We start from the raw sequence: 72,089 nt of genomic DNA on the forward strand, positions 1-72,089 counted from the left end.
AATTATTTAAAAAAATTAAAAGCCAAAGGGCCGGATTCACAGAATAAACTTAAGACTCAATCCTAAACTTACTACTGTTTTGGTATTCACAGATTGCACTTACTACTTTTGGTATTCACAGAATGAATTTACTACTTTTGGCATTCACAGAATGCACTTACTACTTTTGGTATTCACAGAATGAACTTACTCATTTCGGTATTCACAGAAGTTAGGACTCCTAACTTTAGGACTCCTAAATAACTTCTGTGAATACCGAATGTCCAAAAAAATTACGATTTTTCTCAATTTAGTAGTAGTAAAGTTAGGACTACTAACTTTAGGACTCCTAAATGCCTTCTGTAAATACCGAAAGTCCTAAAATTACGATTTTTCTCAATTTAAAAATCCAAATTTTAGGACTTTCGGTATTCACAGAAGGCATTTAGGAGTCCTAAAGTTAGTTATGTTGCGTAGTTACCATGAAAGTGCAGAAATAAAAGAAAGAACATTTCTATTTTATATCTGGTAACACTTTATTAAAGCCTTTCTTTTGCGCACTGCTTTCCCGTCTGTGTGTCTCTTTGTAAGTTATCCGGTGTGAAGGACGCTGGAGTCAGGTCCATACTGTGTGTGTTACTGTTGTGCAGTCACAGGAGAAAGGTGTCCACACAGGCACAGGAATGATAAAACACCTGTCTGTAGCGTCACGTGTCGCCCAGCACCACCTGAAAATAATGAATGAATGTCGACAGGCAGCAGAGACCAGGAGAATGAAAACAGGAAGGGAGGGTCATCTGAGAGAGAGAAAGGGCCTACCTGGCCACTGCTCAAGACCTAGAATGATATAAAAAAATTAAGTAAATAATAAAAGTATCTCCGGTCCCACCGAGATTTGAACTCGGATCGCTGGATTCAAAATCCAGAGTGCTAACCATTACACCATGGAACCGCCTGTATGTGCCTCTTCAGCCCTTTTCAATCAGTGAAGAACATAGGATTCTGGTGTTGGACATTGATAGACGTTTTTTTAGTGGTCTGCAGTGAATGTTTAAACACCCAATTAAAAAAGTCTATTTCACACTTAAATACTTTAATAGGAGACTTGAAACTTTTCTTTACCCAAAACAAATGACACCTTTGTACTGATGGAGCCACCCGGCCCGTCCACACACGCACGCATGCACACCCACCCCGAGGGCGAGCTTTCCCGAGGGTATAAATAAAAGGGCGCGAGACCACTCGTGGTCTTCGGCCCAGAATAGTAGTGGGAGTCTGTGTCAATCATTGAAGTGTATTTAGGCCCTAATTAGTGACATAGGTATTCCTGCTCCCCTGGGTGACACGAGTCACCAAATTGGTGACGAGGCGGGTCTGCCCCACGCCTTGCCCCTTCGGACACACGTCGGCTTCTTAGCCCCGTGTCCGCGGTGCTCTCACTCTGTGCGCTCGAGCTGGTGTGGCCCGAAGATCATCGCGGGTGCCCACCCCGCTGACTGCCTGCACCCGTCCGGTGTCCTGGCCGGCACCGTCTGCCGAAGGAAAGAGCTGTGTCCTGCTCTCTGTGCTACCCGATCTGACCATCGCGCCCGGACCGGCGCCAAGGTGAGGCCTCCCTATGTGGAGGCGTTCGGCAGCGTGCGCTTCCCGTCACCGCGCCGCGCCCTGCTCCCGAGGCCTCACTCCGCCCTCCCAGGCACCTGTGTTCGCGTCTCAGTGCGCGCTGCTAGTGATCTCGCACGCGGGGACTGGTTCGGCCCCCACGACCTGAGCTATTGTGGAGCAGGTATCCCGCGCCCCCCCACGGAGTGTGGCCTATGGCTCAGCGCCCTGCATCTGCACCCGTGGGACCGCCACGCAGCAGCCCTGCTGACATCGCTCTAGCGACCACTGCTTGCTTTTGTGGTCAGACCGGTGTGAGCCATAAGAAGAGAGGGGGAGAGCAAAACCAATGGGGCAACGTTCTCACTCCCCCACCTTCCATGCTACCAGGGGCGCTGTGACATCGTGGACGGACCCCACCTCGGCACCACGCCCCAGACACACCGCACACATGATCACACTCCAGCGCACTGTGTGCCGCCTCATCGCCACAACGTGCCTATCGACCTACGCCTACCCAGGGAGGCAGAGGAAGCAGTAGCACAGCTGCTCCTACACTCCGAAAGTCCCCGCTCAGCCACGCGGTCGGAAGGACAGCAGGATAACCTCCCTTGCCGCCCTCTCGACTGCACCAGCTCCCCCGCCAGCGGCGCTCCAGAACCCGGCACCTCAGCAAGTCACCGCTCACGCCCCGCTCCAGTCCAGGCCACACCCAGCGTGCCGGCCCCCCCTGGCCATGGAATCGCTGCCCTGCTACCGCCGTTCAGTGAGCTGTCGGACCCGCGACCGCGACGGCAAGGTGGCGCTCCTGGATCGGTTGCCTCGACCATTATTTCATCTGCATCAGGGAAACGGATGGGAAGGTGAAAAGGTCCCTACTCATGTGCTATGGCGGAGCCGAACTCTATGATCTCTTCGAGACACTACCGGACAGAGGCAACGAAGATTACTGCATCGGAGCGGTAAATCTCTGAATCGTCACTTTGACCTGCAAATCAACCCAGACTATGAATGGTTCAATCTGAGTCAGGCTCTAAGAAAACTTGCCACATCATGTGAACTGACAGATCAGAGACTGGAAATACTCAGGCAGCTCTGCATTTCCCTCGACGACATTCTCGTCCTCACGAGGTCTCACGAACTGTCCAATGCGCGAGCAGACGAGATGGAGGCGGCCCTCAACCGCCCTTGAACGTCGGCACGTGCACCTGTGATCAAGAAGGAGAGACTCGACGTGTTCCGCAGACGGCCCCAACTCTCCAGAGGAGGTGCGAAGGCTGCGCAGAACTCTATATATGGCAACTGCGAGATGGACCATCCGGCTGGAGGGAGGTGCTCCGCAAAGGGAAAGACGTGCTCTCAATGCGGCAAACTCAACCACTTCGCAAAAGTATGCAGGAGCAGCGGCGGATGAGGGTCCACACAGGGCGTGTGTCAGCTAACGCTCGAGGACCCGGGGCACTGCAGTGACGCGACAGGTTCAGCTTTCTGTCTGGAAGACGATGATGACGACGTGTTCTTTGTGTCGTTTGTCAGCAGACAAGGCTCCACGGGCGACATCACCATCGCAGGCTCTCAGGTGCATGCCCTGATAGATACGGGGGCCTCAGTCAATGTGATGGACAGCGTCCAATATGACAAACTGCCTCCTCAGCCGTCCAAGGCCAGGATCTACACCTACGACAGTGATTACCCGCTCCCACTACGGGGGGGTAATGGAGGTAGTGGTGGCCAGCAACGGCCAGGCGATGAAGAAGAACTTTCACGTTACAGAGGGTAAACAAGGGACCCTCCTCAGCTGCCCCACCTCAGAAGACCTTCAACTAATTTTCTTTGCGAATCAGGTGCACGAGCTACACGTGGAGGAGATAGTAAAGGACTTTCCCGCGCTTTTCCAGGGCCTGGGCTGCCTCAAAGGTAAAACCTTCAAGCTACACGTGGACCACACAGTCAGGCCAACAGCATTGATGCACAGGAGGGTGCCGTTCCACCTGCGGCCGCAGGTGGAAGAGGAGCTTCGGAAGCTGGAAGAACTAGGGGTTATCGAAAAGGTGTCAGGCTTGACACCCTGGGTGTCGCCCCTCGTGGTTGCCCCGAAACCAAAACAGCCCGGCGCCATTCGACTGTGTGTCGACATGCGATTTCCGAACAAGGCCGTAAAGCGGGAACGCCACCTGGCGCCCACGATGGACAACATAGTCGCTGATTTAAACGGAGCCAGCTGGTTCACCAAATTGTATCTCAACGCGGGATACCATCAACTAGATCTCCACCCAGACAGCCGTAATATTACCACATTCTCTACACATGTCGGCCTGCGCCGGTACAAAAGGTTGAGTTTTGGAGTCTCCTCAGCTGCGGAGGTCTTTCAGAACGCGATAAGGGAGATGCTCTCAGGACTGTCAGGCGTAATCAACTTGAGCTATGACATTTTAGTCTTCTTCAAAACATTCGAAGACCACCACGTTCACCTCAGAGCCACCCTTCAACGCCTGGCAGACCATGGCCTCACCCTGCACAAAGCCAAGTGCTCCTTTTACCAAGAATCAGTGGACTTCTTTGGATACATTTTCTCAAGGGAAGGACTACGCGTCGACCCGAAAAAGGCGGAAGCCATCCGCTCTGCGCCAAGACCGACAAATGCAACTGAAGTCAGAAGCTTCTTGGGAATGGCCACATACTGTGGCCGTTTCATCCCCAACCTTGCATCCATTTCCGAACCTCTTTGGCTCCTGACCAAGGCCGGACAGATGTGGACATGTTCAGCGAAGGAGGATGAGGCGTTCACAGCAGTCAAGAATGCCCTCATGAGGGCGTGGCTAGCCAACCATGATGGCAGTTGGCTGCCGCTAGAGCTCCGGGTCCACCTGGGGGCCTAATCCTGTTGCGGGGTGTCTGCGGGAGACTATAGTCGTCCTGAACAGCGGGAACTACTGCTGTAGCCCTGGTGCGATCCCACGACCCTCTGGAGTGGTGGCGGCCGAGGTCTGGGCCTGAATAGGCGATCGGCGTGGGCTGCCGGGAGCTGGAGTACCGTCAGTGCCCGAAGCGGCTGGGGCTCATCGCACCGGAAGTGGCCGGACGGCGATCCGGAGGGCGCATACGTTGGCGCTCCCCCTGTCATGGGGCTGGATGGGGTAACGTTTCACCCATATATTCCCTGAGCCGATGAAAAGAGTGAGACTGGTCGAGCAGCGAGGGAGGAGTACAGCGTCTTCTGTCTGCCCGGCTCGCCTGGAGCCATTCATAGGGGTGGCTTGCGGCCTGCGCCCGCCCATACCCTGGGGGCGGCTGAAGGCCGGGTTGCAGAACTGCGGAGGCAATGAGGCACCCGACACGAGGTGGGTGCATGGAGTTACTCTGAACCCCCCCTGCTCGCGGCACACGCCGAACTACATCGGAGAGCAGCCGGTGCGGGAGCGGTAGCTGATGGTGGGTGCTGCCCCTGCTCTGCTTACGACCTCGGCCCCGACATAGACGAAGGGGGGGGCCACATTGAGGACCTGACCGGCGGTAGAGGGGCCGGATCGACGGCCGCAGTGGGACTGCGGTGATGCCCGAGAGGGTCTCAACCCCTCCTGCCCCCCCTGCTTCTTCTTGGCCTAGGGCAGGCTCTTCATAGTAGGGTACACTGCATGGACTGGCTGTGGCAGGCCTGGTACGGTGACGCAGAACGGAGGCAAACACCTGCTGTGGCGCCGGTCTGGAACTGTATGGCGTGGGCCTGAGGCTGGCCGGCGGACCAGGTTGATGAACCTCCTCCCTTACACCATTGCCCACCCGGGCGGCGGCGGACGTATTGGCCCTCGGCCCCTGGAGTCTGGTGCCTGGAGGAGGGCTAGCCTGAGTGGGGCTGCCGGTGTTGCCCCGAGAGTTTGTAGAGTCCCTGATCGGAGGACCTCGATGTGGTCTCCCAATTCAGTCCAGTTGTGCTTTGGCCCTCCTGTTGCCGCTGGATTTTGGGGATTGCTGCACGGAGGTTGGTGCTACTTAGGCAGAGTTGGACACCGGACACCTCAGAGTGGAGTACTCCCTGATACAGTACATTATTTGGGTAGCCACCACACATCAGGGATTAAACGGAATTGACCTCCGGTCACCATGGTGCGAAAAGGGGTGAGAGTGACGGAGGGGCAGGGAAATTCGGAGGCGCCGAGTACTGCGATGGGTGCCGGACATGGCCGGGTCCTGCCGGGAACCGCAGGGGTTGCCTACTCTGGGGAACAGCCGACGGACAAGCTGGATTTAATTGTAAAGGAAATAAGGGACTCTAGGTCGGCGATGGAACAACAGTTGGGGGCCCTCACCACGAATCTGTCACTACTGAAAGCGGATCACAGTAAGCTGGCGGACAAGGTGAAGGATCAAAGCCTTGCTCTTGCAGACCTTACTCCAACGGTGGCGGACCACTCAACCTCTATTCAGCAACTGCAGCAGCAGGTCACATCCTTGATAAATCGAGTGGAGGAAGCGGAAGGAAGAAACGGACGCAATAATGTCAGCGTCATAGGCCTGCCGGAGCGCTGTGAAGGGACACAAGCTACAGACTTCATGGAACAATGGTTTGAGGATCACGTTGCCACAGATGGTCTGTCGCCATAATTCTGCGTGGAGCGGGCACACAGGATCCCGACTGGTAGACCTAGACCGGGCCGACCGCCCCGTCCTCTCATAGTGAAGATACTCAATTATCGAGATAGGGACGTTCTGCTGCAGAAGGCCTGCGAGAAGTCCCTCATACAGTACAAGAACTGTCGGGTGTCACTATATCTGGATTACACGACCGTGGTCCAGAAACAGCACTCTTTGTATTTGACAGTGAAGAAGAAGCTCCAGAAAGCCAAGCTGAAATACGCACTTCTTTTTCCTGCCCGATTAAAGATCATACACAAGGGTAAAGCACACTTCTTTGACAGTCCCTCAGATGCTGAAGAATGGCTGGAGCTGATGGGTATGGAGGGCAGTCAGGAGCCATCCCAGGGAGAACTGCCAGTGGCTCGAGGGGCGATTTGGGATGCGAGGACGGTGAATCCCCAGAGACGAGAAGGAGGGCGGGCCGCCATGGCCCGTCGCAGGAGCAGCAGAAGGAAGATCAACTGGCAATGGTCGGAACATTCCGGGAGGACACGGAGAAAATTGTGACAGACGATAGCAAGATCCACTCTGACTCGGACCACAGTGTACTCCTGTTCCCTACCATCACACCCCGAGCTGCGGACGACATGCTTGATAACTAACTTGATTAGTATAAGGGAGGGGGGTTTGTTACCAAAAGGATTCCACATGGGACCTGGGTGCTATATGATGTACAAAAGAGGGGTCCCTGTGAACTGATGTACCATTATTTAAATGTATTTAAGAAAAAGGTAATAAAACAATCAACGCACTGTAAATTAATCACAATGAGTAAACCAATACAATTGATAAATAACAGTGCCCCAGAGGAAAGGGAGTGAAATAGCGTGATGCTGTGAAAGGAGGAAGAAGGTGAAAGGGTAGTAGTCGTGACAAATAAAAATTATCCAATTTCATTCGAAATACAAACACTCTTCAACTGCTTCAGATCCCTGAGCCATAGTGAGGGATCATCACATATCCCATTTTTCTTAAGATTGTCTATATCGACACTGGTATAGAAATATATCCAAATTAGTGCGGGCGGTGTCAACTGAGGAAAGTAGAAAGTAGCCGTCGACGTTTCGACCCCACGCTACAATTGTAGGCGTACTTGTTGCCTTACATCGGGGTCTTCATCAGGACAGGGTATATAAGGGTGCACTACAATTTCTGTAAAGATGTAAACAGTGTAACATGAATATAATGAAGAGCGACAGTGAATATCGAGTTACCGTAGTGAGCGGTAAACAAAACAATTCAAATATTACCATGGTTCTAAAGAAAAGTTACTTATAGTAATAAAGATAGTAAATTACTGTCTTTGGATCACCAGGGATGAAAAATCATCCATTTTACACTATTAGATACTTGAATGAATACTTTTCTAACTCAATGAATGCTACCTAACTTATCCACGTTAAAAACAACGAACAGAAACACAAGCAATCCTGACTCAACCAGGAGAAACCAAAGTACTGTCAATAACAGGGTTAATATTCTACAACATAGTATAGCTGAAGATCATTGCATGAGATATTAAGAAGTAACCTTCTAAAAATGTTCAAGATTTACATTTGGACAGTATAGGCATGAATTAATCAAAAGGGAATGGACACTGGTGTCTACTAAACCTTCGGTTAGTCTTTGAAAACCCTCATAGACAGCCTGATTTAGTCGATGCGGTGTATCTTTTATCCGCCCCGTCAGGCGTCATGGCATATTCATAGGGTAGTCAAATAACGTGCGGTATGCCTGCCTCACCCGACGCATCCATATATATATAGATATATGGTAATCTAGTTGCCCGATTACATATATATCGAATTTTTTAACAACAGTGCCAACCTTTTCATTAAAAATTATTTTTTGGTGACACACTGTTTTTTAAAAAATATTTTTCCCTTTCCTATTATTTCTGGACACTTCTACCTGGACCAGAGGTAGCCTACCATTCATTGAGATCTAACTAGGGGAACTGAATGGACCTTGAATCCTCTTCCCTCCTTTTTGATAGAAGTCAGTATAGGCATGAGCCTATTCGTGCTAGTGAGGAAGGAAGTTGATATGGTTATCATATCGTAAGAGATTCTTCGAAGTGTCGATCAAGTGAAGCTCTAATATTACATGCATTAGGGCTGGCCTACCTGCAGCAAGGAACACCGAAAGTATGTACTATTCTTTACGTTTTCGGTCAGAAAAATATAGGACAACCTGCAAGAGTAAACAGGAGGGGCTATGTAATTCAATTCGGCCTCCAATGTATCAAAAGGCCATTAATTATAATGGAGCATAATGCCCACGTACCTGCGGTAGGAAATGGGATCGTGTCAAGGTCGATCGCTCCCAAACGCCGTATCTGTAGGGTGGTAATTATGACTTTCAGTGATATTGAATAAGCGTGATAAAGAATCAGATGGCAGTTTTAAATGAGCCCAGTCTTACCTAATACTGGCGTGAAATTCTCCTTAATTACGACCGAGCCTCTTAGTGTCTACACTCTACAGTCGCCAAAGTAGTGGTTATCCCGTCATGGTAACGGAGGGCTGTGCGTCATATACGATTGCATCCAAACGCCGTATCTGTGGGCGGTAGTGATGATATTTAATAGTGTGGGGCAAGCGCGATAAGGCATAAAGTGAACATGGGTCTGGAGCGTATCTTACCTAGTACTGGCGTCAGTTCTCCCAAAGCGTGAGAGCAGCCTCTTCGTGTCTGCAATCCCTAAGGGAGTGGATGTGTTGCCAAAAATAGAAGGAGGATTACAAGCCCATTCGGGTCGTTGCTGCGGGCAACAGCAGAATAGCCGCACCATCATTTCCGGGTCATGAACTAATGTAAACAAACGCGTCATGTTGATGGGAAAGCACCGATGCGATCTTAGCGGAAGAATAAGCAAAACTACTTATTGCAGTTTAGTTCGGAGAGGGCCCTATCATACGCCTGATGTATGATCAAAGTTCATAAACGGACAGCATTGGTCAAACAAATTAAATTATTCTTGCAAAACAGCATACCAATAATTAATCCTGCATCATGTTGTATAAAAATTAGGATATCATTTGCCGAGCACCCCTCACACAGGAGGGTGAAAAGGCAACATTTATTATATTACAGTATTTCAATGTTAAGCAAATGTTGAACCCCAGATACTTAACTGGGCACTTATAATATACTGAGAAACATTTCATGAAAGATGATACATCAAAGATTCGATCCACAAGGAAGCATGTTAGCGTGTTTTAGAAGATGGCTAAATCAAACCATGTCAAAATAAGTACATTGTTGGAACAGAATAAGGACTTAGTCTGACAATACAGTAATTCATTTAAACAGATGCACCTCTCAGACATGAGGGTGAAGATCTTTATATTGAGCAACTCAACGGCCGAACCTAGCCAGTTGAGCATGACTACCTTCAGCCTTATTCAGCCCATTACAAATGGTATCCAAGGTTGTCATCCATTTGGATTCCCTCAAGGTGAGGATATGTGCAATATCTCCACCTCTGGGTCCCAAATTGATTTTCTCCAGTACTACCCACTGTAGAGTGTCTGGAGTGTGGCCTTTTCTTGTGCAGTGATCTACTAAGGGGGCCCCCTGTGCCCCACATCTAATTCTGCTACCATGTTGTAAGATGCGGGCCTTAACCATTTGTTGGGTTTGGCCTACATACGTCAAATCGCATGGGCATTTAATCCAATAAATTACATTAGACGTATTACAATTAGTGTGGGATTTGAGTGTGTAGGTCTTGCCCCTGTAGGTTAGATCTTTAGTCTGAATTGTTGTATCGCGCGCTGCGCACGATCCACATCTAGTGTGTCCTACAATGGGTGGGAGATGCCACAACGATTGAATGGTAGGGTTCTGAGGTATCGGTAAGAATGATTGTACCACTTGGTCTCTGATGTTACGTGCTCTCTTAAAAGAATGTAATGGTAAGGCCTTCTGTCCAATATCGTCTGCCACTAAGCTCCAATGATGGTTGATGATTTTCTTGATATCATTGCGGCGAGTGGAGAATGTGGTGACACATATAACGCGTTCTCTGGCCGAGTCCTCTTTTTGCTCGCAATTTAGAAGATTTTCTCGAGGGCTATACCAGGCTCTTTTGCGAGCACGTTTGACTAAACGTGTCGGATATCCTCGTGCTGTTAAGCGCTCTGTGTGGTCCTGCGATTCTGCCATATAATTTTCTTTGCAGGAACAGTTACGGCGAATTCTGAGGAATTGGCCCACGGGGAGGTTGTCACGCAACCCCCTGGGGTGGTGGCTGTTGCACTCTAATAATGAGTTTCGTTCAGATGGTTTACGAAATAGAGTTGTCTCTAGCAAGTTGGTCTCAGAATTGACATAGATAGTAATGTCCAAAAACGGGATCCTCTCTTTACTTGCTTTCAGAGTGAATTGAATGTCCGTACTCTTTGTATTAAGCCATGTGTGAAATGATGTAAGGTCCTCTTTAGTGCCGTCCCAGATGCACAGCACATCATCTATATAGCGGACCCACATAGCCATGTGGTGTCCGAATGGGTTGGTGTCACTGAAGATGAATTTACTCTCATAGTCATCCATATATAGTATTGCCAGGTTGGGGGCAAAAGTAGCCCCATCGCTACTCCCTTGGTTTGGAGAAAAAAGTCTTGTTGAAACATGAAAAAATTGCTCATCATTGCAGTTTTCAAAAGTTCTAAGATGAAGTAGGTTGGGACTGGAACTGGAGCCGTCCTAGTGTCAAGGGCATTTGCCATTACTGCAATGGCGTCGAGTTGGGGGCTACTAGTATACAGTGATACTATGTCGCAGGTTACTAGTAATTGAGTATTGGAATCGAATGGTCTTTGATCAATCAAATTGATAACTTGGGTGGTATCACGGAGGTATGCCCTGGTTTTCTCCAAACCAAGGGAGTAGCGATGGGGGCTACTTTTGCCCCCAACCTGGAAATACTATATATTCCATATATATGTTCCCAGACTCCTCACATATTTGCCCGCGCTGTAAAGGGGATCATGCGGGATTCCTCCATATGTTGTGGTCCTGCCCAAGACTGAGGGGCTACTAGGCGGTGATCTGTCAGACGCTACACACGATTATGCACCTACCGGTGCCGGTGGAGGCTATGCATTGTTTAGTAGGACTCCGCAGGCGATCTAAACCATTGAAAGACAAATTGAAATTCCTGGACCCAGCTCTTCTCTTAGCAGCCAGGGCATTAACGATGAGGTGGAAATCCCCCAGGACTCCTAGGTTAACTATCTGGCAGTCGGATCTGATGCGGTGGGGTAGTGCAGAGGGTGCAGCCCTGAGGAGAGAGGAGAAGAGAGGTCAGAGAAAACATCCCACAGCGTTGGAATGGGAGGCCATGTTGCTAGAATTGGAAGGGTTAGATTTAACACTATCACAGGAAGCAGGGTCGCAATAATCAACCAGGGTAGTAGAGCCTAATTTGTGATGAACCCTGATGCCCGCCGAGAAGCACATATTGCTTACACTACTGCAGTATAGAATATTAGCCAGTCTAGTTTGACAGGCGGAAGTCCCTGGGAAGATACCAAATGTGACCAGGAGAGGGGAGGGATTAGGGTGGGAAAAGTTGGGGAGGTTTTTTCCGTTCCTTCTTTTTATGGTAATAAGCTACATACTGATAACCTCTGTTACATGATTTGTGTCTACAATAGGTTTTGACTGTGTGCGACAAGGCCTGGAATTTTATTCTTTCAAGGATAAGACATGACAAGCTACATAGGCAGAAGTTGTCATATGTATTATGCAGGGGGGTAAAATGGTAAAACTGACTGTAATGTGTATATTGTATTGAAGTACTGTGAACCTTTCTCTGCAGCAGTCATGAATAAAGAGTTAAAAAAAAAAAGAATGCCCTCATAGACGACAAGGTCATGGCATACTTTCGCCCAAAAAGGCGCACAGAAGTCGTTGTGGATGCAAGCCCGGTCGAACTCGGGGCTGTCCTCATGCAGGAAACGGAAGCCCGGGAGTGGGTGCCTAACGCATACGCCAGCAAAGCATTGACGGCCACGGAAATGCGCTATGCACAGATTGAACGTGAGGCCCTGCAATCAAGTGGGAGTGCCAACACTTTCACCTATACCTGTATGGCCACGAGTTTCCTGTGGTCACAGACCACAAGCCACTGGTGCCGCTGTTCGCTGGGACCCCCAGACTCGCCCCTCCGTGGATAGAGAGGTGGGCCGTCCAGCTGCAGACGTATCTCTTCGATGTTGTCTTCAGGCCAGGTGCTGACAACCCGGCGGATTTTCTGTCGCGCCACTCGAATGCCACTCCTCCCACTCCAGTACAAGATGAGACCGAGGAAGTCGAGGAGTTTGTCCAGATGATATCACAGGAAGCATGCCCGTTGCCCTTACGCTGGAAGACATCAGGAAAGCCACAGAGGGGTATGAATGTCTCAGCAAAAGGAAGACCACGTTGACGAACCGGAGTTGGAAGCGCTTCCTGGACGGTGTCAGCGCTCTCACAGCCGCTGAAAGGACATTCAGACAGCAAGTCTGGAGGGCTCAGAGTGAGCTCAGCGAGGGCCTTCATGGGGTAATACTGCGAGGCACAGCCCTTGTGATAACGACAAGCCTGCAGAAGGAGGTAGTCCGACTTGCGCATCAAGGACACCAGGGAGCATCCAAAATTAAAGCAAGGTTACGCAGCAAAGTGTGGTTCCCCGGGATGGATGCCATGGTAGAGGAAGAAGTGCGCAACTGTCACTCGTGCACCATCACGAGCAAGGATCCAGTGCCGCACCCGGTGATCACGGAGGACCCGTGCCCAGAACCGTGGTCCAAGTTGGGCATCGATTTCGGGTCATTCCCGGATGGCAGAAACACTCTTGTACTCATAGGCTCTCATTCACAATTCCCGATAGTGGAAGTGGTGCCCTCTACGGCATTCTCACATGTCAAACTAATACTGGATCCGATTCTCGCGATGATGGGCCTGCCTGAGGATATCCGATCAGACAATGGGCCGCCATTTCTGGGAAAAGACTTCCAAACATATCTGGCATCAAGAGGCGTTCGCCACAGGAAGATTACTCCACAGTGGCCGCAGGCAAATGGGGAAGTCGAGAGGTTTATGCGCACGCTGAATCGTGCCCTCCAAATCGGAGTCAAGAAAGGAGAAGAGGCGGAGGATTGTCTATCTCAGTTCCTCAGTGCGTACCGCCAAACGCCCCATTGCACCACCAGATGCGCCCCGGCACACCTACTGTTCCGGAAAATCCCCAGAGACTGCATGCCGGCGGGCCCCACCTGGAATCCGCTGGATCAGAACGCCACCCAGAACATAAGACAGCTCACAAATAAGAGAGCCAGTCGGGCTTGGAGAGCTCGACCCATGTCCCTTGTGGTTGGAGACAAAGTGGTTCTCAAGGAGAGGTACACAAACTGGAAATATCGTACCGCGTATGAACCCGAAATATGGGAAGTGGTCAACGTCCATGGTACCATGGTATCGCCGGTAAGAGGAACGTGAGCAGTCACCCGGAATGTTTCATGGTTCAAGCGAGTCCCGAGGGAATGGGACACCGCAAAACAAACATCTGAAAACAATGAGTATGAAGATGAACCTACGCTCGCCAACACCTCGCAATGCCAAAACGGAGAAGCGTTGACCCAAGCAAGATCTGAACAGGAACAGGCAGCCTGCCAAGAGGATGCCACGGAGAGTCCCAGGGACCCTGCAGAACGGCCCGAGGAGTCAGGGGCCAGCGAAATCCCAGGAGTCGGAAGTACAGCTTACGGCCGAATCCTACTCCCAGTCAGAGATTAAGGGACTACGCCTGGTGCCTGGGCAAGACTCAAGGATCACCATAGGCGGGACTATGTGCCCGTAAGATTGGAGGGATGTACTGACGGAGCCACCCGGCCCGTCCACGCACGCACGCACACACACCCCGAGGGCGGGCTCGCCCGAGGGTATAAATAAAGGGGCGTGAGACCGCACGTGGTCTTCGGCCCAGAATAGTAGTGGGAGGGAGTCTGTGTCAATCATTGAAGTGTAGCTAGGCCCTAATTAGTGGCAGAGGTATTCCTGCTCCTCAGAGTGACACGAGTCACCACAACCTTGATGCTTTAAACTGTCCTTTTAGGACAGTGCCTTCAGTTGCTCTTCAAGTTGGTGTAATGCGGAGAAACGGAGCACACAGGAGCTGAACCCACAGAGGAGAGAAAACAGGAACTTCCTGAATCCACAGAGTGCGAGATTAATGTCACAAATTAGACTATAAAACACAACCCAGCGGGTTATTAATGTCAGAAACTGAAAGCGCCTCTTCCACAGCACGTGCGGTGCAGGGAATAAACGAGCATTTTCCACGGTGACAGCACAGGAAAGCGGTGGTTCGTAATCCACGCGCTATTGATATAATCTGTCCTTTTTGTTGTGCACTAAAAGACTAACAACAAACACCCCTTCATAGTATTCATCTGTTTTTTGTTCCTCCAGGTCATTAATACTACAGCAGCTGGGCAGCAAGAGCTGGGGAGGAGGGGTCGGTGTAAACCACAACGTGCTTTAGACTGATAGCATCGGAGGAGAAGGAAGTGAGATCCATACTAATATAATAAAGAGAGAGCCCAAACCTTTGAGGCGGGTAATCTCAGGAACCACAGCACCAATCACAACACCCAATACAGCGTTGGAAAGGGCAGTTGCAGCAGAAGGACATAGGCTATGCAGACGCCCACCATATACATTTAAAAAGTAAAAGAACAGTGCCAACAAAGTAGTCCCTTGTGGGCTTGTCTGCGTTGTGCTGTGGGCTAGTGCTGCGGGGGCGTGACAAATGCTGGGGGCATGTGGTACGTTCCGCCCTTCGGGTTGGACTGTTCCCATGAGGCACAGGGTCACAGCTGATTTGCATATGGCCATGTCTGAACTGGGGTGGTGTGGAGTGCAAAAAAACGATGGATTTAGGCCCAGATCTCTGTACTGGGGTGAATGTATGACATTGTTCTGCATTCTGTCCATCAACTGTTGTTTTTGCATTTGTCACCCCGAGTGGGGTGGGTATGCTCAGACGTGAGTCCCATGCTCGCCACACCACTGGAGTGAAGTTATCCTTGCTGAAGACGGCTGATAGACAGAAATCGGTCCTAGGATGCTAGAGTCCGGTCCAGAAAAGACATGGCTTGGCAGTTCGGCCTGGAATGTTCCCATGAGGCACAGGGTCAAGGCTGATGAGGTGTAGAGTGCAAAAAAATGATGGATTTAGGCCCAGATCACTGTATTGGGGTGAATGTATGACATTGATCTGCATTCTGTCCATCAACTGTTGCTTTACATTACGCCCTTCATGCCATGTCTCATATCGTGTGCGGGGCGCGCGTTGTATCAAATATTTCATTGTTTTTTCTTCCCAGGTTCTGTACATTCCAGCTCTGGGTGTCCACCCTGCTCCCTTTAAATACCCCTGCACCTCATAATCAAAACCCACCCTTACTCCTTAAAATACCCCAACACCCTTAAACACTAACCCATCTTAACCCTATAAATATACCCTGTACCCCAAAACCCAAACCTATACCTAAATCCTAAAAATACCCCTGTACCCCAAAAACCAAACCTACCCCTGAACCCTGAAATACCCCTGTACCCCAAAACCCAAACCTAGCCCTGAACCCTTAAAATACCCCTGTACCCCAAAACCCAAACTTCCCCTGAACCCTAAAAATACCCCTATACCCCAAAACCCAAACCTAGCCCTGAACCATAAAAATAACCCTGTACCCCAAAACCCAAACCTACCCTGAACCCTAAAATTCCCCTGTACCCCAAAACCCAAACCTAGCCCTGAACCCTAAAAATAACCCTGTACCCCAAAACCCAAACCTACCCCTGAACCCTAAAATACCCCTGTACCCCAAAACCCAAACCTAGCCCTGAACCCTAAAAATACCCCTGTACCCCAAAACCCAAACCTACCCTGAACCCTTAAAATACCCCTGTACCCCAAAACCCAAAACTACCCCTGTACCCTAAAAATACCCCTATACCCCAAAACCCAAACCTAGCCCTGAACCCTAAAAATACACCTGTACCCCAAAACCCATACCTATCCCTAAATGCTAAAACTACCCCTGTACTCCATAACCCAAAACTATATCTGAACCCTTAAAATACCCAAACACCCCAAAACATATACCTCAGTACTCCGAAACATATACCCCTATACCCATACTTACCTTATCCAAACATTTTAAAAAAACATGCTTTTACCATTCATGCATTTACCACGAATTTCATTGTAAATGTATGCGTGGTAAAAGCATATAAAATGTAATGCCATGCGTTTAATGGCATTGTGGAGTCTTGGGGCCTTATTTATAAACGCCATGCGCCACTGGTGCGTCACTTTTTCCCATTTTAAAAGTGACGCACCGGTGGCGCAAGGCCTTCATAAATAAGGCCCATGGTACTTTCATAATGAAAGTATGCGGAGTGATGGTCCGCGGAAAGAAAGTTGCGGAATAATGGGTGTTTACCCTCCCCCGATAAGTACATTGGTGGCACGGCGGCCTACATCTCCAGCAACATACTCATATTTTTTCATCACCGATTTGAAAAATGCACAGGTCTTTCTCATTGATAGCCAGCACCGACACACACTTTTATACACACCTCCCGCCACAAGTACTAGAATTGCGAAATTTAGAGCTGGGGAGCTACGTTCGAATCTCGGCATGAGGTCAACATCCTGCGATTCCAGGCAAATTGCTTTGTCTCCCCGTGCCTACCACAAATTAATGTAATCTTCTGTAATGTAAATTGTGCTCATGCCATGTTGTCGAGTTTGCGCTATATAATATTGCAAGGAAAAATAAAGTAGGGAAACTCGAGTTCACACACTACTGAATGCGCACTCTTAAGTGCATCAGCAGTGCACTGTGAATCGGAGCGTTTCACAGGCCTGTCACAGATAAGAAATAGTATCAAAACGAAATCCTACAAAACAATGTACTACTGGCCTACAGCAATTCATACCCGGTCAACGTCGGGACGGGCTGCTAGTGTATTGATATTTAGCAGCATTTAGGATTGTACGAAATAAGAGAACGTTTAATGTGTCTCTGTTTTAAAAAGTTTGATCTTCCCATACCGGGAGTCGAACCCAGGACACCTGGGTGAAAACCAGGAATCCTAACCTAACCTGTGCAGTAAAGGCTGTCTCTTTACTGCACAGCTCAGTTTATGTGACCGATGTCTGTCCGGTCAGACGCTTCTCTGTACATTTCAGGTCACACTGCCCCCCTCAGGGTCTGACCATCGATGGGGTAACAGACACCCCCCCATGTGGAAGCCCCCAATTCACCACAAGGAAGCCTAGATGTTGGTAACATTCTTTTATTACCGGAGCGCCGGGAACCGCTTCTACTCCCTATCGCGGTCGGCGCCAACAACACAAAATGGCGCCTTCCGCTTCCTGTCCCGCCCTTCCGTTTCCGGTATGCGGGACGCTAGACCATCACCACATATCTCCCCCCTTTATGCAATGACAGAAACAGAAACAGAAATTATAGTCCTTACTTGCAGTTCATATCAAAGCCCTTGAACTTCACCGGAACCTTTACTATTCTCCCTGCTCTCGTCTTTGTCATTCCATCTCCTCCTTCACCGCTCTGTACCACTCTGTCACTCCTCACACTTGCGCTTTCTGTGTCAGTTCTTATCATGTCCTTGTCCGATCCTTCCTTGCACCAGCCTCTCGCTCTTTCTTCCACTCCGTCTCCTCCGTTCCCTTCTACGTTCCTCTCTCCCACTTGCTGCGTACCTTCTTCTACTTTCTCCTTGTTCTTTCCGCTACTTCCTACTTCTCCATCTTCTACATGCTCTGTACTTTCCTCTGTCTCTTCTCCCCACTTCAGGATCTTGCTGCATTTCGCCATTCTATCCTGCGACCACACCTTTCCATCACTGAGTAAGGCCGACCGGGCATAAGGCTCTACTACACGTAGAGGTGGTGAAAACTTGCTCTCCCCTTTCCTTTTTAGGATTGCTAACTTCACCCTTACCCAGTCACCCTTCTCCAGCTCCACTCCTTGTACACTATGTCTCTTATTAAAGTGTTCGGTGTACACCTCCTGTACTTTCTCCAGGTTCTTCCTAAAAACCGCAGGTGACCATTTACTTTGCACCACCATTTTTCTCCACGCCATGTTGTCCATTGTAAAGGCATCTCTTCCCCTCAGTATCTTGAAGGGACTGTACCCTGTGCTCCCCGGGGTGATTCGGTAGGCCCATATCATCTACAGTAACTCTCTCTCCCAGTCCAGTCCGTCATTAATGGCAGCTTGAATGGTGCCCATTATCACCCGGTTGAAGCGTTCAACTTGTCCGTTTCCCGATGGGTGATAAATGGGGGTGTGTTTGACCTCTATGCCATTCCTGGATGTAAACGCTTCTTATTTCGCTGAAATGAACTGCGGTCCATTGTCGCACGTGATGATTTTGGGAATTCCTTCCCTGATGAATATGGTGCGCAAGAAGTTCACCACTACGTCGGTATCCACGTTCTCCTTTACTTCCACCTCGGGCCATTTGGAATACTTGTCAATCAGGACGAGAGCAAACTTTTGTACTCCTTCCTTGTTGAGGATGGGTCCCATTATGTCAACAGACACCATTTCCCACGGTCCCTCGGGTACTGGGAATTTTCCTAAAGGTGGTCTCAACATGCTCTGGGATTTGTCCGCCTTGGCACATGACTCACATAATCTCACATGTCGTTCTACTTGGGCATCGATGGCCGGCCACCAGTACGCTTGTCTGGCCAGAGCCTTGGTTTTGGTGATTCCCTGGTGCCCTTCGTGTAGTAGGACCATCAAGTGTTCGATTATGCCTTGCGGTGGAACCACTTTGTCGCCTCTTAGGAGGAATGTAGGATTCTCTGCCAGTGACAGTTCGTCTCTCACCTCCCAGTACCATGTTAGTGCATCCTTGAGGTGTCTCTTTTCTGTCCACCCGTGGACCACATATCCCTTAACCGCTTCCATGTCTTCATCTGCTTTGTAGGCTTCTTCCCATTCTTGTGCGCTGATCACCCTTTCCATGTCCTGAATGGTGGCCACTACATATCCTTCCCACTTTGGGCGCACTTGCTTGTCTGCTTCCTCCATGGCTGCTGCTCGACTCAAAAAATCGGCTACTTTGTTCTGCGGTCCTGGTATGTGCTCGACCTCGTACACGAAGTCCAATAGACGCAGTGTCAATTTGGCAATCCTTGGGGTAGCGTGCGCATGCCCACTGGACATCAACACCTTGACCAGAGGCTTGTAATCTGTTCTCACCAAGAATTTAGTGCCCCATAGATACTGCCTGAACCTCTCCATCACCCATACTACGGCCAGCATCTCTTTTTCTATGACGCTAAACTTTTCTTTGTTGGGAGCCAGGGACTTTGAAGCAAAGCTAACCGTCGCTATCTCTCCCTTCTCCGACCGCTGCATTAACACTGCTCCCAGACCACGGTCACTCGTATCAGTCGTCAGAATGGACTCCGCGTCCGGGTCAAACCCCTTCAGGGGTATGGCCTCGCTCATCTCTCGTTTCAAAGTGTCGAATTCTTCTTGTTCTTCCTGGTTCCACTGAAAGAAATTCTTTTCCTTCAAAAGTTGGCGCACGTAATGTGTCTTGGTGGCAAAGTGGGGAATAAATTTGCTGTAAAATTCAGCCATTCCCAGGAATGATCTGACGTCTTCCTTCTTACTTGGGGTAGGCGCATCTATGATGGCTTGCATGTTGGTTATTTTTGGCTCTATACCTATACCTTTCCCGCTCACTTCATGTCCAAGATACGTGACGGACTGCACCCCAAATCTGCATTTTGACCACTCTGCTGTCAATCCATTTTCCTGCAACGTGCGTAGTACTGTGTGCAGCTTCTCATTGTGCTCTTGTTTTGTCTCTCCCATGATCAGAATGTCGTCCTGGAAGAACTGAACTCCCCTTACTTTCCGGAAGAGCCTGTGCATAAGCTTCTGGAATACCGTGGCTGCTGAGGCCAGGCCAAACGGCATCCTTACGAACTCGTAACAGCCAAAGGGTGTGATGAACGACGTGAGGTGACTACACGATGGTTGTAACTTGACTTGGTGGTAGGCAGATGACAAGTCTATCGTGGAGAACCACTGTATGCCTTTGGTTTTTGCCAGCATCTCACTGATGCGGGGTAGGGGAAACTTGTCGACTAGGATGTTTTTGTTGAGTTCTCTGAGATCGACACACAGCCTCACCCTCCCATTGAGCTTCTGTGCTACCACCAAGGGCGAAAGCCACTCCACACTCTCGATTGCTCTTATCACTCCTTCTCCTTCCAGTCTATCGAGTTCTGCTTGCACCACTTCTCTACACCGGAAGGGGATGTTACTTACTTTGTTTCGTTCCCTCCTTCAGTTTAATGAGGTGTTTGTACTTGGTCAGTTCTCCTATTTGTCCACAAAACACTTTGGGGTATGCCTTGTGCCAGGATTCACCGTTGTCTTTCCCTCTATGTCCTTGACCAAGATTTTCTCTGCTCCGCCTGGATTCAACTGTATTCCCAGCGCCCCTTGGTCCTTCCAGCTGTGCACTGACGGGCCCTTTTCGGCAATGTACAATTTGCAATTTGCTTGATGCCCTCTGAATTCAAACAGTAGGCGGCAGTACCCTAACATTGGAATCCTTTGCCCCGTGTACGTTACCGGTCTTAAGTCCATCGGGCGCAATTCATCTTCTCTCTGTGACCCAAACTTCTCTTCCCATACCTTTCTCTGAATTATGGTAATGGGCGCACCACTGTCTGCGATCATTTCTATGGGCACACCTCCTATGTGCATGTTCAGCTTGGGTTTGTCTGTCTCTGCGCCTTCCATCTCCAATACTTGTACATCGATGTAGAGGATCTCCTCTAATTCCTCTTCCTCCTCATGGCTCCCTGCTTCTTCTCGTTGTTCTTGGTTCACGTATCTGATCATGGCTCCCTTAGGTTTTCGGCGGCACACTTTCTAGTAGTGCCCGAACACACTGCAGAATGAGCACTTCGCCCTGAATGCCGGGCACGCCTTGTCGTTACCTAAATGCGACATGCTTCCACACCTGTAACAGCTCGGGCGTCCACCTCTACCTGTCCTCTGGTCTGTGTGGTTGGTTTGGGAGTTCCGTTTAATGTCTTGGCCCCTATTGTTGGTCTCTCGGCTTCGCTCTTTCGCTTTTTACCGGCGTCATAATTTTGCAGACGGTCTGTGTTCCTCCTGCCTCCTTTCTGGCAGCTTGCGCACATCGCTTTGACATCTCCGCCTTCTTCACTAAGGCCCAGACTTCTTTTAGGGGGGAATCTCCATTGACCCACAGTTTCTCCTGGATATGAGTGCTGGACGTGTGCATAATGATCTGGTCTCTTATTAAGTCATCATGTAGCGTGCCAAACTTACACGTCAAGGCTAACTTCTGTAGTGCCACCACATATTCGTCCACCGACTCTCCACTCTTCTGCTTCCTCTGGAAGAAGTTGTGTCTGTCGATCGCTACGCATACCACTGGCCTGTAGTGTGCGTCGAGGTCTGCAATGGCGTGACTGAACACATCTGGGTCTGCTGCGTCTCTCGTGCCCTTGACTATGGTATCGTACACTCTAATACCCTCTGGAACCAAATTGTGCAGTAGTATCTTCTTTCTCCTCAGGCTCGAGAATGGTGCTTCGCCCTCTTCCTCCAGGGCTTCCAAGTAGTTGAGGAAATACCGTTTCCAGTCTTCCCACTGCATTTCTGGCTCACCACCTTTTGAAAGAAATGGCACCATTTGAGTGAGGGAGGTGGACTGAGTGGCCATCTTGTTGCCGCCTCTGGGGCCCGCTTGATCAGGCCTGCGCTTGCCAGGTGGGCTCCCTGGTGGTGGTTGCGCGTCTGCGTCTTCGTCACTGTGCTCACAGTCGGTCGCTCTGCTCTCTGCTGCTCCCTCAATGTTTGGGGGTTCTTGCTGACTGTCCCTTTTCTCTGTGTCTGCGGTTCTTGACCCTTCCCCACGTTTATGGCGCACCGCCAGCGTGCTGAGCTAGGCCTCTGCTCAGAGGTCAGTATGCTGCGTCGTGGGCCGGGCTCCCTGGTGCATCAGTGCCCCTTTCCTGCTGTCCTGCTATAGCCCCTTGACTGCAGTGCTCCCCCCTGTGGTAGTGCTTCTGGTTGGGCGTACCTCTGCAGCTGCGTGGGTCTCCTGCCCCGCATGTGCGTGCTGTTGCCTTGGGTAGGGGCTGCCTCGTGTCCACTGCCACGCTCCGGTTAATTTGTAGGCTCTGTTCGATTTATTATTTCTTTTTTTTTTCGACTGTGGATGGGGGCGGAGTTCATATCCCAGTCCTCGTCGCCATTGTGGAAGCCCCCAATTCACCACAAGGAAGCCTAGATGTTGGTAACTTTCTTTTATTACCGGAGCGCCGGGAACCGCTTCTACTCCCTATCGCAGTCGGCGCCAACAACACAAAATGGCCGCCTTCCGCTTCCTGTCCCGTCCTTCCGTTTCCGGTATACGGGACGCTAGACCGTCACCACACCCCCTCCTCCTGACAAACCAGAAGGAATGAGGGGTCATGATTTGTGCAACAACCTGCTCTGTCTCATTATTTACAACCCTGGAACTTCTCCAAACAACGAGCCCAGGACCAGAGGACAGTAGCAGCCCCGCACTGCCTCTTACTGCCCCCCCCCCCCCGGGGGGCCAGACACAGCCACGCCCCTCTCCCCAGGACCCCCCTTCACTCCTGTGTCTTCTCACCAGGCTGTGGGCCCCACAGACCCCTCTCCAGTTACCGACCAGCTGCTTCCTTGAGCCCCCCCCCCCTCCCCCCCCCGCACCTGTCACAGGCCCCAGGCTGCCATCCGGGGAAGGTGTGGGGGGGGGGGTGAGGGTCCAGGTACACCCCTCTCCCCCTACTATCAGCACCGATCCCAGTACTCACACTCGATTGGTTCACACAGAGGAGGGAGGACAGCTCAGGTGCACCCTGGCTTCTTCCCAGGTATCTTCAGATGCTCAGAGTGACCGTCAGGGGGCAGCACCGCCACAGCACTCACAGCCCACAGGGTCCTGGAGCAGCAATGGGGCATCAGCAGCCTTGACAGGGGCAGACCCCGAATAATCCCGCACGGCATTCTGGGAGAGCGGGGGAGGAGACTCTGCAGTCTGTGTTTACAAATGTAAACATCTGAGGTTAAAAGCAATAAACACACATTTGTAGGCATTCTCTGTTGTGTTGGTCCTTTTTGACATCATACTAATTTAAAAGAACCGAGTGGAGAAAACTTTTAAAAATAGGTAGAATAGGACTGCAGCCTGGGCAGGGAGATGAAACACTCATAGACGCAAATGTTTCCATATTTATTCATGTCAAATGTAAACAAGTTATAAATCAAAATATGCACCTATGTTTACACCGGATGTAAAAGTGTGCACTGATAGGGTCAGGGTGCAGTTTATTTCCCCCATTTGTTCCTTTCATTCATGCGGGTCCCCAGTAAGCTTCGGCTGCTCTGTCTTGTTATTCTGAGTCTGGTGTTAAAAGGGGGTCCTGGTCCCTAGTTCGGGGGCTCAGAGTACGGAGGCCCCGGGGCACCGGAAGCAAACACCCCTCCTTGATACAACCATGGCCCAGTAACCTCTGATTGCCCTCTGACCCCTCAGACTGGACGCCTGATTCTTGTCTTCTCCTGTCAGATACCTTCTGACAGTGGTGAGTTTTTGGATACCGAGGCAATAGCCTCATTACTCCATATTCGTTTGGAATTTTGTAGTCGCTGTTTAGGTTGTCTTATTGGTGTGTGACGCTTTGTCACAGTTGAGGTTGCATCACATGGTCAGCTCAGTGATGGGGCCTCAGACTGGATTCCTGGCAGGCCTCTTTTATAGAGGAGGTGGGACTGACGTGGAGACGAGGCTGCCAGGGGGGGAGGGGGGCAGAGGGCTGACAATGGCTCAGCATTTCAACCCAGGCTCCTCCTATTATCATCTTTGTTACACCCACAGCATATAAGAGCTCTGATGGGTCAGAGGAGACACCCCTCTTGACACCTTCTGTTGTTTAAACAGATCCTATTACATGGACCAGCCCCTGAACTTTAAGTAAAACCAGCACCTGGGGCCCCCTGGGGTCTGAGGGTGTTTCACAGACAGGGACTCGCTGACGTTGGTGACCCCCAGTGACTGAATCACCTTTACCAATATCACACAGACCAGAAACAAAAAATGTAACACCTGATGAAGTTTGGTATTTATATAAATAGAAAACATAACCCCATTATTAACTTGTGGATCCCATGGTGAATACCATTTTTAAAATTAAAAAGCTTGAACCGCAAAAAACACAATTAAGTACTTAATGCTACAAAGAGCATTCAACTCTGATCCGACCAAGAAACCTAGGGTGTTGGAGCGCATGTACATAACTAACTACCATGACCCAATTTTTTACTTTTGAATCCCAAAAATAATAAATGCATATATATCATGAAAATCAGTTAGGACTCAGCCGTTTTCCCTATTGGTGAAATATCTGTCGGGTTTGCCGTTTTTTCAAGTGTTTAGAAACAGTAAAGTGCCTAGATGGCTGGGCCCTGGGTCCACTACTCATGCTATATAGCGCCTTGTCAGCCCCTCCCAACCTAGCCTTCGATAGCTCAGTTGGTAGAGCGGAGGACTGTAGTGGAGTGACTGTCATCCTTAGGTCGCTGGTTCAAATCCGGCTCGAAGGACTTTTGCAAACTCTTCACTTTTTTTCCCTCTGCTTCACAATGGAAAGCGCCTCTTTCTCGGACCCTCACACGCCGGGGCTTTTCCTGCCTCCCCTCTTCACCTTTACAGCCCAGCTCTCTCCTCCGGCGGGGGCGAGGGGGGTGGTGTCTCCCGCCCCCCTCCCTGTGTGCAGCCCCCGCTGCAATGCCCCCTCATCAGACAGAGCCAGGGGCCCCTGGGCTGAAGAGCCAGTCCGGGGCCCCGTCTGAAGCAGCCCTGGGAGCTGGTTGTGGTGACTCTGGCATCAGGGGATGCTGCTGAGAGCGTCTGCTAGGAGGCGAGAGGGTTGCTGTGAGGTGTGAGGGAGGAGTGTGTTTGTGTGTGTATGGGGGGAGAGAGTGTGTGTGTTTGTTGAGCCCGTGGCCCCCTGTGTTGGTGTCAAGGAGTTGATAAATGGCACGAACCGGTAGCATATCGGGGAGAGGCGGCTCGAAGGCCACATGAGGAGCGGCCCGGCAAGTCGAGATTCATCGGTTCCTCGTTAGTATAGTGGTCAGTATCCCCGCCTGTCACGCGGGAGACCGGGGTTCAATTCCCCGACGGGGAGATGCTTTTTTAAATTTATTTTTTTAAACTAAACAAACATTTCGATAGAAAACCTATTTTAAATGCAATTTATAATGTTATACTGATATTACAATGTGATGATTCTTTTTATTCATGGCCACACCTTTACAAGTTAAAACATTTGGAAGTCTTTTACCAGCAGTTGTGCCTTTTCCTTTTAAGTAATTTAAAAAGTAAAAAGTAACTGAGGCTTATTATTTATATAGACATATATATTATTACAATCAAAGAACTACATGGAAAATGCATTTTACCGAGTATTCTTCATGCTAAATAAATGGAATGTTGGAGGCGGGCTCTGAATGGGGAATTGTTTTATACGAAGGTGTCACTTTTATCTATTTAAACGTAACCGTTTACAACCTACAGACACATTGTGAAAGTAAAAGTGCCACTGGGCCAGATGTGCACGCCCCCCCACCCTCATCAGAAATCTTATATTCCCCGGGTCCAGCATGAGTACCTAACACAGGTCGGTGTTTACTCTCTATATTGGGACATGATAGGACGGCAGGTCCCTGCATTGTAAGTAAAACCCTGTCCAGTAGGGAGACAAACTGGCATGGGTGCAAATTCAGTACGGTGAGTGTAAAAATTCAGGACCAAACTTTGGGACAAATGTAACGTTTTAACACATCAGACGAGGTCGTGCAATACTATATAAGTAAGTCCATCCATATTCATACATATTCTTCCATTTGCAAACCTATTCATCATGTATCCTTCCATCCATCATTTCACTCATCCATCCACACTTTCACTCATCGATCCACCATTTCACCCTATTCATCCGTTCACTCGTCCATCCAGCCATTTACCCTTTCACCTATCCAGCCATCCTTTTACGTACTCATCCATCCACCCAGTCACTCATCCTTCCGCCCATTCACCTTTTCAGCCATCCATCCATCCTCCCTTTCTCTCTCCACTGACTCTTTCACTTAGACATCCTTCCTTCCATCCATCCACCCATCCATCTACTCATCCACTCATGAATCCATGCATTGACCCTATCACTCATCCATCCATCCTTTCACTCATCCATCCACGTTTTCACACCTTCACTCATCTATCCATCCTTTTGTCCATCTACCCTCCCTTTCACTCACTCATCCATCCTTACTCACAAAAAAAGGAAAAATTAGGAGAAATAAAGATGTTTTTCCTCGTTGTGCCTCGTTACGTTTTTGGCGCTGCCTCAGAGTTACAATTTCTTGTAAGGCTGGGGCAGTGCCAAAAAGCCATGGATGTTTTTGGGATCACTCCCCAGTAACACCATGCGTTAAAGGGAACGATATTTAGAAAGCAGCATTAAGACTAAACAAGCATTGGAAATGCAATAGGGCTCGCATTAGAAGAGTTGGAGCTATTGGTCTTGTAAATCTAATAATTTTTTAAGTATTAAGGGGCATATTATCAAGGGGGGGTTTCTCCGCTTTTTTGGCTTTAAAAGCCAAGAAAGCAGAGATAAAATTATCTCCCTATTACCTAGCTGCTCGCAAACAGAGGTACAGCCAGCATTGTCCAGCCTACCTGACACTCGCTACTGGAGTAGCAGAACTTCTGCCAAAGACATTTTGCAGTTGAGGAAGGAGTAAAGACCAGCGAGGCCGCAGAGGAGGCGAGAGGCGCGGCCCCGGGACTGCGAGGTACAGCGTTACTGACACCAGCTGTTTCCTCTTCCCGAGGGTGCCGCGCCCCCTCCCAGTGCCCCGCCCCCAGCCTTTCAAAACCTCTCGCGGCCCCCACTTCGCGGGCGCCGCTCGCAAACAGAGGTACAGCCAGCATTGTCCAGCCTACCTGACACTCGCTACTGGAGTAGCAGAACTTCTGCCAAAGACATTTTGCAGTTGAGGAAGGAGTAAAGACCAGCGAGGCCGCAGAGGAGGCGAGAGGCGCGGCCCCGGGACTGCGAGGTACAGCGTTACTGACACCAGCTGTTTCCTCTTCCCGAGGGTGCCGCACCCCCTCCCAGTGCCCCGCCCTCTCCTCACACACCCATAAGCCAGGGTTATAACGCGCATCGCGGGACGCGCGCGGGTCGCAGCCCGGGGCGAAGCCCGGGCCAAGGGCGGGCCCGTTGTTGCCCGTTAGTGCCCGATAGAGTCCGGTCCGGGCCATCCCTCCTTCATCACCGCACCCGCAACTGGGTAATCACCATGCCACCAAAAACAAGGAGCTCCACGAAGCCAAAGTCCAAACACGCACAGGAGGTAGCTCAAGTAACAGGTCCTATCGACCTATTCATCTCGCGGGTAAACGAGACAATAAACCAGAGCATAGCCCTGATGGAAAAGAGAGTATCACTAGATCTCATGAGTGCTAATGCGAAGCGCTCCTCTTTAGGCGCTATAGCAAATGCCACCTCTCCGATTCATCTTAACACACAAAACTGCTCACTTCCAGTGACTCTGTCAATACCAGACTCAAACACAGTCCCGCCGGTAGTAAACCTCTCCGTCACACAGTCCGAATCAGATCTCTCCATCACGTTTGACGATCTGGAAGCAACCCCTGACCTAACTGCCCGTCATACTCAGGGGGACGTCCAACCACACGACAACTCGCTTCAACAAGGGGAAAGGGAGGGAGCGATCTCAAAAACTCATCGAGTAAGCTCCGGAGAACTAACAACCAATGCCCCGTGTTCAGAACACTCGCTACCCCATTCAAACCCCACAGCGTCCCACAGCACACTATTTCCTCCAGTAACTAATCAACCGCACAAGGCTATTTCCAACGTTCATCTTGAAAACCAATGCAAAACTTGCAGAGTTACCTCGCAAGTTCTCACGACAACAAAAGATCTGTTATTTCAATACCTAAAGCCCATTCAACTCAGCATCAGGAATCTCGAAGCTCAGTTAACTATAATCTCGGCCACCCTTTTAGATACAAACACCCGTATAGAAACAAAGGGTCAGCGTAACATCTCGCAGCCACCTAAAAAACAGCATCAAGTGCACATACAGAAAACAGCCACTCACACAAATTCAACGTCTTTAGCACAGAAAAACACCAAACAAAATACCACATTACCTAAATCTGTAGTTAAAACGCCTCAACCTCAGAAAGAGAAACCCCCTGCCAAAACAAGTCAGCAAACAGCAAACACAGATCTAGTCTTCGTAGACACCCCAGGCCCAGTGATAAATGCAGACAGCAGTAGAGCCTGCCCAGAAAAAAGGCCAGAAAATCTTCCATCGAAATCACTGCCTCCTCAAACAACTCCTAAAAACACATCCAAAAAACCTTCAGCAGCTAGACGCCCTGCCCATTTGCCTCCGGAAGCCACCCCTTACACAATAGTTCTCACAGGCGTACCAGAGCTAACCGATGACACACCAGAAACTGCATGGTCTCTTAAAAACAAAGCCATGCAGTGGTTAAGTATCAATAGACCGCTCGAATCCCACCTATCTGGAGGGATCACCACAGCCCGTAGGGTAGCCTGGATAGGTAAAACAACAAAGACAATCCGCGGTGACTGCATTATTGTAACATGCAGAGACCCCTCAACAGTGGACTACATCTGTGCCTGGCCTCAGCTTGATAAAAAAGGGGGGATTGACGCTCGTCATCTCTCCTTCTTTTATCCGCCAGCAAAACACCAACGTAACCCTCCACCCTGGTCATGGCACCAGCTCCCCAAAGAACCATGGAACCAGGAGCCATGGTACCAAGTGCCATGGAAACAGATGGAATATTCCTATGACTATGTAGGGAGGGGTGGTCCGAGAGAAAGGCCCAGAGAACACCAGAGGCCCTACTGGCAAGAAAGACCCTATCAAAACTACGAAGGATGGCAGGGCCTCCCAACCCAAAACCGTTTTGACTGTCTCGAAATGGTCGACTGACCATTCAGGGACAAATCGAGACATCCTAAGCCCGATGTCACATCGCAATCACTGAACGCTAAACAGTACCCCACAGAGTCTCCACATAACAGCCACGAAACCATTTTGCATGAATCATATAATTTTTCCTTCACCAAAACCGAAAATCCTACTCCTACCCGTCAGGGTCTACCTCATGCTCAAAACAAGGCTCCGAGCACTATCCCCTCAATAGAAGCTAATACCAACTCGGGCATACGTCTTCAGCAACCACTAGCCTCTAATAACAACCTGACAAAACCATCACACACTGCAACGGATTCTTTAACCCTAAGTTTGACTATCGTTTACTGGAACGTTGCAGGATTAATTACAAAAATAACCTCTTCCTCATGGCTCGACACAGCAAAGAGCCATCAAATTCTGTGCCTGCAAGAGACCTGGTGCACAACTCCTCTTCACTTAGCGGGCTACAAAACACTGTTTACTCAAGCAGTACCTAGTAGAATGGGCAGACCAAAAGGTGGGCTTACGACCTTTATCTCAAACACTCTTCCACTCAAAGTGAAACTGTTAAAGGAAACATCCTCCTACCAAATAATACAAACCACACAGTCAACAGTAACGAAAGGAGATTTACACATATACATAAACTATTACAATAATTCAGGTAATGTTGAATGCTGCTCACACCTAGATGAAATAGCCGCATACTTACTCTCTTTCCAAAAAACAAACAATAAATCCACAATTTACCTCATCTGGGGAGGCGATTTTAATATCACACTCTGCCCAAAGTATACAAATGGGAACTGCGGGCTCCAGAACGAACATGGAAATCCCATCCCTCACTTTGTGCATACGCCAGGGGGCAACAAACTAAATGAAATTCTCTTCACCCTAGACCTTGACTTTGTCAACGAAATAGTCAATCCGGAGCAGGACTTCCTACCCACCTTTCACGGGCGAGGCTGTCTCTCAACCATCGACTTTATCTTAGCCTCAAACTTCTATAAAGGGCAATTATGTAACTTTAAAATTGGGTCCAACCCAATTAGTGACCATTACCCACTCAGCGTGGAAATCCACATGAGGCAAGCTGGGATACCTTCTCCAAAAGCTAGTTCCCTAGACCAACAATCGCTCACTATGAAGAAGCTGAACGGGTACGCAATCAAATGGACAAAGATCGACCCAGACGAGATGACACAGAGGGTTCTTGAAAAAACACACCGGTGGAGAACCAACTGTCTGTCCCCCGAGGCACCCCCAGAATTAATAGTCACCTCCTTTCAAAAAATCCAGGAAGTAATAAAGGACGAGCTATTCACCAACCCCAAAAATAAGTACAAACCCCCTACCACAAGATGGTTCGATACCGCCTGCCGAAAGGCTCTCACGTCTCTCAAAGAATCCTTACGACAGCAACCGAGAGACCCTCAAAAAATTTCTCAGCTAAGGAAAACCTACAACAATGCTCGCAAAAATCGTAAAAAACAGATAAAGTCAGATCTATGGCTTCAACTACATGAAAGTGCATTAAGGAAAGACAGCACTGTCTTCTGGCAGACCATAAGATCCCCTTTCCTGGCCAACACCAACGACCATGACCATCTCGATGTGGCAATAACTGAGGATGAATGGGTCTTACACTTTACAAAAATCTTCGGAACACCATCGGGTGCTGTACCAACAACCCAAACACAGGGACCTGAACGGGTAAAGAGCAACACCTATCCAATCAACTTACGCTTTACCCTAAATGAGGTCAGAAAGGCAATCAAGGCCTCAAAAGCAGGAAAGGCCCCTGGCCCAGACGGGGTCCCCATGGATCTGTTCCTACATGACGTCGACTATTGGTCGAAATTAATTACATGTGTGATGGCTGCTATTGTCTCAATCGGTCTCTTCCCTTCATGGTCAACATCGACACTATTGCCCATTTTCAAAAAAGGGGATCGTAATGACCCAGCGTGCTACAGGCCGATCTCCCTTCTGGACTCCATGGGCAAGATTGCAGGTCGAATACTCCTGGACCGACTACAATCTTGGGCTCGGGAGAACAACATCATTACTGACCTGCAATATGGTTTCCAGAAGGGGCTCGGAACGGTCGAGCAGGCCTTAAACCTTGTTCTCTTGGCTGGAAAGTACGCACGCGCCAAAGGAGGTAACATCTTCCTGGTCTATGTAGACTTGAGCGCAGCGTTCGACTGTGTACAGCACGCAAAGCTATGGCAGATCCTATTGCATCTTGGAGTGGACCCACCCATACTAGCATTCCTACGAGAGTTATACACCAATGCAGAAGGTCGAGTTAGATTTGGCACTGGCGGTGAACTATCACGACCCTTCAAAATCTCAAGAGGAGTTAGGCAGGGTTGTGTACTGGCTCCCTTCCTGTTCAACCTATACACAAATTGGCTGGAACAGGCTATGCTGGAAGGGAGCCAGGACCTCCCGCAGATAGATCACCGTCCAATACCCATTCTCCTGTATGCCGACGACTCTGTCATCCTGGCACGGACTTCGAACCAACTCCAACGGCAACTTAACAAATACGTGACCTTTATGGACGCACTAGGCCTCAAAGTAAACATCAAAAAAACATTTACAATGAACATCGGCCCAAGGCAAAGAGTCTCCAAGTCCATATATATTAACAACAGCAAGCTAGAGAAAACATCGGTGTACCCATACCTGGGCATCCTAGTGGATGACACAATGACCTGGCGTAAGGCAGTGGAAGCTAGAAATCTTAACTTCCGCCGTGCTACATCAGCACTAACTGCATTTTCAAGGAAACTAGGCAAACCAGCCCCTGCGGAACTGTTAACCATATACTATGCGAAATGCCACAGTGTGGCTACCTATGGAGCAGGTATCTGGGGCTATGGATGCATTGATCAACTCCAGATCACCGAAAATGCTTTCATCAAATACATCCTAGCCCTTCCCCAAAGTTCCCCGATTTCAGCTTCACACCGGGAGCTTGGTATGGAATATATTATCGATACCATACGATGCCAGCCTATCCTACTGTGGCAGCGTATATGGTGCAACCCTGAAAGTCATATTACTCGTTCCCTCATCACGGATTGTCTTGGTCTAGCGCATTGGCGGAAAATCCCGTGGCTTACCTACATCCACAAATTTTTTGTAGATCTTGACTGTGAGCACTACTTCCTTGAACCACCCTCAATTGAAGATATTTCGAAGAGACAGCTGAAGCAAATATGTATGGGCCACCTAAGGGAACTCCGCAATCAAGCAGAGATCACCAAAGCACAGAATGAAAAAATTTGCACATTACAGACAGGGAACCTCATTCAGCCCTATCTGACATACTTCCTGTCGAACTACGAAAAATTCTTAATCACAAGATTCCGGTTCGATCTTTTTTATCGTTTGGTGTCATTCCCGGAAATGAAAAACTGGTCCCGAAATCTGATGAACTGTCCTTGTGATGGAGTTTCTCTACAATCCACGATCCATGTCGTACTTTTTTGCAAATACTATAGACTAGCAAGAAAAACATGGATTCTCCCCATTCTGAGATCTAGCGGTCTAAGACAATCATATACTGCACTTTCCCGATTACAATCCCCGAAAACCTTGCACGAGGCGAAATTGATAGCAGCATTTCTTAAAACAGTAATATCAACTCGACGCAAAGTTTAAACTTTTATTTCTTTACTCATTGTAGAAACAGTACCACCATATTTGAAACTCCTATCTTTCCTTAATAGTGATTCAAGTTTTGTGTTTCTTTGTTTATTGATCTTTTTCATTGTTGATCTATGTTCAAAATTTCCTCTTTTTAAATGTACTTTTTATGATTATATAAGTCTATAATCGAATAAAAGTTGATGAAATACGAAATACCTAGCTGTTGCTAACACCAGTTAGTGACAGCTAATAGGAGATAGCGACCATCTTGGGCCACACTTTGCATGTCAGTGATATTTATCACTAATGACATGCAAAGTGGGCGTGCCAAGATGTTAGCGACTGGAAACAGTCACTAACATCGCTATCTCCTATTACCAACTTTTGGAGATATTCGTGCTAAGCGTGAATATCTCCAAAAGCTAACACCTGCTCTGAGCAGTTCTTAGCCATGTTATCCAATGGGAGGTGGATAACATGGCTAAGAGCATTAGCTCGGTAATGCATGAATATCGCTGACTTTTCAGCGATATTCATGAATTGCGGCCGATTTTTATCGCATTTGCAATAAACCTTGGTAATACCAAGGTTTATCTGCGATAAAAATCGCCGCAGCTCAGCGGTAAATTTTTGTCTCTAACCAAGCCATAGCGATAATTATCGCTATTGCTTGGTAATATGCCCCTGATTTTGTTATTGTAAATGGCAATATTTATAGAATTTGCAAATGTGACACCTATAGCATTATTTAACATTTTTTTGTGTCATTTGTAATAAAGCTTGAAACATTGACAGAACATATTTGAACAAGTGATGCTGTGGTTGCGCTGAGTGATGCTGTGGTTGTGCTGAATGATGCTGTGGTTGTGGTGAGTGATGCTGTGGTTGCGCTGAGTGATACTGTGGTTGCATTCTGCCAAAAAAACATCCTGCCAAATAAAAAAAAACGTTTTCCCGCATTGCAGACACTTAAGAAAAAAGTATTTGCTTGCACAAGGCCACTGCATAAAATAAAGTTACTAAAATTAACTCACTGAACCTATAATGTTTACAAAATCATACATGCTGAAATCACACGCGGGTGCGTAAACACATAAGGTAACATGCACACAAACACACACCAGAAGCTCAAACATATGCAGAAAACATGCACACGCACACACACAAAGGTTTCACACACATACGACAGAAGCCAGGAAGGGCTGTGGCATGGGTGACCAGCATGCCGTTTCTGCTAGTGCCGGGCCTCACTATGCATCACATATTCGGCCGAAACCGCAGTGTAATTAAATGAAGCATGTTCTACTCATGGAGTTTGCACAGATCACTGCAAGGCCTTCTCTGGTATGTGATTCCAGATTAGCGCGGGAGATGTGTGCCATAGCTTCCAATGAGTTTCACAATTCACTGTAAAGACATGTTAACGAAATGTGAGCATACTTCGCAATGGGGGCACTGGTGTACAGTGTTGATAATGAAAACACAATATTTAATTATTTTATGCTGTGTAAACCATCGCATTGCAACCTCGTGCATGCAAGTTCTTTACGCTTGTACATAGGCAGGTGAGTTAGAGGTGAAAGTTTGTAGTATGACAGACTGAGTTGTGGCGGAGTTTTTTACTCTATGTTTGAAGCATCGTAATACAGAAATATAAACAAGATTAATTAACAAGTTTCAAAAGAATAGCATGGCAGCTGTTTTTAGTGCAGAGGCTGCTGCGATGTTAAACAAGCTGTCGCACCAGGAAGTGAAGTGAATAAATTAGGGGAGGAGAAATGCCTGAGGCAGAGAGCAAAGCACACGCTGAGAAGCTTGTGGGAGGGAGGCTGGGCTGCCTTTGATGTGGTAATGCGAGGCAGGCAGGCAGGCGGCTGGTGGCATTGTGCACGCGCTTTTTAGGGCTTGCGCTTGCGCAATGACCTAAAAATCACATGCACTGCATGGATTTGCCAGTGGAATCGTGCTTGGTTAAACTCTGGATAAGCCACTATAGAGCTTCGCCAGCTATGCGCAAGCGCATCAGCAGGCGAGCCCTAAAAAGTGGCTTAGTGCTGCTTCGTAAATGTGGATCAGGCTCCTGCGCCATGGAATGTCACAAAAAGAAACATTCCAGCGGTGCAGAGTAAGGTACGGTATTTATGGCTCGTTGTACAATTTCTTTGTTGAATTGCATATTTATAAGATGCCGGCACTGCCGGGTGGTCACTTTTTTTGACGCTCCAATGACTCAGGCGCCTCAATCATATCTATGAGGCAACACAAAGTCACTTTGTGGGCCGTTGCATTGCCTCATAGATATGGAGTAAGACAAAGCTGCGCAAGTGACTGTGTTGCCGTACTCTGCGGTAGGAATCCTTCCATGGGTGTTGATGGTGGGTTTTCCCACGCAACGCCCATGGATTTTAATGCTGCCCCAGATTTACTTAATCACATGAACCAGGGGCAGCGGCAAAACCGTACGCCTTCCCAAAGTCAGCATAAAGAGAAGAAATAGTTGTATTTCTCTTCATTTTTTACTCTTTCCATGTGTGTTGCATTCTGCAGCCTACTGGGGAAATGCCCAATAGAATAAAAGGCCTGTCTGGCCGTGTCCAGGACAGCGGACACTCGCTGAAGGGGAAAGGTGTCTTTCCTTAGTAGGAATGTGTTAGAACTGGGATTTCTGGTTGGCTAAGGCTTACGCCAAAGCCAGGCAGAAACCACCATTCTAGTCAGGGCAAGGGAGTCACACGCCAAGATAACCCCTGCTCACCCCTTTGGTAGCTTGGCACAAGCAGACAGGCTTATCCCGGAGGCAATGTGTAAAGTATTTGCGCACGCACATAACAGCAACAACATCCTAGGCACACCACAAAAGGAACTCCACACAAGGTTATGTAAAAATAACTTTGTATTGTCAAAACACATCAGATAGTAATCACACAATATACATTGTGCCAACTGGCATGGGCAATATTCACAAGGGATTATTTACACCAGGACAGGGCCACGTGGGCCACTGTCAGTATCAGCACTTAGTAGACCTAGCACTTAGAATAACTGAAACACCACATAACAATTATAGATCACAACCAGTAACCACTGGTAACAGGTATATACACACTACGCAATAACCATAGGCTTAGATCACGCAGGACACATAACCTCTCTAGTATAACATACTAGGCAAAGCAAACGTCTAAGCATGAGCACCTTTAGAAGTATAACACAAGCATAAAGGCAAAGCACATTACGCCACAATCACCTTTAGACCTAACCATTATAAATACAGTAGGCCATCTCTCACTAGTCTAAACACATTAGACTCTGCCTCCTAAGAATAAATCACATTTAGGGGCATAACTCACAGTGAAGTAAACTCTCATTAACATAAACCTACATAGGTAAAATACCCTCATAATCATAGTAACATTCACATTGCGCAAAAATCACATTAGGCGATTACCATTATAAACATAGTGAAATCACATTACGCAATAATCACATTAGGGCCTTGCGCCCTACCCACATACCACCCCCCTGGCCAACTGCCCATCTCAAGAAGGTGCTTAAATGCCCTGTGTCCAGAATGTCAGAGCGCGCTGCCAATGCAGCGCCAGTCAGGGGTGCGCCAACCGCGCAAACCTAAACGTTGCAGCTGCCCACTAATTGCTGGGCAGCTGAGAACAAGAATATGGCCTAAACGTTGCAGTTGGCACTAAGTGCTGCGCAGCTGTAGAAGGCCTGGCACCTCTGTGCCATCTCTGTCCCTCACAAGGACTTTCTCTCAAATTGCGCCTAAATGTTGCAGCTGCACACTACTTGCTGGGCAGCTGTGAATCAGCCCAAACTGCGATAGGGGCCCTCACTGGCCCTTAGAACAAAAACTGCGCCACAACTGGGGAGCCCTCTAAGCTCTAGAAATGCATTTGGCGCTCTTTGGAGCCCTGTAGGCCCTCAGAACAAACAGACGCAGGCTCCCTGTGGGAGCCACCTAGGCTCACTAAATAAACATGCCCATCGTTGGAGCCCTCTGGCTCTAGAAATAACTTTGCCCCCAGGGAGCACACAGGCTCCTAAAACAACCGGTCCACAGAACCTCGGTAAGCACCTATGGCCTGGAACTGTCCCTGGGCCTTCTACGTAACAAAAATGCCCCTCGAGGAATGGTGAGGCCCATGGGGGCGCCTAGGAGGTAGATTAACCCATGGTAGCGGCCCACTGCTAGACGGGGCCGCTCTGACTCTGCCTCTCCACTCGCATCACACTCACCGGGCGTATCTCGGGGGACTCCAGCACTCTGTTCCTCGTCCTGACGGGCGGACTCTGGCTGCACACGGGGCTTCTCCTCTCTGCACGGTAGCCCCGTGCAGATACACCGGCTACCTCTCTTTGCCAGGCAGCGGGCGGGGCTCTCTCACTTGTGAGAGCCTCGCCGAGGACAAGACGCTTCAGGCTCCTTCTCGCTTCAGCCACTCACAGCGTGGCTTGACGATGACGCGGCGGCCCGGGGACCAATCCCAGCACGGTGCCGTCAACCAGGCTTCAGTGTGGCTGAGGGGGCTCGTCTCTCTGAGCCAATCAGGGCTCCGCTCCTTCGGTTTCTCTCTCCGCGGCCCCGGCATGGGACGGCGAGATTCTCAGGCTTAAAGGAGGGGTAGGCTCCCTCGGTGCGTACGTAAAATGTCGAAGCGAGGTGGGCACTTGCTAAAGGCTTAATTAAATAAGCGGACATGAAGCAGGGTGGGCACCTGCAATGTAAAGTCTCGCAATCAGCGGGTGGCACCCGCAATAAGCAAAAAGGCATAGGGAATCCCCACGAAGGGGATTGCAGCCCAGCGCTGCGGGGGACAGGCAGGAGCGCTTCCTTCAAGGATAACGACAGTGCTCTGCCAACAAGCAAAAATAAAGCGCTCACGAGGCGCTGGGGGGCACTAAAACCCTAAAGTCCCCAGGAATAACCCCTGAAGCAACAAGGGTCCTAGCAGCAATGCTTCCAAATCAAATGGGTCCCAAACAGAAGGTCCTGGAGGCAAGGTGGAGCAAGCAGCTCCCAACAAGGAATTCCTCCAGCATCCAGGGGCTGGGCAGGGCCCAGGGAGGCAAGCCTTCCCCTGGGCCCCAGCAGCAGCAGCCCCTGGTAGATTCTGGTCAGAAACAAGAACATTTTCAGAGCGTCACAGCACTCTTTTTATACCCAAAATCCTTTGTCTAGCAGTGCAGGCAATGTAAGAACCAGCTACAACTGGTTATGGGGAACTCCTTTCACTGGCCAGGCTAGGGACATCAGACGCACCACAGGGGGTGGAGCCAGCATTGTGGAGGGAAAACCCAGCCCTATTCAGGTCCCAGGTGTACCCCTCCCTCACATCAGCATGCTAATCTCTCCATTCACCACCGGGGCAGACCCATCCTGACTCCTGGAGCCAGGCTCACCAGCCACATCCAGCCAATCACACGCCAGACACAAATTACACAAACAGGCCAACTTCTAGAAGTGGCACTTCCATACTAGACACAATCATGCCGCATACATCATTGCGTAGCATTCAATCTCACGAGTTCGCACATACCAAACTCGACCCTGCACTCCCCACACATCAGGAACTACCATGGTCACACATATTCCCCATGCATTCCTATGGGAGGGCAGGTCACTCTCACCACACACACAGAGAGCGCACGCACTTTACACTGGACCACAGTGAAAAAGTGCACAGAGACCTAAAATCACTAACACCAGGTTACAGAAACAGGCTAGGCAAAAGCAAAAAGTTTCGGGGTGAACCTGCCAAAAAGGGCCGGGTCCAACAGAATGCACCAGTGATTGTGATTGGCCGAAGGTAACAGACACAGCCTGTCACGTCCTCAAAGAGTGGGCATGTAACCTTAATGCCCTCTCATGCTGCTCTGGAGCAAACACCAATGAGGAAAACTTTCCTAGGCAGTGAAATTCATAAATATTACATTTATTTATATAGCATAACATGATGTGGGGGATAACCCAAGCTCAGTGCAAAAGACAAACCACTTATTGAAAACATGTTGATTATTCTTTTATTGATATTGCTTTTTTAAAAACGGTTCAAATATCAAAAGGCAAAAAATTAAACACATTTACCTGAGAAAGCGCCTATACATCAATTCTAATGTATTTACCATGGGTAACGGGTGGTGAGCACTTTAACAAAAACAGAACAATAAAGACATACATAATACACACACAACAAAAATGTATCAATTACAATTTTTGAAAAAACAATATTGATTAAAAAAGAAAGACATAGGGCAGATGATATATTGCGGCAGATGGTAACAGTTGTTGCAATACTCTACGCGCGTTTCGGCACAGAGCGTGCCTTCTTCAGGAGTACCACAAGAATATATCAAACTAGACAGGGGTGTTCAATGCCCAGGAACAGGTTGATAGACCATGCGAGTAGGTAAGTCTGGCTACAGCTTATGATAACTTTGGATTGTGGAACTCAGTCTCACTTTGAAGTGATGGGGCTATTGCAAAAAACTCGATGATGTAAGGTAAAGAAGTTGATCTAAATATAAAGATAATGCCTGTCCTGGGGAGGTCACTATATGGCCGCGTGGACAGTCTGCTCCAAGTGGGTCAAGACAGCGGATAAAGGGACTTGTGGCTTGCCACGCAGTATAAGGTGAGGACTACAAGGTCAAGAGGGAGACGGCAAGGGCCTCGTGGTTATTCAGAGGCAATCGAATCGGTGGAAAATCTGGCTATTAGAATGTGCCAGACCGCAACCGTAGTGTTGGCTGTGGGTCAATCGGGAGGGGGTAGTGGCCTCGGATAATGGGTGCGTGGCGCGCTTGAGCTATGGAGATGGTAGTAGGGTCATACGTATATGAGGTGCGCTTCCCACGTCGATGGCTACCATCACGGAGCAAACACCACCATCTGCGCCCTCCCCGACCAGGCATTATCTCTTATTAGACACTAAAAATAAACACCAGCAGTGTGGGCCCTTGTGTCGCACTAGTGTGTTTTACTGAATATCTTTTAAATTCGTACGCTCTACTTTTCGTGACCTCACATTCTTAGATTCAACAACTATTGAGCAACCAAAATCTAGGCATTTTTTCACAACTTTCTGCCTGGACACACGGCAGAGATGAATCAGGGGGGTACTATACCACCCACGGGAAGAGACTGATTCCCCAGGTACATACAGAACCAGACGGTATACTACACACCATTCGAAATATGTGGTACTGGAACTCAGAAACCTGATGTAGTCCTCAGGGACGAAACGCATTGACTGGGCCGACTGGAAAAAAGTTTTGTCTGAAACATGAATAGAAGCTGCATTAGGAAACGCAATTGCAAGACTCCTGAAAATTGAATATTGTGGAATTGCATCATATTGAATATGTTTCTGGACTTTTGATGGCATGAATCTTGGCTGAAAATAAAGTAACATAGTATACGCTCCTTTTTAATTTGATGTTTTCTCATTAGTGCTATGCTGTGATGTTATAACCCTTTAGTGTCTGTAGTCTTTATCGGACTGAAATAGACTTTATGAATTATAAAAATGTAACCCATCTGCTATGGATCCATTAATAATGTAGAATGATCCCTGCCGGAGAAACACATGTTCGTACTAATGTAAACCCTTCAGGCCTGAGTAAAATTGGAATTACACTTTTGTAAAGTTGACAGACTCAGGGCCTCATTTACAAGACCCTTGCGCCCCATCACTTTTTTGATGCAGCGCAATCAGTGCACCACACTGTGCCATATGTACAAGCTGACGCATTGTGTCCAGTGCATCAGTCTGTGAAGCACTGTGTCGCATTATACCTGCACCAGGTATAAAGTATGCCGGGTAGGTGTTTCCATGCAAAAAAGCCTTGTAGAGCGGGTGCAGTGAAATTCACATTTCACTGCGTCACGCTATGATTTCACTGAGTCAAAATCTAAACTAGGCTTAAGGAGTGACGCATGGCTTTTGCAGTGGGACTTGCCTATGTGATCTGACGCATTGCTGGAGTTGCATCAGTTTTATGAGCAACTCCAGGAATGCGTCACTTTTGCGCCAACAGATGTGTCTGAATTTCTGATGCATCTGTTATTCCGTGCACCATGGAGTCCTGTACTCTAAATACAACGCATCTATGGTGTCGCAAGGACATTTGGTGCGGGCGCATGGAAACTGCTGCATCAATGCCGATGCGTCCGTTTCCTGTAAATGAGACCCTCAATGTGTGACCCTGTCACAATAATCTGCAGAGGTGTGTGATGGGTGTTTCCTTCTCTTTGTAGTTTTGAATAAAAGGAAGCAGGTATTTGCTGAAAGAAGAATATCTGAGTCAGGAGACCCGCCATGGAGCGTCCGTCTGTCCTGTGGGAGTCCCTGCGACTAAGGAGGGGACAGACAAGAATGATATAAAATAAAGGTAGGGTTCTAGCAGAGATGGACACAGCATATATAAAATGTAACTCTTTATACTGCACCTGGCTCGTTGGTCTAGGGGTATGATTCTCGCTTAGGGTGCGAGAGGTCCCGGGTTCAAATCCCGGACGAGCCCTCTCTTTTTCTTTTTATAAAGTCACATTTCAATAAATGGACACTTTAAAAAGGTGCGAGTCACAAAAAAAAGTGACTTTCAAATAACCAGGGTTGGTTTTGCATTTGATTCACACACACACTCTGCCGCACTCAAGGCAAGAAAGTGTGCCCTGCACCGCCGAGCCAGATGCAGAAACAGCTGGAGGAGGGGGCGGGGCAGCGACCCCGCCACATCAGCAGCCAGGAGGGGTTTGTTTTTATTGTGACTCGCGCTGAAGCTGAGAACAGGGGATGAAAAACTTTTATTGAAACCAACCTCGAAGACAGAAAGGTGAGCCGTGGGGGTGCACACTGGACACAGCAGCAGGGCTGAGACCCCATCAGGATACAAGGGTGACTCTAAGAGGGGCCTTAGTTGTATTTGTAATGATCGGTTGTTTCTGTCCAGAGTGAAATTAGAAGGACGGTCTCGGCCTCCTTCACTCTGATTGGTGCCTCCCGAGATGCGGGAATTCTGGGGCTCTTTAAATGTCAAGTGTATTTTCTTTGCTACAATAATTCGGATGGACGCGATTAAAGCGTCTTGGATCTGATTGGCGCATTCTGTGGCACTCCACTTTTGCGGGGGGAAATCTGTGGGTGCAGTGGTGTCTTTACTGGAATCAAAACAGTCACGCTTTGCACTCTGAAACGGCCGAAATAGCTCAGTTGGGAGAGCGTTAGACTGAAGAAAATAAAACGTTACCCTCTTTATTCTTCTGTCCTTCCCCCTCATTTTCACTATTTATACGTTTCTTACAACGTCCTTCGGGTACAATCCTTCTATTGTTTGTGGGTCTCACTTCTGCACAGGAGCACTCTCCTACAGTGTGTGATGTGACTGGCAGATAGCAGACACAATCACACACAGTGAGTTGGTTACCTAGGGGCAGATTCACAAGCCCCCAGCGCCACCAGTACATCACTTTTTGTGAAGTGCTGGAGCCGCATTTCACAAAAAATCACAGGGGATTGATTCAGTTAAGGTAATCAGAGGCTGGAATCAAGGTAAATACTATCAAATGTGCGTTGCCTCTGACACCATAGATCTCGCAAATTATTTGTTTTCAGTGTCCTATTTATTGACAATGACTGCATTTATAATTTTTGCACTTTTCTTTACGAGTATTCAATGGTACACAATTGGGTGTAAACAAATCATTTGTAATCATCTCCTTTGATAAAGCACATTCAACATATATTAAGACAAATTACTTCCTAACATCAAACTAAATCAACGTAACACTTCACATTACTACACAAATAAACAAAAAACAATAGTAGAACTGATTAGTTAAACTCATATGTGAACATATTCCTTCGAACTTGCTATTTTTTCAGGTTTTTGCAAGGGAAGGGGGTCCTACTTGGAATCAGGGAAAGATTTTGTAAATAGCTTAGGGGTATAGCTATTTTTCCCTCAAAGGGTCATTAATTGTCCTGTACAAGGCCGGAGAAGGCCCCTTATTTTTGGAAAAGTTTTTGCCGTAGTGTGAGGTTCGACTCTCACTATATGTCCTGTTGCTTTACTGGATCATAAGGCATACAATTCCCCTGGCCTGGATAGTGAGCCTACGCGTTTCGACCTTCTTAATCTTGGCAGGAAAGGGTTTTGGGAAAGGTCTTCATCAGGGCTCGCTGTTGGTGCTGTAGGACATCATGCTACACCTAAGATGGGGTGTAAGGGGCATGTTTTAGTACTGAGTTGTCGAATGCATGAGCAAATACTGTTCTTATTCTCAGTGTTTCTAAGCTCATAGTTATGTGTGTTAAGGTCACGTACCCAATGTTAACGAAGACGGTTCTGCTTATCTTGTCTGCAGGTTAATCACAGAACTCGGCGTAGTGGCGTTTATCTGGTTTGTCTGGCACAGTTGCGGTCCCGTCGTCCAACAGTCCGGGGTGCACTGTGGAAAGGGGTGAGAAGAGGTATTCAATTGTCTTGGTGCTTCTCAGACACCAGGTTGGTGTTTGGCATTTGGCATGTTACGTGGTAGCATGATGTTACACTGAACATGGGTGCACCTCGTCTATATTCCTTATGGAAGTTGTGCATAGGAACATTGAGTACGTGACCTTAACACGCATAACTATGAGCTTAGAAACACTGAGAATAAGAACAGTATTTGCTCATGCATTCGACAACTCAGTACTAAAACATGCCCCTTACACCCCATCTTAGGTGTAGCATGATGTCCTACAGCACCAACAGCGAGCCCTGATGAAGACCTTTCCCAAAACCCTTTCCTGTCAAGATTAAGAAGGTCGAAACGCGTAGGCTCACTATCCAGGCCAGGAGAATTGTATGCCTTATGATCCAGTAAAGCAACAGGACATATAGTGAGAGACGAACCTCACATTACGGCAAAAACTTTTCCAAAAATAAGGGGCCTTCTCCGGCCTTGTACAGGACAATTAATGACCCTTTGAGGGAAAAATAGCTTTACCCCAAGCTATTTACAAAATCTTTCCCTGATTCCAAGTAGGACCCCCTTCCCTTGCAAAAACCTGAAAAAATAGCAAGTTCGAAGGAATATGTTCACATATGAGTTTAACTAATCAGTTCTACTATTGTTTTTTGTTTATTTGTGTAGTAATGTGAAGTGTTACGTTGATTTATTTTGATGTTAGGAAGTAATTTGTCTTAATATATGTTGAATGTGCTTTATCAAAGGAGATGATTACAAATGATTTGTTTACACCCAATTGTGTACCATTGAATACTCGTAAAGAAAAGTGCAAAAATTATAAATGCAGTCATTGTCAATAAATAGGACACTGAAAACAAATAATTTGCGAGATCTATGGTGTCAGAGGCAACGCACATTTGATAGTAGGAGCCGCATTTCACTTCTCCATATTTACAAGGAGAGGAAAAGCCACCCTGCGTGACTTTACCTCTCCTTGTAAATATAACCCCTTCACACGAAGCACTTTGCGTGGAAGCGGCGTTACATGGGTGTTGCTGTGGGTGTTCCCACGCAACACCCATGGAACGAGACATGTTTTCAGATTTACGAGGAATCGTAAATCTGGAAATGCGTGTCAATGCTACGCGAGGCACAACGAGGAGAAATGTTTTAATTTCTCCTTGTTTTTTCCTCTTTTAATGCGTGCTGCATTCTACAGGAGCAACATATTATTGTAAACATGTTGCATACCTTTGCTTCGGAAGGGCAGCAGTGTGGTGCAGCCAAAAGGCTTCCTTGTAGGTCTTAGAGCAGAATCTCACTGATTATGAGTGAGCCTCACACCCGGGGCCCAATCACGCTCAATGATCATGGACCCCACTTATTGTAATTTCCTCAACATGGAACCTATCCTCCAGCCGTGGCCCATGCAGGTAATAGCGGTGAGGGGGTGGGGCCGGGTTGGGGGGGGGCGGGTGTGATGGACGACGATGAGGGAAAATTAATTATTTATTTAATTTTCCCTCAGCATTGTCCTTCGAAATACCCCCTTACTCAGCCCCACCGCTGTTACCTGCACGGACTGCGGCTGAGATCCTCACTCCTAGGACTAAAGGGACCTATTTACGAGCGGAGTTGGTCAAAGAGCGATGTAAGTCTAGTAGTATCAATGCGGTACATCGTCATATGCCCTACTAGTATATACCTGAGCACATTTTTTTATTTTATTTATTTGTTTAGATTTATATGTCAGCGCAACAGCTACCCAAAAAGGGCTTCCCGGCGCCGTGAGAGAACAGCAAATAGAATGGAGAGAGCTAATGGCTGAAAAGCCAAGTCTTGAGAGATCTACGGAACAGCAGGAGATTAGATTGCATGCGGAGGGGCAGAGGCAGAGCGTTCCATAAGACAGGATCCAAGTATGCAAAAGAGCGCCCTCCCATTCGAGAAAGTCTAACCTTAGGGACTTGGAATTTCTCTTGTGTGGAAGACCGAAGAGTGCGAGAGGGAACATAAAGACAGGCTAGATGATGCAGGTAGACTTAGCATTCTTGATAAGGATCATATATGTGAGGGCCTTAAACTTGACACGTTTCTCTACTGGAAGCCAGTGGAGGTTCCCCAGCAGCCCAGACGTCGATGCAGTTTTGGACGCTCGGCAAAGTAATCTGGTAGCAGAGTTTTGCACTCGTTGCAGTTTACGCGTTACCTCTTCCAGGTAGAGGATGTTCCGGTAGTCCAGCTTAGATGTAACACGGGCCTGGACTACAGTACGCTGGGTATGAACAGGTGCCATCCACACAATCTTCCTCAACCATTTCAAGATGGTGAAGCAGGTAGCGGCAACCTTGGTAACTTGTTGACGCATGGATAGAGAATCGTCGATGATTAAGCCAAGTTTGTGTACCTGGGTGGAGGGTTGTGGAAGCATACCCATTTTTGGGGGCCAGTGTTCAGGACCCCAGAGATCTCTTTCTTTGCCCAGGACCAAGGCCTCTGTTTTATCGCCAATAAGTTTTAAAAAATTGGCGTTCATCCAGGCCACGACTTTGCTGAGGCCTGACCTGAGTGCAGAAGGCTCTATGGTTTTGCCCGCTGAAAGAGAAAAGAGGATCTGGGTATCGCCAGCGTATGAAAAAAGCGACAGCCCAGATTCCTCTACCAGAACTGCCAGGGGTCTAACGTAAATGTTAAACAACAGGGGGCTGAGAATTTAACCCTGAGGGACCCCATGAGGTGAAAAATGTAGCTTGGATTTAGCGGTGGATGAGAAAACTTGAAAGGTGCGGTCAGAAAGAAAAGACATAAGCCAATTCAGGGCCGCCCCCGTGACACCAGAAGATTGGAGGGCCTTTATGAGTACGATGTGGGAAACTGTATCAAAGGCCGTGCTCAAGTCAAGCAATACCAGGGTCATGGTTTCGCCGGCATCACGGTTCGGTCGAAGCATTTCTGTGACACCTAAGAGTGTGGACTCAGTAGAATAATCGGTCCTAAAACCGGACTGGGAAGGATGCAAGAGCCCATTGGTTTGAATGAACTTAGATAAATGGCCATTAATGTGTCTCTCAAGAATTTTTGAGAGGGCAGGAAGCAGCGAAATTAGACGATAATTTGAGGGAAGTGCAGGGTCAGGGTTAGTTTCTTATAGTAATGGGACAACCATTGCATGTTTCCAATCTGGAGGGACAATGGAGTCCATCGAGGATATGAGGGTTGTTCGATTTGCTGTAGGACTGTGATGGGCAATAAGTCGCAGGGGGATCCCGATTTAGTTTGACTAAGATGTTGTATAAATGCCACCATGTCCAAAGGAGGGCAGGTGTCAAGTGTATTCATATGTATCTGGGCCAAAGCAGACGCCGTGCAGCTGTCAGGCACAGGGACAGGATGGTCAAAGGTCGCAGTGGGCGAGAGAGAGGAAGAAGGGACAGTATTGGCCAAAGCAGAGTAAATAGTTTCCACTTTGTTTAGGAAAAAGTGGGTAAGATCCTCGCATTGTGTAGCATTCAGGCTGGGAGCTGACTGCATCGCAGCTGACCCAGAGAGATCCTTAACCATGTTGAATAAAGTTTTAGGGCAGTTTTTTGCCTGAGTAATGTATGTAGAGGCAAAGTTTGCACGTGCGGACCTGCAATGGGAATGATAGGCCGGTTTGATGGTAAGGTAGGCGGTTTTAGCTTCGGGCGTGTAAGTCTTTTGCCACCGTCGCTCTGAGTTTTTACATTTGGTTTTCTCCTTCGTTAACTCTTCGGAGAACCAAGGGGCGGGGGCGATGACTAATAAACCTCCTGACAGACATAGGAAGGCACATGTCAAGAGCCGACTGAATTCAGTCTTGAAAAGCCACAAGGTCCAGGACAACATTGTTTTGAAAAATAGGGGCGTTAGTGGAGAGGAAATGTCAAGAGTTTTCCAGTTCCATAGTTAGAACAATGCCTTTGTGTGCATAGCTCTTAACAGAAACAAATTCCAATGTGTAAATTTTTTTGCCGTGACATTAAATATTCTGTTCTGTGTTGTTGACCACATTTCGCATTTCTAAATAAACCTATAACGATTACCCAAGGTCAACCCCCTGCAGTCATCTAATTGGGAACAACATAGTAAGCTACAGAACAGATAGAATAATTCTATTTAAATTCACCAAGAGACCTGCACTTGACTAGGGCTCACATCACTATACCTTGTTGCAAAACAAATTCATATTTATCTTGTAGAGGGCATCCACCTTCCATGTACAACGCCTCAGCCACAGCTCGATCAAACCACCACTGCCTGCATAGGTTCCTACTAGCTTTTAAACACCTCACATAGTACATCCCAAGCCATTGCTATCAGCGTTTTTCTCAGGCCCCTCTGCTCTTTCGAAAAAGTCTTATTGACAAACGCCCAGGATGTTTATTTTGTGTATCTCTCTAGAACAAACTAATTGAACATGAGTGACTTTGTGAAAGGTAGTATATTGTTTCCACGATTCTGAGGGATCAGGGTTGCCATGTTCTGAGATTGCCAGAAACCATTCTCTCCCCGATAAGAGGAGATTCTAGTGGGACTGTGAGCTAGCTGATACAAACAGGTTAACATATCCGGTGGGTGTGCACAGAATCAGTCTGCCACCAATACCACAGTTTATGTTATCCAAACGTGCAGATCTGGTATAGGTTATATGGGAACTACATGACATGGCACCGCCAAAGTTGGTTGACAACTTAATTAACAGTAGAATCTGAGTAGTTCAGTCATGCTATTCTCAGAGACCCCGACACAAAACACCAAAGACGTCTGGAGTGGGTGGGCACAAATTCCACCACAGCTGAGTAGGCGAAACAAAAAAATCCTATTTATTGGCTGTTGGTTAATCAAGCTTGAAGGACACATTGTTCCTAAATTGTGCACAACCACCTTATCTAAGTTTGCTTGGAAGACTTCTTCGTTACAAAAATGACTGAGACCAGAGATAACGTAATAGTAGATCTAAACATCTCAGCCGGAGAAGAAGATGCAGACGCAATACACATTGCAGAAAACTTTTGAAATACAGTCACCCTGAAACTGATTGCGCATGGTCTGACACCTAAGGGTGGCATAGTAGCGTTCGTTATTGAGGCACATGAATCATACAGAACAGAGATATTTTATTTGTGGGTTACATTCCCTGCAGCAAATGCAAGAACACTAACATTTCACTCCTACACAGAAGGAGATGCACCAGCGGAATACTGTCCAGTTGAAGACATAGAGGTTCCACTCCCATACCAGGAACACTTATACTAGTTTAAATGTACCCTACCCCACATAAGAAGAAGAGTGAGACTTGGCCTGCTTGGAAGAGAAGGGGCAACATGTCTAATACTAGCGGCCTACACACCACATCCTGACATTGAAACAATGCCAGTAGGAGACTTACTCACACAACACAAAGAATTAATAAACATCTACAGAAACTTGACACAGTTCGTTATGAGGAAACTGACAGTCCAACCAGCAATAATTGCAACAAATGGAACTCAAGCTCAGGGTACAGCAACTAAAATCACACCACAAACATCACATGAGGTGATGGGTAAAATGCCCACAAAACGTGATCATAAGCCATACTGTGTAGCTCAGAAAATAACACAGCTAGCAGTTGCATTCCCGAATACTACCCCGTTTAAAAAACACAGAATGCTAACAATCTACTTTCCCATGGGGATAACACCACAAGTAGAAGACTGTACCACTTGGGGTACAGTCTTTGCCGTCAATTATACCAGAACTCATGGTATTCCGTCATTAGCAGTGATACCAGATGTATTGAGACAAAACCAAAATGAGTACAGAGCAAAGCCTGCACTGAACTTAGGGATGAAGTTACTAGGTAACTATGCCCAGGTATCAGCCATAATTTGAGCTAATATTAAAGGGGAAGCAGCGTCAGCCACTATCCGCCAAAGCCTAAGGGAGTTCAGTTCTTTAGGACAGGAACACAAACTACCAAAAATAATTGAAACTGCATATACAGAATTAGGCAGAGACAGTTTGGGTGGGAAAGCGTTAAAACCACAACTAATGGGCAGTCCTGAAAAGGACACTTCCAAGCGGACACCTGCTTCAACTAAATCAGAAGTGGGACAATAAAAATCAACAAAACTTTAAAGGCAACAGATCTCAATCCAGATGTAGATCTCCTCCTCAGGAGCCATCCAAAGAGAGGTATAACCGTAGGAATAGGGATAATATTAGGAAACTGGACAGGTATCAGGATACTATTACATGTTCCTCTTGTTCCTTTCAGGGTTCATCAAAAAGCTCCGAGAGGGAATGACGCTCAGACAGACAAGAAGAGTGTACAAAGTCCAGAGACAAGCAGCACGCTCAAGATTACACTTCTAAAAAAGAAGAGAAACCAAAGCAAAAGCCACAGTTTAAAAAGAAGAAGGTTGCATTTCTAAAAATCAGACATGCCCAGAATTCTGAGGACTCGACTACTGAACGGTAAATGGGCTCTGGCGATGCTAGACAGTGCAGCAGAAGTAACAATAGCTCGCCAGAACCTGATGGAATTGTTGGTGATAGCGGACTTGAATGATTATATCACGGTAGAAACACCTGATACTAGGGTAAGTGTCCCACAAAAAGTATATGAAATAACGCTCCAGATGTGGGGAACAAATGTAGAAAAGTGAAAGGTCTCTTTTGGGAGAACCTGACATTTGGCTATGACATTTTGTTAGCTGAACAAGACTAGCTGCCAGCATTTGTCATGGATTGCCCTAAAGGGGAAACAGTAATTCTAAGGGCATTCTCGGACCATATTCCCAGGCACCTAAAACACACTTATGCGCAGGAGTGGGCGGTAGCCCAGGCTGCATCGTTATTCAAAAACCATGTTGGATGGGATAAGTATTCAACCCACCACATAATTCCTTTAAAAAATACCCCAACTGCACAGAGGCAGTATCCAATAAATTAAGAAGCTAAAAAACAGGTCAGAGAGATCTTAGATCAATTTGAATACCATGGGGTGATCGAAAATTGCACTTCATCAATGAATAATTGTTTAGTTCCGGTCATGAAACCGCACAATTCATATTGTTTAGTTTTAGATTACAGACATGTAAACACTTGCACTAAGACATTTGCAGTCCAAAATGCACACAGTGCCGCATTAATGAATAACATTGTGCGGAAAAAATACAAAACAACACTTGATATCTCAAATGGACTTTTCTGCCAAAATATAGCACCTGAACGCAGGCATCGAACTGCATTCTCAGCACTAGGGTCCCAGAGGCAATTTTGTCAACTCCCCCAAGAAGAGCCTGGGGTTGTTTTCGGCCAGAGTAACTGAGTTACTTCAAAATTTGGATGAAGAGGCATTGTCTTATGTGGATGATATTTATATAATGGACGATGACCTAGAGGAGCACTTGAACAGATTGAATATCATCATTTTGGGGTTTGCATCTGAGGACTATAAATTCACCTTTAAAAAATCAAAAATTGCCCACCTCAGTGTCCTTTTTTTAGGATATGAGCTTTCAAGAGAAGGGAAAAGCCTGGCAGCCAATTGTTTAGAAACATATCACTGCTTCAACCTCAGAAATCATTAAAAAATTTACAATCAATCCGAGGACTCCTAAATTTTGGTAGAACATACATTTTAGAATATGAACAAAGAGGAAAAGTTTTCTACAACTTAATGAAACCTAATTTTTCAGTAAGACAATGGACACATTGAAACACATAGATACACTTCGCTCCTTACAAGCTGACATGATAGCTTCTAAACACTTATAGACACACTTAAACGTAGGCAACCTGGCGATCCGTATAATTATGGGTCAATCTTGGTACACCTATCTGACATATAATGAAGGTGAAACAGTATCAATTGCATACAAATCACACTTGTACACAAATGCTCAGATGCGCTTCGCATCTACAGAAAAGATTTTAACAGCAGTACAGACTGCTGTAGTGAGAGAGAGAGCACTGGCTCAGTGGAAACAAATAATAGTGGTGACTCCGGTTCCAGCCTTAGAGGCTGCGACAAAGGCAAGCATTCCTAACGCTAAAGCCTTACATTCGAGATGGATACAAAGGGCTAATTCTCTCACGGCAACAGATGTAGAATACAGGTATGACCCAAACTTAAAGACACAAGCATTCCTGCAATACGAACAAGAATATCCTCTACCAAATAAAATAATACTTGTAGATTAGTATAAATACATAATTTACACTGATGGATTTGCTCAACCTGCAATAGAGAGTAAACAACAATGTAGTGCGGCATGCGCATTTTTATTTGTTTATAACACCTTTATTAACATAGTCCAAATCATACACAGCTTCCCGCCTACAACCCCCTCGGACCGGCGATGCGACAATGATGAATATAGTTGAGAACCAGGTAATCCGAAGTACACAGCCTGATGCCGTCAACCCTGGGGTACGGCGGCGCAATATCACTGTACCACAAGCAAGCAAGCTATGAGTCATTGCTGGTGCTGTGACGGTGTACCCGTTAATGTCTCTCACTGTCAGAGAAGATGGGACATGTAGGTCGAGTGCTGTAAAGTTAGAAATGTAGGTGTATTTTGGGTTATGTATCCTCCCACCCCACCCCCCTGCAGGAGGCTCCCCACCCCTCCCCTCATTCAAACAGGAAAGAAAACACCCAGAAAACTCCCGAACCCCCCCTCCCTCCCACCGTTCACCCATTACCGACAATGCCATGTCGAATCTCGTGTTGGTGCCCATCTCTCTCTCCCCAAATGTATCTCCATCGGAGTAGCCCGAGTGTGTCCCGGCCTCGCCCCATCTGTTGTACCTTACCACCCGTCCTTCGCCCCGGGACAGCCAGGTTTCAATACTCCACCCAGCCATCTCCATGGCTCCCCAGTCGCTATCGTCTCGCCCGTAACTGAGACCTCAGGAGTGTATTGTGCAAGTGTCACCTATTGTACATCCTCCCTCTCATCCCCCTGTGTGTCCACTGCGTCCTCCCTAGCCTATCTGAAGGTGTTATATAAGCCCCAGAAGATTTTCGGCCAACTAGTGGGAGGGAGGAGCTCGCTGTAGTGTTCAGCTTGTGTGCAACAGTATACCATGTCCCTGGCCCATCGTTTTTTGGTCGGGGTCGGCCCTCTCATCCAACACTGCGCCACCGTACATCTCGCCAACAATAGTCCCATATCCGTCAACCGCCTATACGCCACCGGCAGAGGTTTCGAGTAGCCCAACAGCGCCAAAGCCGGATCGATCGGTAGTTAATGATCCAGTATCTCACTTAATTCCGAAATGACCGCCACCCAATCTCATGAATCTTGCGGAAGTTCCACTCCATGTGCAGGAAGTCCGCTACAGGCGCGTGACAGCGCTCACACTCCGGAGACCGTCGGAGGCCGTATCGGTGTAAGCGTTCGGGAGTGTAATACACTCTCTGTAAGAATTTAAAGTGTATCAACCTGTGCCGTCCATTCAGAGACACTTTTCTGGTGTTGGCACAGCAGTATGTCCACATTGAATCATATATCTCCACTTCCAGGTCCCTCTGCCATGCCAATCGGGCCTTGGAATGTTCCTGCGCCCTGTAGGAGATAATGCTCTTGTACAAATGTGTCGTCAAGTGCCGTGGGGAAGCAGTAGCTATGACGTAGGAGAGTTCCGGAATGTCCGGTGGCTCTGTCATATCCGGGCCCAGGACGTCCCTCAGGGCACCCCGGAGCCTGTGGAACTGGAACCGCTGCAACAGTGTCGGGTGCTCAACCGTTTGGGCCACCTGGTCCCACGTTTTGACCTTACCGTCCGCAAACAATGCACCCGCAGTCTCATGTGCAATTGTTAAAAGTCGCATACGGGATTGACAGTTCCACCCAAGTTGTACAAAGATGCAATCTTTAGGAGACTGCACTGCACAAGTTGGTAGAATTAAAAGCATTCATGCTGGCACTAGTAAATAAGGACCGAGAATTCCCCACACTAATTGTGTGCAATTCTTTTTACTGCATGCAATCATTCAATGAATACTTACAATACTGGGTTCAAAACGGGTTCAAAGATACGCAAAGTGGCACAATTAAGCATAAAATGCTATGGGAACAGGTAGTGGAGATGAAAACCGAACTATCAAGAGCACACGTGATACCTACACTGAGTCATCAGCATGATGGCGTGGAGGGCGTTGCGCCCCATTCTGGCTGCCCATGGTCCGCCAGCCCTCCATCCAGTTGCTTGCTTCTGCTGAGGAATCAAAGAAAAATGCCTTCCCGCCATCCAGGATCTTGAGACGTGCCGGATATAGCATAATGTATTTAATGCCTTGCTCTCTGAGGGCTCTCTTGACCCCTTCAAAGGATCGACGCTGACGCTGGACGTTGAGCGTAAAGTCCGGGAAAAAATGAATCGTAGCATTATCTAGATGGAGGTCCCCCGACACCCTTGGGGCCTGCAGGATGGCATCCCGGTGCCTATAGTTCAGGATGAGGGCAATTATGGTGGGTTGAGGGGCCCCAGGCCTGGGCTTGCCTCACAGTGCACGGTGTGCCCTTTCCACTAAGAAAAAATTTGATAGATGTTTAGGTTTGAGGTGACGAGTGATAAGATCCTCCACAAACCAGTCTGTGGACAGGCCCTCCATCCCCTCCGGCACCCCCACAATTCTGATATTTTTCCGCCGCCCCCGGACTTCCTGATCCTCCAGGCGGGCGGCCATGTCGGCTTGGTTCTGTGTGAGTACAGCTACCTGTTCCTCAAGCCTCTTTGTTTTGGACTGTAGACTGCAGACTCCACTTTAGCAAATTTGTCCGACATTTTCCCCAGGTCCGTGCGTATCAGATTGACTTCCTTGGTCGCCGAATCGAGCTTGGGCTCCCTAGTGCCCCTCATTTCTGTGATGGTGCCGAATATCTCCATGATTGCCACCATGATGTCCTTTAGTGAGGGGTTTGTCCCATCTTGCGTCCCCTCACTTCGCTGGCTCCCCAGTGGATGGTCATCCTCCCTCCCCATGTTGACCGTATACCAGTCGATCTGATTGACCAGTCCCTGCATCAGGGGTCTATTCTGGCCCATGATCCCGGCCTCTGCTTCAGTCAGGGCTGACACTCGCTGTTCCCCTCCTTATGGCTGATCCCCAAGTTGCACCTTCAGCCGCAACGAGTCCGGCAGCACCCGCTCAATGTCGCGCTCCACTTCGTACCATAAACCTGGGCGCCGTACTGTCCATCCAGCCAATCGACAGGACCACCCTCCTGGCAGCACCCTATCTGCAACACTTGTCCCAAGGTCTGTGGGGCCTGTGCCCCTGGTCAACTCTCGGTCCCTCCAGTCACGTATCGGGCCACACACCCAGCCGCTCACTGTCACTAGCTAAGGCCAGCAAGCTGGTTCTGGCACAGGTCTGGCCTAGTAATGCCAAAGGGGAGCCCCCGTGCGCAGCGAGTGGGCCCCTTCTTGTCCCGGGGGTCAGCCGCCAAATTCCAATAGGACTACGGGCCAATGTTTGCTCAAAAATGCCCCAGACTCTTCTGGCACCAAAAGTAGGGCCCTATGGATGCACCAGCTGTCACTGTGGCACTGCCACTCTAACCTTGCCACCCCCGGGGGGGGTCCAAAATCAGTCTCCACAGGTCCACAGATGCCACGGACTGCCCTGCCGCTATTTTCAGTTTGGGCCAGGCCTCCCCCCACCTATAAGTCCTTCGCCGAGGCGCCACTCCGCCCCCCGCTTCTCCATCTCTTCTGTCCCCAGGCCCGTCAGGCCTCACACTGACCTGCGCCCGCCTGGGAACCGCTGCCTCCTCCACCAGCCCCGCTGCAAGCACCCGGGACCGGCCTGCACACCGCTCCTCCACGCCCGCTAAGTCTCACTCCTCTCCGATCGGGACGGGGTACCCAGCCGAGTCCCGTGCTTACAGGCTCGCCTCCTCCAAGGCCGGGACGCTCCGCCAGACAGAGCAGGCCGCTCCACTACAGCAGTCACTCAGGAAACGCCAGCCGCCACCCGCCAAGAGCCCCGCCAGGTCACCTTCAGGCGGCAGGCTTCATGGGACGCTCTCGGCAGGGGCGAGCGCCATTTTGTCCCAACACAGTCCCGGGCCCAGGTCCGCCGGTCGGAAGAGACCGCGTACTATATCATGATGCGGTGTAGCAGACCTTCACAGCCTCCTCTTTATTTCCACAAGCGGTAGGTACCGATCTGATGCTTAGGTGGCACCAGAATGCTCAAAGACAGGACCCAGCGGCAGCAGGCGCCATTTTCTGCACACCGGACTCACAGCCCCGGCCCTGGACCAGCTGCCTCCAAATGCCACTTGGCACAATGTGGAAAGGCCGGAACACCGCCAACAGACTCTCCTCAGCCTCTGCATATGGTACGTGCCCCTCAATCCTCGGATAGTGTCGGATGGTGGGTGTTTATGCTGTATCTGCTAAAGCAGCTCCTCTAGTGTGCGGCCATCTTTGTTGGCTGCTGGCCACTCCCACACACCCATGAAATTTGACGCTGCCCCAAATATACTTAATCGCATATACCTGGGGCCCTGCCAAAACCATATGCCTCCCTGAGGCGGGTGTAACAAAGAGAAATATTTGCATTTCTCTTCATTATTTCCCTGTTACTAGTGTGCTGTATTCTGCAGCCTCCTGGGGAAATATCAGATGGAATAAAAGGCCTCTCTGGTTGTGCCCTGGCAGTGGGAGGTGTCTTTCTTTTGTAGGAATACCAGTGATTGTGATTGGTCAAAGGTAACCGACACAGCCTGTCACACCCTCAAAGAGTGAGCAAGAGTGAGCAGGTAAACCTGATTCCCTCTCAGGCCGCTCCGGAGCTAACACCATCTGCGCCCTTCCCCACCAGGCATTGTCTCTTATTAGGGATATACTGTGACATCATAACCCTTTAGTGTCTGTCGTTTTTATTGGACAGAAATAGTCTTTATGAATCATAAAAATGTAACCCATCTGCTATGGATCATTTTCATGTAGAGTGATCCCTGCAGGAGAAATGCATGTTCTTACTTTCCTAATGTAAACCCTTCAGGCCTGAGTGAAATAGAAATGACACTTGCGGCCTCGCAATCAGTGAACCACACTGTGCCATGTCTACAAACTGGTGCATTGTGTCCAGTGCATCAGTTTATAGAGCACTGCGACACATTATACCTGCGCCAGGTCTAAAGTATTCAGGGTAGGTGTTCCCATGCGAAAGAGCCACGTAGAGCAGGCGCAGTGAAATTTACATTTCACTGCGTCACTCTGTGATTTCACTGAGTCAAAATCCTTATGCCTGCTCTGATCTGGCGTACGGAGTGATGCAGGGCTTTTGCAATGGGGCTCACCTATGTGATCTTACGCATTGCTGGAGTTGCATCAGTTTTATAACCAACTCCAGCAGTGCAGCCCTTTTGCGCAAACAAATGTGTCAGAATTTTCGATGCATCTGTTAATCTGTGCGCCATGGAGCCCTCTATTGTAAATACAGCGCATCCATGGTGATGAGAGGACGTTTGGCGCATGGGCAAGGAAACTGACGCATTAAATGCTGATGCGCCCTTTTCTTGTAAATGAAGCCCTCAATGTGTGATCCTCCCCTGCATTAATTTGCAGAGGTGTGTGGTGGATGTTTCCTTTCTCTTTGCAGTTTTGAATCAAAGGAAGAGGGTTTTTTTGCTAAAAGCAGATTATCTGACTCAGGAGAGGCTGCCATGCAGTGATCTTTTGTCCTTTGGGAGTCCTGGGCTGCATAACGAGGGCGCTGACACGAATAATATGAAATACACATCAGACGTCTTGTGCACATGGACATCACACATAGGAAATTCAAAAGTATGTATACCAGCTGGCTGGTTGGTCACTCTAGGGGTATGATTCTCCCTTTGGGTGCGAGAGGTCCCAGGTTTTGGACAAGCCCAATTTTTTACTTTTATAAAGTCACATTTCAATAAATGGATAATTTGAAAAGGTGGGAGTCACAAAACAAGTGACTTTGAAATATCCAGGGTTGGTTTTGCATTTGATCACACACATACTCTGCCGCACTCAAAGCAAGAAAGTGACCCCTGCACCACCGAGCCAGATGCAGAAACAGCTGGAGGAGGGGGCGGGGCAGTGAACCCGCCACATCAGCAGCCAGGAGGGGTTTGTTTTTATTGTGACTCGCTGAAGCTGAGAACAGGGGGCCTCATTTATGAGGTTGTGTGTCACTTTTACGCTGCTGGTGTGTCACTTTTTGTGACACACCACTAATGTAAAAAATTGTGCCTTGCTGCGCCATATTTACAAAGTGACGCATCTAGGTAGATGCGTCACTTTGTAAACCCCTGCGCCACATTATACCAGCGCCAGGTATAATGTATGCAAGGGGGGCATATTGACGCAAGGAAGGGTCGTAGAAGTGACGCAGTGAAATCTATGAGATTTCACTGCGTCACTTTTAGGATGCCATTGCGTCAAAATCTTTCGCCTGCCTCACAGCAGGCGTAAGACTGACACAGGCCCTTTCACATGGGGGTTGCCCCATGTGAAAGGATGCATTGCTGGAGTTGCATCACTTTTGTGACACACTCCAGGAATGCGTCACTTTTGCGCTTACAGATACATCAGAAATACTGACGTGTCTGTAACTCCTTGCGACATGATGCGGCATAAATTAAATTTGACGCATCAGGAATGTCGCAAGGAGTGCGCACTGAGAAATGACGCATCGATGCTTTCACGCAGCGATGCGTCATTTCTCATAAATGAGGGCCAGGGGACGCAAAACTGTTATTGAAACCAACCTCGAAGACAGAAAGATGAGCCGCGGGGGTGCACACTGGACACAGCAGCAGAGCTGAGACCCCATCCAGACACAAGGGTACCTAAGAAGGGCCTTAGTTGTATTAGTAATGATCAGTTGTTTCTGCACAGAGTGAAGTTAGAAGGACGGTCACTGCCATCGTCCGTTCTGATTGGTGCATCCTGAGATGCGGGAATTCAGGGGCTCTTTAAATGTCCTGTGTATTTTCTTTGGCACAATAATTCAGATGGACGCGTTTAAAGCGCCTTGGATCTGATTGGCGCATTCTGTGGCACAGTCAACCTGGAGGGGGAGCATCTTTGGGTGCAGAGGTGTATTCAAAGGCTTATTCTCTGGCAGAATTATTGTGATGTGTATTTTAGAGTTACAATAACGACCCCAGGCACCCTTCGTAGTGATATCCTGTAGCTGTGGTTGTGATGAGCACATTCTGGGCACAAGGACCCTGCTCTGTATATTCTGTGCCAGGCTCCAGCAATGGGAAGAAAGAGGCGCAGGCACTCACCAGTCTGAGGGGGGCAGGGGTAAATGAAACCTGTGAACCCAAAAACGCCTCCTCCAAGCACAACAGCTCCGGGGTGGGTTCACTGGAATCACAACAGTCACAAAAGTGTAACTAGGGGGCGTGGCTTGGACGGCAATGCAGGCAGACGCCTAAGTCCGAGGTCTCCGTCACCCTGAACAAAAGAAAGGTGAAATAACCAGCGAAACTGCCCAGAAACGAGCCAAACACAACAGAACCTTTAGCGAAGAGGAGAAATTCAAGCTCTGGATCTCAGCGTCCAAGAATAAAGTAGCCCCCAACTAGCACAAACAAAGTTCTAGCTACTACATAGATTGTTTTGGACGCCTGCCCGACTAGCTAAAGCAGGTGCCACCGAATCTGACAAGTGCTGGAATTGCCATAGAGAGAAAGGGGATCTGACACACATAATATACGAATGCCCCACGGTCAAGGGCTTTTGGAACAAAGTGTATAACTTCATTAACACAATAGTGGGAGGGAACATACAACTAGGCCTAGAAGGAATAGCCACAGACTTTCTAGCCCCTGACCTGAAGTCCAAAGAAGATAGGAATCTAGTGGACCTCCTCCGCACAGCAGCTGTCAAGACAATACTAGCGAACTGGAAGGACACTAGAAAAGCAACTTTTAAGAGGTGGTTTAACTGGGTAACCTTCCTGAGAGGTGCAGATAACATCACCGCAAAACACTCAGCGAGCCATACAGCCAAAGTAGGAATGTGGGCCGCCCTAGATTTGCACCTTGGAACCCACAAACAGCCCCGTAGACCTCCAACATCTCCACAGGAAGCACAAATCCCCCCCCCTTCTTCTTTTCCTTCTCTCCCTCCCTCTTGAGGGCCAACTACCCAGCCAAGCGATCTACAATCAATGTCACTACTGTACTGTATTGCAATATACTTTAAAAAATCTTTTGTTCAATAGAATACTTTGAAATAAAAATAATAAAAAAAAAGAAGCCTGGAGCTAGCCCATTATCTTCAATGGATCGCTCAAAATTCAATGTTCGAATCTGTATTGTATTGTATTGTATTGTATTGTATGTCGTTTTTGTAAAGCGCGAGGTTACCAGAAGGCATCCCAGCGCTGAAATTGAGTAAGACTCTGAGGGGTGGTGGGGAGGGAAGAGGATCATTTGGGAAAGAGGAAGGTTTTCAGTGTTTTCCGGAACCGAAGATGGCCAGATTCGGCGCGTAATTGCAGTGGAAGAGAGTTCCAGTGTGAGGCCGCGTTCACCGAGAAGCGGCGGCCTCCGGTGCGGGCTTTCTTGATTCTAGGACCGTGGCCAGAAACCTTTTGTCTGAGCGCAAGGGTCTATTGGGTTTATAGGGGGTGACTAGGCTTCTCATGATCGGGGGTCCTTTACCTTGCAAGATTTTGTGGGTGATGCAAAGGGATTTGAAGATAATCCTCTCTCGCACGGGGAGCCAATGAAGCGCTTTGAGAGCAGGTTTGGCTGATGATCTGACGGGGATACCCATTAATAGCCTGGCGGCGGCATTTTGGATTTGTTGAAGCTTATTGATTGTGGCTTCAGGTGCTCCTATGAAAATTGAGTTACTGAAGTCTAGTCTTGAAAGAACTAGACCTTGTATCAATAGCCTCCTGGAGTGGTGGGGGAGGAGGGGGAGGACTTTGCGGGCGGAGCGGAGTAGGCCGAAGAAGGTGCCTGCTGTCTTTTTCGCTTGTGTTTTAAGCGAGAGGTCCTGCTCAAGCCAGACCCCCAAGCTTTTGATTTCTTTTTTTGGGGTGGGAGGGTCGCCTAAACAAGCTGGCCAGATGGAAGAGGGCATAGAGGCCGACTTGTGGCCTAACATCATGATTTCTGTTTTAGATCCATTTAGCTTGAGTGAGGAGTCACACATCCAAGCATGGATCTTCGTCAGGCACTGATGGAAATTATCGGGGCATTGGCCGAGTTGCGAAAGCGAGACGACCAGTTGGGTGTCATCGGCGTAGCTTACTATTTTTATCCCAAAAGGGGTGACCACATCCTCCAGGGGGGCCATGTACACATTAAACAATGTGGGGCTCAGGGAAGAGCCCTGCGGTACTCCACACTGGAGGGGTATTAAGGCAGAGTGTGAGTTGCCTTCCCAGACTTGAAAGGTGCGGTTGGAAAGGTAGGATGTTAACCAGGTTAGAGCAGACCCTCGTATTCCTGCTTCGGCCAGGCGCTGAATCAGGATGCGGTGATTCACCGTATCGAAGGCCGCACTAAGGTCCAGGAGGATCACTGCCACTGATCCTCCTGAGTCCAGAATGCGCCTAGCCTCCTCGATGACAGAGGGGAGGGCGGTGTCAGTGCCCTGGCCTGGGCGGAGTCCGGTTTGGGAATTATGCAACCGATCATTGGACTTCAGGAAGTGGGAAAGTGGGTGGTTCACCACTTTTTCTGTGATCTTGCTGAGACCGGGGAGAAGGGATATGGGTCTAAAGTTGGCAAGCTCTAGAGGGTCGAGATGGGGTTTCTTCAGCAGGGCCTTGACAATGGCCCCTTTCCAACTGGGGGACACAATGCCCTGTGAAGGGAAAGGTTGATGAGCTCAGAAGCCGGGGTGGAAATGGAGGCAGCTATCTGTTTCAAGAAGCGCATCGGGGCTGGGTCGCTGGGGGAGCCGCTTTTGATACTGGTTAGGGTTTTGAGGAAGACCTCCTCGGAGATTAGATTGAAGGCGTTCAGCTGAAGGCCCGTATCCAGGGGCAGATTCTCATTCTCATTCTCGTTCCATGAAGGACTTTCCGTTTGGGGTAGGGAGGATATAATATTTTTTATTTTCTGGTCGAAGTAGGTGGCTAGATTGTTGCATTTGGACCCTGAGGGGTCTTGAGGTAACGGGGGATCAGGGATCTTCAGAAGTTCTTTCACAATTTTGTAGGTTTCTCTCGTGGAGTTAGAGGCATTTTTGATTCTGTTATCATAAAATGTGGTTTTGAAATTTCTAAGGGCGACTTTGTATGCTCTGATCGAGTCGCGCTAGATGTCTTTGTTAGCGGTATCCCAGTTTCTTCTCCAGATATGCTCAAGCCTTTTACAGCCTTGCCTTAGGATTCTGAGCTCAGGAGTGAACCAGGGGGCAGAGCCCGTTCTAATCTGCTTTTTCCACAGGTTTTTTTTTGGTAGGACTAAGTCCAATGAATTAGAGAGCCAATTTTTGAAGTTGGTGTCGGCTACGACGGGGTCCGAGGTGGGGGGCGGGGGGGAGGGTTCTAGGGTGTTGATCCACTTCTTCACTGAGAGTTTCGAGCACATTCTATCGTGAGTGGAGGTGTTGAGCAATTGTACCGTTTTAAGGTCGATCTGCCAAGTGAAGGTCAGGAGGAAGTGGTCTGTCCAGGGGAGGGGAGACGGGGGCTGCTTTGAAGTAATCTGATATTGGAGAATATCGGGTCTAGGAGGTGACCTTTATAGTGTGTGGCTCTTGTGTTTAAGAGATGGATCTCATAGTAAGAGAGATCGAGGAGCAGGTCAGTGGCTACTTTGTCTAAGGGTTCGTCAAAATGGAAATTCAAGTCACCTAAAATGGTGAAGTTGGGGGCGGAAGATGCTATGACGGTAACCATCTCTAGCAGAGAGCTGGGAAAATGACCAGCGTTCCCTGGGGCGCGCTATACAAGGAGGCCTGTGAAGGATGTGGTGGGGGAGAGCTGGAATTGGAAGTTGCAGTTTTCGGAATCCGAAATTCCGCCGTCCTTTATCCTGCCAGTTAAGTGGTTTTTGTACAGAATGGCCAGTCCGCCTCCTTTACCCGAGGGTCTGGGCTGCGAGTGGATAAGGTATCCTGGGGGAAGAGTGCGGACAATATCGGCCTCAGAGTTGGCGGATAGCCACGTTTCTGTAAGAAACAGAATGTCCAGGTTATGATCCTGTAGCAGGAAGTTAAGCTTGAGAGAATGTTTCGGGAGGGACCTGCAGTTCAGTAAGGCCATGCGTAGGTCAGTGGTGGCTGGGTAGTGATGCCACGATCCAGAAGGGTCTGAACTACAGAGATCGCAGTGCGTGTACGTGTGCTCATACTTGAGCACATAATGACAGTGTCTATGCTTACGTGGTCTCAAGGAGAGGAGCTCACTTCGGGAGTAAGAAATGGGGCTGTCAGTTGGAACGGGCATAGGTTTTTGCCCTGAGCCCGGCAGGGCCCGGACGGGCCTAGACGGGCTTGCCTCTGGCGCACCTCCGGCGCGCCATCGGCGCGCCCGCTGCGCGGACGGGAAGTGGGGTCCATTTTATAGTTCTCTGGCCCCAAATCAGCCGAAGCACTAGCGCGCTGTCCTAGCCCTCACCCAAGATGGCGGCCGCTGATTGCGCCTGGGGAGGAGGTGAGTGTGCTCCTGCTGGGCCCGTGAATCGGCCCAGGGAGGACGGCAGGAATCCCAAGAGGAGATCGTTCAAGTGCTCAGAGATAAATGAAGTGAGGGGGATTAAAATACGGCGATTTAAAAAAATTGTAGAGTGAATACAAATACAGACTCTATCTCCCGGCTTCCGCCTCAGGAGTGTTAGGAGTGTTAGCAATAAACTTATCTTGAATGGAGCAGAAAAAAAAAAAAGGTAACTAGAGCGGCCGAAATAGCTCAGTTGGGAGAGCGTTAGACTGAAGATCTAAAGGTCCCTGGTTCGATCCCGGGTTTCGGCAGATGACTTTTGTGACTGAAACATCAACCATTACACGTTTAGAAACTTGAGAAAGAAAACGTTTAATTAACAACATCAACCTTTTTATTCTTCTGTCCTTCCCTCCTCCTCATTTTTAGGGCTCGTCCTTTCCTATTCCGTAGGAATAGGAAAAGAGCCCTAATGCAGTCAACCCATTTCTTAAGGCCAAGGGCTCTCCCCAGAGGATTTTGGGAAGTGCACGCCTCGTGCACGATCTTGCATTTCCCCACAGGCTTCCCCCTGCCAGCAGCATTTGCCACATCAAAGGCTTCAGCTGCCCCGCCCCCCGCCGTCACTTATTAGTCAGGGAGCCTCCCTCCCACAGGCTTCCCCAGCGTGCGCAGTGCGCGCTGGCCTCAATTCTCCTCCCCCTAATTGCTTTCACGGCCACATCAAATGGATCCTTTCCCGGCCGCTTTGCCTCATGCATTTCTGCCAAGAACTTGTTCTTCGTTTGGCTGCTCCCTCCCTCCCCGTCGGAAGGATGGTTAGCTGCTGCAGACAGCAGACACATCCCGCAGACTTCAAACCACTGTGGTCTTAACAGAATTAAAGCTTACCAAGCGCCCAAGAATCCCTGTCTGTCATTAAGCCTTCCGACGGCTTAAGTTACACCTCCCTCGACAAGAGGCATCTACTTCAGTGGGCAAGCGCATCCTCATGCGTATCCCTCAGCCACAGGCCTCTCTCTCTCCCTCATGTATCGTCCTCTCCGTGCCTTACCAAAACACCACCCTCTGTACACTACCAACCCACCGAGCGCCCAACCCTTCTCTCGGAAAATATACTCACTAGCTCCCACAAAAGTGACCCTGGTCTTCCCTACCTCGTTCAGAGAACAAACACCCATCGCTTCACCGGTTTGGGGCACCCTCGGGGATTACCGCCGGATTCCTTTACCAAAGCATTCCGTGCACTCACTCCCCGAATCCCATCCCTTCCCTTCCCTGTGCACTATCACTCACTCACTCACCGAGTGTCCATTCCTTCCCTCCTTAGGGAACTGTTAGACGGACCGGGAGGGTCGGCCGAGAATAAGGGGAGAGGTCTCCGGGGAGAGCCGTCTCCAGCGTTCGTACAGACGAGTAACTTCCCCCCCACAGATGTACACCACACAAGGATAAGGTTTAACGTTCTTTATAAGCAATTCTTTAAGTACGGTGAAATGGTACAAGGAGGTCTGGACTCAGGGGTCCCCTCGGTTCTAGTCTCTTGATTGGGAAAGGGGTAGCGGGACAGTCTTGTTACCAATCTGGTAGATGAAATAGCTCACAATCCTCGAGCTCGGCGTTCTAGATGATCGGGCCGCGGCGAAGCCAGCAGGTCCCGGGATGGTTGAAGGTAGCGACGGTCCGCGGCGGAGCCAGCAGGTCCCGATGAAGGTGGTGGTTACAAACGGTCCGCGGCCACGCCAGCAGGTCCCGACGATGATGAAGGTTTCAGAAGGTTGCGGCAGCGCCAGCAGGCAGGATGATAGTTCGCAAGGCAGGACTACGGCAGCGCCAGTAGTCCGTCAAGGATGAGTTCTTCACTGCGTCTCTCGACTCCAGGATACAACTGCCTTCCTGCTCTGGAGCTGCCCCAGTTATAGGTCTGGTCCCCTTTGATGTCCGGACCCTCGCACTTGGAGGTCGGGAGGTCCGGGATGAGGGAGTCCAGACACCCAGCAGGGGGGTGGAGCCAGTGCCCGGGGGAGCCGGGGGCGATCGGCACCTGGCGGGGGAGAGCCATCGACACCTCTTTCTCCCATTGACCTGCAAAGTAGTCCGCTCACCTCCTGGGTGGATGGTGGTGCCGGGATGTCGGGGCCGGGCCAGGCCCAGGGTTAGGGTCGATCGGAGGCCACGCGGCCTCGTGGTGCTGTGTCCAAGATGGCACCCAAGCTGGGCGAGGGGGCCGGTAGTGATTCGGGTCAATGATGTGGAGATGTCCAGGGGCAGGGGTCCCATATGAGACGGGAAACGGGTGGTTGTTGCGTGTCACACCTGAGGAGCCGGGCTCGGGCCCGGTCGTGCGGGGAGGGAGCAAGCCCTTCACGTGGCCTGTCCAACATGCGTCCCCCCCAGCTGAAGGCGGGGAGAGTCACCCATCCTCTTGGGGACTCTCCTCGTCAAGGCGGAAAAAGCGGGACAGGCCATCTGCGTTGGCGTGATCCTGTCCGGGCCGATGTTCCACGGTGAAGTCCATCCCCTGCAGGGAGATGGACCAACGCAATAGTTTTGGGTTTTCCCCCCGCATCTGCATTAGCCATTGCAGGGGCCGATGATCGGTCTGTACCCGGAAGTGGGTACCGAAGAGATAAGGCCGGAGCTTTTTGAGGGCCCACACCACTGCGAAGGCCTCCCTCTCGATGGTGCTCCAGCGATGCTCTCGGGCCAGGAGACGTCTGCTGATGAAGGCCACTGGTTGGTCAAGTCCTTCGGGGTTCAGCTGGGACAGGACTGCCCCAATGCCATGGTCGGAGGCGTCCGTTTGGACGATAAATTCCCGACTGTAGTCGGGGGCCTGGAGCACAGGGGCGGAGCACATGGCGGCCTTCAGCTTCTCGAAGGCCGCTTGACAGTCTGGGGTCCAGTTGACCTTCTTTGGTTGGTTTTTGGATGTGAGTTCCGTGAGGGGCCCCACCATGCTGCCATAGTCCCTCACGAACCGCCGGTAGTAGCCTGTGAGTCTCAAGAAGGCGCGGACCTCGGTCTGGGTGATGGGGGGCTGCCACGACTGGATGGCAGCGATTTTGAGTTGCAGCGGGGCCACCAGACCGCTTCCCACCTGATGCCCGAGGTAGGTCACGGACCCCTGGCCAATTTGACATTTGCTGGCCTTGATCGTGAGGCCGGCTCGTTGGAGGGCCTGCAGAACCTCTCGGAGGTGGTTAAGGTGGTCGGACCAGTGGCGGCTGTACACAGCGATATCGTCCAGATAGGCGGCGCTGAATTCTTCGAGTCCCGCCAGGACCTGATTTACTAGCCGCTGGAATGTTGCTGGAGCATTCTTCATGCCGAATGGCATGACCTTGAAGTGGTAGTGGCCATCAGGGGTGGAGAAGGCAGATCGTTCTTGGGCCCGGGGTGTGAGACCGATCTGCCAGTAGCCCGCTGTCAGGTCGAAGATGCTGAGGTAGCGGGCAGCTCCCATGCGGTCGATTAGTTCATCTGTTCGGGGAATGGGATGGGCGTCGGTTCTGGTGACCGCATTCAGGCCCCGGTAGTCGACGCAGAACCGGAGCTCAGGAGTGGTGCCGGGGGCGGCCGCTTTGGGGACCAGTACCACTGGGCTGGCCCAGGGGCTGTCTGAGGGCTCGATGACCCCGAGCGTGAGCATCTTGGACACCTCCTCTTGGATGCAGGCCCGTACCCGATCTGGTATGCGGTAGGCCCGATGTCGGATAGGGGGACTGTCTCCAGTGTCTACATCGTGTGAGCACCAGGGGGTGACCCCTGGGGTGAGGGAGAACAGAGCGGCGAACTGCAGTAGGAGGTCTCGGCAGCCTTGACGCTGTTCCAGGGTGAGGGCCTCCGAGAGTCGGACCCCGTCCACGGAGCCGTCCTTCTCTCGAGTCCGTAGGAGATCAGGGAGTGGCTCGGAATCCTCTTCGGCTCCGCTGTCTGTTGCCATCAGGAGGCTGAGCTCCGAGCGCACAAAGTGGGGCTTTAGTCTATTGGCGTGGAGGACCCGGAGGGGGTTCCGTGAAGATTCCATATCGATGAGATAGGTGACAGGGCTCTTGCGCTCGACCGCTTTGAAGGGCCCTGTCCATTTGTCTTGCAGGGCGCATGGTTCGGTGGGAGACATCACCCATACCTGTTGGCCGGGTTCAAATTCGATGGAGGAGGCATTTTGATCGTACCACCTTTTCATGTCTTCCTGACTGGCCTCCAAGTTTGCTTTAGCCATTTCTCTGAACCGTCTGGTCTGGTTGCGTAGGGTCAGGAGATACTTGAAGACATCTGGAGGGTTCTTCAGAGGGGGCATTTCCCAACCTTCTTTGACTAGGCTGAGCGGCCCTCGCACCGGGTGTCCATATAAGAGTTCGAACGGGCTGAAGCCGAGGGACTTCTCGATAGGCAAAGAGGAGGCACGGCAGTAGCACATCCCACTGGCGACGGAGGGGCTCTTCCAACCCCCCACTCATCCCTTTGAGCGTGCGGTTGAACCGCTCAACTAGTCCATTTCCTTGAGGGTGATAGGGGGTCGTGAATCGGTAGGTGACCCCACACTGTTGCCAGAGGGATTTCATGTATTTTGAAATAAAGTTTGTGCCTCTGTCGCTGACGACTTCTCGGGGGAAGTCCACCCGGGAGAAGATCCCCATCAAGGCCCGGCCAACCACCGGGGCTGTCACAGTTCGCAGGGGAACAGCCTCGGGGTAGCGGGTGGCGTGGTCCACCAGTACCAGGATGAACCGATGTCCTTGTGCTGTACGGGGGTCCAGGGGCCCCACAATGTCTATTCCCACCCTCTCGAACGGGGTGGTGACCACTGGGAAAGGTTGCAGAGGTGCTTTAAGCTTGCGGCCGCTCTTCCCGCTGGCCTGGCACGTGGGGCAAGACCGGCAGTGCTGGAGTACGTCGTTCCTCATCTTGGGCCAGAAAAAGTGGGTCACCAGGTGACTGTAGGTTTTGTCCTGACCCAGGTGACCAGCCAGGGGGACATCGTGGGCCAGGTTTAGCAAAAAGTCTCTAAAGCGGAGGGGCACCACTAGCACTCGACTGGCCCCTAACTCCGCGATTCTCTGTTCGCTGTACAACAGGTCATTGTCCCAATAGACCCAATGGGTTCCGGAGGTATCCCCTGCGCTCTGGGCGGGGGCTTGCTGGCGGAGTCCCTCGAGGGAGGGACAGGTCTTCTGCTCTTGACGAAACTGTTCTTGGGTGGGCCCCCCTTCCTGACGCCACTGAGCCAGGTCGGGAAGGTCCTGGAGCTGGGCGAGCCCTTCGGGGGTTTGCTCTGGGGGGTCGGCACGGTCGGTGTCTTCTACTGGAGCGACCGGGGGAGGAGGTGCCGGCCATTCAGGTTCTTCGGGTCGGGGGATGGCACGGGCGGCCATGGACCGGGTGGTTACGCACGCCCAGTCCGGGAGGCCCAACATCCCCAGGTGCTGTCTTCTCTCTACAGCGGCCCATGGGGAACTCTCCAGATCATTTCCCAGGAGACAGTCTACGGGGGCATCATCTCGGACCGTCACCTTCAACATGCCGGAGACTCCTCCCCACTCGAAGGGGACGCAGGCCATCCGACATAGACTCTCTGAATTGTCGGCTGAACGGACAGGGCAGAGAACGTTCGGCAGGATCTGTTCTGGGGTCACCAGGTGACAGCGGACGGCTGTCACACTGGCCCCGGTGCCACGTAGGGCTTCGGCCCTGCGTCCATTAATGTTCACCCACTGACTGTACTTCCGGGTGTTGGCGGGTAGGGGGGCCCGCGGGACCATGTCTTTTCCCCCTAGGCACGCTAGAACCATGGCGGCTGGTTCCCATTCTTGGTGTTCTTGCTCACGTTCCTCGTGTTCTTCGGAGATTTGTTCTTCCCCCAGGGCGGCGGCAGCCATCTGGCGGGGTCTCGGAGTCTGGCTCTGTGGACAATTCGGGTCATTTGCGTAGTGGCCGACTCGCTGGCATCGGTGACACGTGACATTGGCTCTGTACCCTGGGCGCGCCGGGGTGTTGCCCCGGTTGGCCGGGGGTGGTGTGTTGGCAGCGGAAGCGGCCGGGGCGTTGTCTCTTCCTCGTCCCTGGCCCCCTCCTCCTCCTCGGGGACGGTGCTGACCTGGGTGGTTCCGGTTCTGTTCCTGTGACCCATTTCGGCCCACACGGGTGATTTCCCACCGGTCAGCCTCGGCGGCGAGCTGTCGTGGATCAGTCAATTTACTGTCGAGGAGGTGCTGCCTGAGCTCGACGAAGCAGTTGTTAGATAGATGCTCCCATACCATGAGATTGAAGAGTTGCTCGTAGGTCGTTACATTGCTCCCCTTGATCCAACCCTCGAAGGCTCGGCTGAAATAGTTCACGTACTCCACCCAAGTTGTACCCGGGATCCGGGTGCAGTCTCGGAACCTCTGGCGGTACATTTCGGGTGTGAGCCCATAGCGGGTGAGGAGGGTAGCTTTCATGTGGTCATAGGAGGTCATCAGATGGTCTGGGAGCTGTAACAGGGCATCGCGGCCCTCATTGACGAACCTCCCCCATAGACCGGCTCCCCAGTCGCTTCGATTGATCCGGTGGGAGGTCATAGCGATCTCGTAGGCCTTGAACCACTGCTGTATGTCGTCATCTCGGAAATATTCTCGAACGACATCCTTGGGGATGTGTACTTTCTTTTCTGTTGCTCCCGGGGTGCGCGGTTGCTCGGGCACCCCTAATTCTTTGTTCTGCTTACGTAATTCTATCTCTGCTAGTTTGCGCTCGTGTTCATACGCCAGTCTCTTCTCTTCGAGCTCTCTTTGTCTCTGTTTTTCTTCCCTTTCTTCTCGGAGCCGTAGATGTTCTAGGTTCAGTTTTTGTTCGGCTAATTTGAGTTCGCCATCCATTTTGAGCCGGGCCATTTCTAGTTCATGTAGTCTGTTTCTCTCTCGTTCTTGGATTTCGTTTTGCGAAAGACCCGTTCTTCGCTCCTCGGGAGCCGTGGTGTTTTTCTCTGCTGCTGCGACATTTTGGTCCGGGGGTCTGACGGCCCCGGTTTCCGCCCATGACTCAATGGAGTGCTTGAAATCGTCCTTAGTACTCAGACCGGTGGTAGCGATACCTAGTTCAATGCAGAATTGTTTCAACTCACGATGGCTGTATTCTTCCAATTTCTCCATCTGGAATTTCTCGGTGGATCCGCTCTCTTTGGTTGTCATTGTGGTTTCGTCGTGGGGTGAGCTACTCTCTGTACGATTACGCGTTGATTCGGATCCCGCCGCTGCCACCAATGTTAGACGGACCGGGAGGGTCGGCCGAGAATAAGGGGAGAGGTCTCCGGGGAGAGCCGTCTCCAGCGTTCGTACAGACGAGTAACTTCCCCCCCACAGTTGTACACCACACAAGGATAAGGTTTAACGTTCTTTATAAGCAATTCTTTAAGTACGGTGAAATGGTACAAGGAGGTCTGGACTCAGGGGTCCCCTCGGTTCTAGTCTCTTGATTGGGAAAGGGGTAGCGGGACAGTCTTGTTACCAATCTGGTAGATGAAATAGCTCACAATCCTCGAGCTCGGCGTTCTAGATGATCGGGCCGCGGCGGAGCCAGCAGGTCCCGGGATGGTTGAAGGTAGCGACGGTCCGCGGCGGAGCCAGCAGGTCCCGATGAAGGTGGTGGTTACAAACGGTCCGCGGCCACGCCAGCAGGTCCAGACGATGATGAAGGTTTCAGAAGGTTGCGGCAGCGCCAGCAGGCAGGACGATAGTTCGCAAGGCAGGACTACGGCAGCGCCAGTAGTCCGTCAAGGATGAGTTCTTCACTGCGTCTCTCGACTCCAGGATACAACTGCCTTCCTGCTCTGGAGCTGCCCCAGTTATAGGTCTGGTCCCCTTTGATGTCCGGACCCTCGCACTTGGAGGTCGGGAGGTCCGGGATGAGGGAGTCCAGACACCCAGCAGGGGGGTGGAGCCAGTGCCCGGGGGAGCCGGGGGCGATCGGCACCTGGCGGGGGAGAGCCATCGACACCTCTTTCTCCCATTGACCTGCCAAGTAGTCCGCTCACCTCCTGGGTGGATGGTGGTGCCGGGATGTCGGGGCCGGGCCAGGCCCAGGGTTAAGGTCGATCGGAGGCCACGCGGCCTCGTGGTGCTGTGTCCAAGATGGCACCCAAGCTGGGCGAGGGGGCCGGTAGTGATTCGGGTCCATGATGTGGAGTTGTCCAGGGGCAGGGGTCCCATATGAGACGGGAAACGGGTGGTTGTTGCGTGTCACACCTGAGGAGCCAGGCTCGGGCCCGGTCGTGCGGGGAGGGAGCAAGCCCTTCACGTGGCCTGTCCAACAGGAACACTCTAGCCCCCTGTGGGATTACCCTCTCCTTCCTTTGATGCGTACTCCCACCCTTACGCGTCCCACAGCAGACTCTCTATCTGCACTCTCGGCCCCCACCCCATTGAACCCCCTTCAACTCGTCCACAGAGCACCTCGATCTCTTTCTGAGACAGAGCGCTTTAATCTCAGGCACCCCCTACTCCTCTCAGCCCTCCCCCATCCTCTTTTATCCCAGCCACGCAGTCTGTCTTTCGCCCCGTGTCCTAATTGGACATTACACAGCAATTCCATGCTGATAATTTTGGCGAGTAGACCACAAACTACAACAATAACACCACCCTACACACCCTTGAGAAAACAGGTTAACCTTTTCCTTCGTTCCACATACATACATAAAAAAATACGACTTACCATCCACACTCTACATACAAAAAAATCGAGTCCTTCTCCCTTTCTACCACAACAGCACCGATAAAACACACTGCCTTGAAGACACAAACCACCAGCATGGCAAATCACACCACCTGCTCACAAATCAGAGTCCAACCCACATGCGAACATATAGCCCAAGCCCCCAAAACAACACCCGCAGGCCTGGTGCATAAACACACCAATATATTTTTCACACATAATGCAA

The 72,089-nt window shown here is 49.5% G+C and overlaps 5 non-coding genes across 5 annotated transcripts; 4 read left to right on the forward strand and 1 right to left on the reverse strand.

Moving 5' to 3' along the window:
• Window positions 1–859: 859 nt before the first annotated feature.
• Window positions 860–931, reverse strand: TRNAQ-UUG (transfer RNA glutamine (anticodon UUG)). Its single transcript has one exon. It is a non-coding gene; the product is annotated as a tRNA-Gln (tRNA).
• Window positions 932–24,861: 23,930 nt separating this feature from the next.
• On the forward strand, window positions 24,862–24,947 carry TRNAY-GUA (transfer RNA tyrosine (anticodon GUA)). The gene is given in 2 exon segments: window positions 24,862–24,898; window positions 24,912–24,947. It is a non-coding gene; the product is annotated as a tRNA-Tyr (tRNA).
• Window positions 24,948–25,462: 515 nt separating this feature from the next.
• On the forward strand, window positions 25,463–25,534 carry TRNAD-GUC (transfer RNA aspartic acid (anticodon GUC)). The gene has a single exon. It is a non-coding gene; the product is annotated as a tRNA-Asp (tRNA).
• Window positions 25,535–41,528: 15,994 nt separating this feature from the next.
• TRNAP-AGG (transfer RNA proline (anticodon AGG)) lies at window positions 41,529–41,600 on the forward strand. Its single transcript has one exon. It is a non-coding gene; the product is annotated as a tRNA-Pro (tRNA).
• Window positions 41,601–63,410: 21,810 nt separating this feature from the next.
• Window positions 63,411–63,483, forward strand: TRNAF-GAA (transfer RNA phenylalanine (anticodon GAA)). Its single transcript has one exon. It is a non-coding gene; the product is annotated as a tRNA-Phe (tRNA).
• Window positions 63,484–72,089: the final 8,606 nt, after the last annotated feature.

This window comes from Lissotriton vulgaris, chromosome 1_1 (genome assembly GCF_964263255.1).
Source record: "Lissotriton vulgaris chromosome 1_1, aLisVul1.2, whole genome shotgun sequence".
NCBI classification, from domain to species: Eukaryota; Metazoa; Chordata; class Amphibia; order Caudata; family Salamandridae; genus Lissotriton; species Lissotriton vulgaris.